Raw genomic sequence first — 72,089 nt, forward strand, 5'->3', positions numbered from 1 at the left:
CATGCTTTACTATAAATCCCAATATTCATCTGGTATCATTTTCTTTCCACTTGAACTACTTCCTTTAACAATTGCCGTAGTGAAGTATATTGAGTGATAAGTTATCTCAGCTTTTGTCTGAAAGATTTAGGCCCTGGCTGGTGTAGCTCAGTGGATTGAGCTTGGGCCTGCGAACCAGAGGATCATGGTTCGATTCCCAGTCAGGGCACATGCCTGGGTTGCAGGCCGGTTCCCTGCAGGCCAACTCCCAGCAGGGGACGCACAAAAGGCAACCATACATTGATGTTTCTCTCCCTCTCTCCTTCCCCTCTAAAGATAAATAAATAAATAAAATATTTTAAAAAAAGATTTAACTTTACTTATAATATTAAAATCAATATTGACTGGATTTAGAATTCTACTTGGATACCTTGTCCCAGCACTTTACAGATGGCCTTTCTTTGTCTTCGGACTTGCATGGTGTCTGGTGAGAGGTATGTGCTAATATGCTTATCTTTGTTTGCCAGTATATGTTTCTTTTTTCATTGGATGCTTTTTAAAATGTTCTCTTTTACATCGCCTTTCAAAATTCTATAGTGGTTTTCTCCGTGTATTAACCTTTCCTGGGGTCAGTTGATCTTCTTGGGTCTGTGGGTTTATAGTTTAGTCATCCCCTGATATTACCTCAGACATTACCCACCACACTGGGATCTGCTCCCTCACCCTTCTTTCTATCTGTGTCAATTGTATAGTTTATATTGTTGTGTCTTTACTAATTTTTATTTTGCTGTCTCTACCATGCCTTGTCAACTGATGGTCATTAGTGCTTACTCAATGCCAACTGGAGTCCCCAAATTAAAGTATGGTGAAGGAGGAGATTTCATTCCGTGCAAACAGCTCAACTGTGATACAACACAGCTGTGGATCCCCTCAATTGTGATACAGTTTGGCTGTAGGACAGGACAGCTGTGAGACAATAGTTCAATCGTTTTCCAGCTCAATTATGATACAGAACAGCTGTGGGACAGGACGGCTGTGAGGTGGCCCTGGGGTGAGGTGGCCCTGGTATTGCCGCTCAAACCCTCTGCTCCACTTTGGTCTGATCCCACAAGACAGCTTAAGTGATACAGCTCCAGCCAGGGAAACACAGTCTTCAGTGAACAAAATTGCACTCTTCAAGACAAAGAAGAGCTGACTCATATAAAGAAAAGTCAATTCTCTTGCATTGACTTTCCTCATTCTCACCGTTTCATTGATTCAAAAAGCACTGTCCTGTCAGAGTGGAGCTGCTCTGATTGGTCGGTGAAGATGCTGATAAAAATATAGCAGCACAGCTACAATGCGATGTGCAACGTCTACGGTCTTACTGATGGAAGTGCCACTCCAGGAACTCCTTCCTGAGGGCTGGTTCAAATGACAGGAACTCAGCGCAGGCAGACAGTTTAGTGCAGTCTTCTCCCTGAAGTGGAGCTTGGGGGAGAGGCCCCTGTTTAGTGAGGAGTCTTTATAAATTTGAGCCTAATCAGCCACCGGGAGCCCTTTCCGACAGGTTGCCACACCCCACCCTCTCAGGGTCAACGCCATTAATCCCATCCAGTAAATTTTTCAATACTGGTGTTCCAATGAGTTCTATAAATATATCTGCAATTTTTCTTTAAATCTTATACAAACTCATAATAGCTGTTTGAGCATCTGAACTTTTCCCTATTGAGCGATTTTTTTCTGCCTGGTTTTGGGTCACATTTTTCTGTTTCTTGTCATCTCTAGAAATTTTAGATGGGACACTGGACATTGTCAATGACACATTCTTGTGAGTTGGGATTTTCTTTTCTTTCTTTATAAAGCATCGGGCTTTGTTGTGATAGACAGTAAAGTTACAGTGGTTTACTTGATTCTGGCTAGGCCTGTTTTAAAGCATTTTTCTGGTGTGCTTTTAATCTAGGGTTTAGTCCTATTATTAATGCGTGATTTTCTTAGGGTCTCTAGTGAATGAGTTCCACATTCAACAAGGATTCTTTCATCCCTGTTTGATAGTTTAGGATTGTTCAGCTTATGACTCCCTAATTATTTTTTCCCATCCTCATGGAGTTTCATTCTAGACGTACCATCTTAGTCTGCACCAGACATAAGAGGACCTCTATGCAGAGTTCTCAAGCTCTTTTTCTAAACAGCTCACTCCAGGTGGGAACTCCTCCTCTAAGCATTTGGCTGCAACCAACTCTTCGAACCCCCACTCCAGTGAGATTGCTGCACACAGCTTGGGGCCCCCCTCCCTGTTCTGTGGTTCAGATGTTTTCTCCTCCAGGCAGAAGCCAGTGTGATTAATTATGGGGGTTTCCTCATTTCCCCCCTTTGGGACCACAATCTTGAGTTGCCTGTTATCCAATATCTGAAAGTAGTTGTTTCATATATTTTTTTCTAGTTTCTAGTATTTAAGGGGGATAGTAAGCCCTGTCCCTGTTAATCCATCATCACTGGAAGTAGACACTGGAAGTTGCAGACATTAGCTTTTAAAACTTTTCTGTCATTTACTTCAAATATTACCAAAATACATAAGTATGACAAAGGAAATAACCACTATTACTATTTTGTCTTGTGTCCTTACAACTTCTGTCTGTACTTGGTGACACTCACAGATATGGGTTTATAATATAGCTAATGGCGAAGCTTGGTAATGAAACACACAAATGAGATAAAAATAAGTAGTATAAATCTTGGAATGAAGTTAGTAATGTTATTATTTACAGATAATATGATTACCTATGTAGAAAGTTGAAGAAAGTAAATGAAAAATGATGAAATAGTAATAATTTTCAGAAAAAATTTTATATGACAATATTAACTTATTAGAAAACACAATGGAAAAAAATCTTGATTATAATAGCAACAAATATGTGCAGTGCTTTATATATATATGTATGTAATTAGGATTATAATTGTATGAAGAAAATAAATTATATGAAGAAAATTGCAAAGCTCATTTGAATTTTTAAATAACTAGAGAGAATATTTTGTTCTGATTTGGGAACATTTAATATTGGAGAGTTGTCTGCTTGCCACAAAGTAGACTTTAAATTATTTGTACTACTCATCAAAATCCATGTGGGAATTATTTAGGACTAGGCAAGATGATTTTCAAAATTACTGAATGAATAAAGTTTGGGAAGATCCAGGGAATTTTTGAAAAATGAGAGTAATGAAATGGGAATTTCCCTACCAGATATTAAAATGTATTATACAGTTACAATAATCACATTGGATGGAACTGGTACAGGAATAGTCAAAACAGATCAGTGGAACAAAAGACAAAGCCCAGAGAAAGTCCAAACATTTTCAGAAATATATTGCAAGATAAAAGTGGCATTTTAAGTCAGTAAGGAATGGGTGAATTTAATGAATTCAAAGTTACTATCTAATATATTTTGGGGCAGGGGATATATGAGAAGTTAAAATATAATTTATGTCAAAATAAATCCAGGTAGATTATAGGCTTACATGAAAATATGAATTTTATCAAGGGAGTGAGAAACAGTCACTCCCATATATTTTTGGAGGAGAGTAATTTATATAAGACTTTGGAGGACAATTTGGCAATATCTATGAAAATAAAGGGATGCCTATACACTTTGGCCCCACAATTCCTCCTCTGTTAATCCATCTGGTACTTCATGTAGATATACTGGTCCATGTGCACAAATAAATATCTTTGAACAAGAATATTAATGGCACCATTATTTATGATAATGTAACAAAATATTACAATGGAATGCTTCTTGGCTCAGGGCACCAAAGTGAATGTGCCAAAGACCCCTCCCTTTCTGTAGATTGACAAAGGAATTTAGCCAAAAATCTGTTCAATGATTCTTGGACTGCTCAGCCACACAAAGTATGAAAACAAGGTCTGAGATGAAAAGGGTAAGGGATTTGGGGAGGGGATTCTTTAGAGAAAGCTGTCACCTTTCTGGGTCCTCACCCCACATTTGGAGGACCACTGGGGAAGGTTACTATTAAGAATAAGAAGGAGAATTTCTAGGAACTCCTTGGAGAGCTTCAAAAGGCTTTTCCAGCAGTGGGAGACACAGAAGACTGGTGGTTGCCCCAGGCCTGGGGGCATTGTAATAGCTGACTTACCTACCCAATAAATCCAGGTATCGGAGAAGGCCTGCCTCAAAACTTTGGTGGTAGAGCCCTGAGATCACTAATGTGTTGGGATCAGGGATGGTTAGGACATGGGATTCATGAGTGTTTCCAAGGCCAGATATGGGTCCTGTGTAGCAGAGAGGACCAGCATGGGCTTCCCCTAGGTGTAGCTCAGTAGAGTTGCCCAGACAGTCAAGGAGAACTTGAAAGATCAAGGCTGGAGATACCTTCATACGCTCGTGCCAAGAAAGGAGTCCTAAGCAACAATCAGGAACAGGTCAGGAGAACTGCAGGAAGAGGAGGAGCCTTACATCCAGCAACCCCACAAAGCTTCGAAAGAGAAAGAGAAAGAAGAAAGAGAAAGAGAAAGAGAAAGAGAAAGAGAAAGAGAAAGAGAAAGAGAAAGAGAAAGAGAAAGAGAAAGAGATAGAGAGAGAGATAGAGAAAGAGAAAGCATGAGCTGTTGACCAGGGGCAGAGAACCAAATATCACTCAGCCAAATGATAACGACCATCTCTCCCTTTACCTTTCCTCACTTATTTACTCCTTCCTACCCATCTTGACTCTCCTGGAAAGTAAAACAGCAGCTAGTGGGGTGGGGGTGGAAGAGAGTGATGAAAGGAAGAGCAGCCGAGACGGAGCCCCCTTCCTGGCTGCAGGCTTCCTACTGGTAGCGGGCCAGAGTCAGGAAGGGAGAAGGTGTAACACTAAGTCAAGTCCAGGGATTTGATTTACTCCATAGGCAGAAAGATTAAAATTTCTGAATCGAAGCTGTGTTTTGGACCAAAAATAAAAATTAATGAGAACTGTTAACTCTAAAAAATACTTTTGGAGGGGTGATGGGAGAAAAAGAAGTTTTATTTTGATTATGTCACCTGGCCCATTTGTCCAACATAGCACTTAGAGCAGTAAACACCAAAAAACTAAAAAACTCACTTCAGAAAGACTAGATAAATACACATGATAAAATGTTATGCCGTTACTAAAAAATAACAAGGAATATCTTTACACACTGATAAGGAATGATCTCTACATAATGTGTTTGGTGTGGCTAAAAGCAAGACATAGTACACTTTATGTGGTGGACTCCTCTCTGTGGCAAAAAAGAGGGAGGGGATGTAAAGTGTATATATGGTTCACGTGTAAATTACCTCTGGAGTCTGGAGTTGCCCAAGAAACTGGTCACACAATGTTCCTTTGAAGAAGACAAGTTGGGGGCCTGGGGAAACAGGTATGAGAGTGATATCTACTTTCTACCATGTGCATTTGTTATTTATTAAAATAAATTGTAGACTTATGAAAGCACTGAAAGAAAAACCAGGTGAATATTTATTCATCCAAATAAAACCTGGATAGTTTTATCATATAATCTTTACATAGGACACCAGTAAAGCAGAATCCAGACAGAAAAATATAATTGAAAGGAGTCAAAATCTTTACTCTCTTGAGTAAATACCAATGAGCTTTGGTGAAGAGCATGCATGTGTGAGAGAAATACATTTTTAATAAACCACAAAATGTTTAAAAAATTCTCTCCCCGTCTTTACCATTCTCTGTCCTCCATATGTACAACAGTTGGTACCTACAAAATTTGGTATTTATTCCACTCTTAAACTCCCAATAAAAAATTATTTTGATACTGAGAGTGCCTGGCTAACTCTTCCATTCTTTCTCTTCTTTGGATATATATTTTTCTTTTGCTAGAATTATTTATCTTTTTTATGTAAAATTCTTCTACCTCTCATTCAGCTCCTTTTTACTGTGAAGATCTTTCTACCAATTATTTGTAAACATAACAATAAATCAGGAATCTAAGCAAACAGTCACAAAATGTTATTTGGCATGGAAAAGGGTGGGGATGTTATCAAATATTTATGCATTGTCCCTGTAACATTTATGTAATCTTTGGGTGGGAAACACTATGGCAAAAACAAAACTAAACAGTGTAGCTCAGTGGATTGAGCGCGGGCCTGCGAACCAGACAATCGCGGTTCGATTCCCAGTCAGGGCACATGCCTGGGTTGCAGGCCGGTTCCTTGCAGGCTAACTACCAGCAGGGGACGCACAAAAGGCAACCATACATTGATGTTTCTCTCCCTCTCTCCTTCCCCTCTAAAGATAAATAAATAAATAAAATCTTTTAAAAAAAACCTAAACATAAAGAGAAAAATGTTATATTTAACTATAGTAAAAAACAAACTTTGAGAAAACCCTGTACAGGGACATCTTTGATCATGTGTCCAGATATAAAAGTACAATTACTGTAATGTGTTGTTTGTGGAGGAACTGGCAAGAAGACCAAGGGGACAGAATAGAGAGCTCAGAAACAGACTCATTCACAGGTAGAAAGCTGATATAGCAGGGCAACAACAAACCAGTGGCAAGAAAATGAACTATTATTAAATTGTGCTGAGATAGAATGTTATCTCTACTGGGGAAAAATTAGATCCCTACCTCACACCATATGAAAAATAAATTCCAGGTAGATCAAACATTTGAATATAAAAAGCAAACATTTTTAACTTTTAGGGGAAAATATAGGAGATTATCCTCATGGTCTTGGGAGGGAAACATATTTGAAACACACACACACACAGCCCAAATCCTGAAGAAAAGACTGACAAGTACGATTACCTTAGAGATTAAGATATTTCTGGACAAAACACCACACAAATTTACTAAGCCAATCACAGACTATAAAACAATCTGCAAGATGTTTACTACAAAGAAATACTACAATTTGGTTAGAAAATAAATAGAAGATGGGCAAACTGTATGAAGATTTACAAAAGAGGAAACCTCAATAGCCAACAAATGTGTGAAAAGATAACAAAATTGACTTGAAATTGATTTAAGTGCACATAAAAAACCAGTGAGATAACACTTTTTACCCACAATATTGACAAAAAATTTAAAAGCCTGATAATACCATCAACAGAAGTAAAGAAACAACAGTTGGGAGAGAGCAAAACAGCACCACTCCTCGGGAGGGCTATTTGGCGCCACTTAGGGGATCTGAAAAGGTGCACCCCAGTCACCCTGACAGTCCACACCTTGGCATGGACCTGGAGAAAGCCTTGCATGGGCACATAAAGAGTCTTGTGCAGTAACACTCACTGAAATGTTCTTGCCATGAAAATTTAGAAGTAAAAACTCGTAAGTGTCCAACAAGAGGAAAATCGAATGAATTTTAAAATGAATTAATTACAGATGTATATTTCAATATGAATACATTTCCAAAACATATACTTGAGCACAAGCAAATTATAGGGCACCTATTCGTTTATGTAAACTTTCAAAATACAGTGTGCAAAAATAGTATTACATACACTGTTCATGGACACACATGTAGTATTGCTATTAAAACTTCCATGGGAATGCTATACAAAAAAAACTAGGATAGTCATCAGATTTGGAGAGAGAGAATAAGGAATGAAATCCTAGAGAGGAACACATAAGACATCAGTTGAAATAAAAATGTTTTGTTGCTTAAAAAAAATCAAAGATGGCCCTGGCTGGTGTAGCTCAGTGGATTGAGTACAGGCCTGTGAACCACACAATTGAGGTTCGATTCCCAGTCAGGGCACATTCCTGGGTTGCAGGCCAGTTCCCAGCAGGGGACCCACGAGAGGCAACCATACATTGAAATTTCTCTCCTTCTCTCCTTCCCTTCCTCTCTAAAGATAAATAAATCAAATCTTTAAGAAAATCAAAGGCAAATTACAAATTGTTATTTTATAAGGCCGTGTGATAGAATATATGGATATTATATAACATTTCTATAATGTAAACTGAAAATATTTTCAAAATATATGACAGAGTTAATACTGTTTACATATGGAATGCTTGAAATTCAATAACAAAATTACACAATCAACCCTCTCAAAATCTAAATGTAGACAAACTATGTTAACTAGGCAGATCTCAAAAGAAAAATTACAATTTACAATTGTCTCCAACCTCCCTAGTAATCAAAGAAACTCACACTAAAAAGAGATGTCTCTCTTTTGCTCTTTTTCACATTGGTGAAGAATGCAATAATGCCATCAGCACTGGCAGAGGAGAATATGCTCCAACATAATACTCAGAATTACACATCCCCATGTAACCACTGGTAGGATGATACTGCAGAACTCTCCAGATGTTAACAGCATTTGTCATTTGACTCACCAGTTCCATCCCTGGAAGTTTATTCTAAGTAGAGAAGGGGCAGGAATCAGACAATTCTGAGAACGAGGTTTGTTGTAAGAATAAATAAAATATGAAAACTCGAAGAGAAGTTGATCTAAAATAGGAGCTTGATTGAATAAATTATATAAAAGCATAAAGTAATATAAAATTATGATACAGATACAGTTTTTGAAAATGTTTTCATGATATAGAAAGCTTAAAATTCATATTAAAATAGTGCCTATTTTATAGTATCTACAAATTCATATATAGTTTTATCGGTTTTTTTATTCATACATACATACACACACATTTTCACTGAAAGCAGTCTAAAAAGAAAATACATTAAAATGTTAAATAAGCAATTGCTTTTCTGGTATTCAATTTTTTTAAATTTTCTAACATTTGTACTATGCTTATAAATTACTTGTGTGTAAAAAGGAAATAGAGCTAGTACAAGGCAAGAATGGGTCTTGCTCTGAATCTTGAGGGCTATGGTCTCCTTCTGTTGGTTTGAATATTGGAGAGAATGAGAAAATTATTATTATTTTTAATTATTACTGTTCGCTTAAGTAAACCAAAGCAAATCAATTAGAAAAATATTAGAAGCAGTAAGAGTGGGCAGTGGTTTGTCAAAAAATAGATATACCAATGTCAATAGCTTTTTATAGTTAAAAATAAAATATAATATAAAAATAACCAACTAGGAAACATAGTATCACCAATACTACATTTCACCAATAGCCATCAGAATCCATAGTGTATCCAGGAATAAGCTTAGAGGTTAGAGGGCGTAGTGGGGTCGATGTGAACACACACACATCCTCATCACATACACATTCTTCCTCACATGTACCCTCTGCACACATAACCATGCCCAGAAAGAATTTTAAATGAGATTTTAATAAATATTTTGGAAGAACTGACATCAACACATTTAATACACGCCTATCAAAAACTTAATGTGACTTTGGGAGGTAGAGCAATTGTCAAATTTGCTGTAAAATCATCCTGGAAAAATAAACCCATGATAATATTGAAAAAGAAGAAAAAGGGAAAATGACTGTACACTCCAATATTAGAAACTGTTTCAGAAATATAATAATCAAAATAATGTGGCTGTGGTCCAGGACAGAATAGAAAGTTCAGAAACCAACCTGATTAAATGTTAGAATTTAGTATGTATATAAAGGTATTATTTCAAATCAGTAGAGTCAAATGATTCCTTTTTTAAAACTGTTGTTAGGACAATTGATGAAACACTGAAGAAAAGTGAAATTAGATCTCTGTCTCACAAGGTATATATAATAATAAACTCCAGTTATACTAACTTATTAAGAGTTTGAAAGCACAAACAACCTAGAACAAAAGCTAGGTACTCATCTCATTGCAGGAGTAGACAGCAGTTCTAAAAATACTCATGAGAGCAGTATTCACACACAGTGACTGAGACCTAAGACACAGCACTTTCACAGAAAACACCATTTTCACAGGTGGGTCCCTCAGAATCTGACTCTGAGATGGAGCGTGCAGGGGGTTTATTCTAGGTGTTCCTGGGAATATTGTGTACACAAGCAGTGAGGGGCTGAGCTTTGTGGCTGAGCTTCACATCTCAGTGAAGTCTGTGCTGACCCCACAGGGAACCCTGAAGCTGGAATGGCCCTTCAGAGTTGTCCCACGTTAGGGGAGGGTACCTGGCCTTTACATCCTTGGGCAGCCATAAATTAGATGTTCACTCTTTCAGAAATGGGGCACTCTGAGGGGTTACATGTATGTCCATGTACCTTCATCAAGTAGCTCAGTTGGTTAGAGCATTGTTCTGATACGCCAAGGTTGCGGCACATACAAGAAGCATGCATGAATAAGTGAAACAACAAATTTCTCTCTCTGTGTGACTCTTTTTAATAAATAAAAAATAAATTGAAATAAAAAATACGCTCATAAATTATTTAACATCTGCCCCTTGAAAAGGTGGAGCCCACTTCCCCTCCTTTTGTATAAGGGCTGGACTTAGTGAGTCCCTTCTACAAAACAAATATGGCAGAAGTGATGGCAAGACTAGGTCATGACAGGTGCTGCAGCATCTTCTCAGGCTTCCCTCTTGACAGAAGAAAAGCTGCTGTGTTGTGAGGACACTCAAGCAGCCCTCTGGAGAAGCCCACGTGATGAGAAACCAAGGCCCCTGGTCCACATTTTAGGGTGTCACTTTTAAAAGCCACTTCCTGAGCCCCATCAGGACTTCAGGTGACTACAGCCTGGTCAGCAGCTTGATGGCTACCTCATGAGAGATCCTAACCCAGAACCACCCAGGTAAGTGGCTTCTAAGTTCTCAAGCCACAGGATGTTCAAAATAAAGAATGTTTAGGCTCCCATGTTTTAGAGTAATTCATTGATTATTGCACCTGGGATTTGGGGCAAGGTGGCTCTTGAGAGATGACAGCTGAGGGCTTTTTCTGGCAGCGTTCTCTGCCAATGGGAGAGTCAGTCCTACAGTTCTAAAGGGAGAACTGGGTGAAATATCAGTGTTCACGCCAGCCATAAAAGTATGTGTGTGATCCAAATATCGACTCCTCGGCTCCTAGGCACATTGATGTGGGTTAGCCCTGTCAGGGAGCAAGGGGTAACTGGCTCTGATGTCCTCCAACGTAATGGCCTGAGACAGTCATTTCATGTCAACCAGAATGCAGAACCGAGTTCAAATGAACCACATTTACACTTAGCTCATCCCCACTGGACTGGACTTCACTGACAGCCAAGGGTCATGAGAAGGAGCTATATTCAGGAACCCACCCACATATTTCCAACCCACCCATATACCCACACCTCCTCTACTCTTACTCTCATTTCCCCACCTCGCCCTCCATCCACAAATTCCTCCAACTCCAAATTCTCCTCCCACTGTCATACAGAAAACTTCAGCTCTTCTGTGCTCTGTTTTATTTCATAAGTGAATATACTGCAATTCTTCTATAATCTCAGCAAAACTGAGAGCCTGTCATCTAACAGGACCCTCCGATCTTAGGGTACAATTGTTTTCTATTATATTTTTAACAAATGGCAGACAAAGGGCCAATATCTTTAATTTAAAATAATAGTTCTCACTTGAACATTTATTATGTGCCAGACATTAATTTTAAACACTTTATGTAGATATTTCACTTAAGTCTCTCAACAATTCCCTAAAAGAAATACTACTGACTTCCGGCCAAGATGGAGGTGTAGGTAGACACACTGTGTCTCTTCACACAACCAAAAGAAGGATAACAACAATTTAAAAACAAACAACCAGAACTAACAGAAAATTGAACTATATGGAAGTCCAACAAGCAAGGAGTTAAAGAAGACACATTCATCCAGAGCAGTAGGAGGGGTGGAGTTGGGCAGCTGGGGTGGAGAGGACCCATGGCAAGGTGAAGGCTGGTAGACCCAGTGAGGCAGCAGATTGTGGCATGGGGTGCAGGGCACAGGGCAGCTGGTGGACCGGGCAGTCCCACATTCATGTGCAGATAAACCAGGTGAAACTGGGTAGCAGGACAGACCATACAACTCAGGGCCCCAGCACAGAGAAATAAAGCCTCAAACCACTGATTGAAAACACCTGTGGGGGTTAGGGTGCTGCGAGAAACTCCCAGCCTCACAGGAGAGTTCACTTGAGAGACCCACAGGGTCCTAGAATGTACACAAGCCCACCCAACCTGGAATCAGCACCAGAAGGGCCCAATTTGTTTGTGGGAAGCAGGGGAAGTGACTAAAATTCAGCAGAAAGTAGAGCAAGCGCCATTGCTTCCTCTCAGACCCCTCCCCCACATATAGCTTCACAACCCAGCCAGGGGGGTTACCCTGCCCAGGTGAACACCTAAGGCTCCACCCCTCACTACATATCAAGCACATCAAGACAAAAAAGATGGCCCAAACGAAGAACAGATCAAAGCTCCAGAAAATAATACAACTAAGTGACGAAGATGTAGCCAACCTATCAGATGCACAGTTCAAAACATTGGTGATCAGGATGCTCACAAAATTGGTTGAATTTGGTAGCAAATTAGATGAAAAAATGAAGGCTATGCTAAGGGAAATAAAGGAAAATGTACAGGGACCCAATAGTGATGGGAAGAAAACTGGGACTCAAATCAGTGGAGTGTACCAGAAGGAAGAAAGAAATGTCCAATCAGAAAAAAATGAAGAAAGAAGAATTCAAAAAAATGAGGAGAGGCTTAGGAACCTCCAGGACATCTTGAAACATTCAAATATCCAAATTATAGGGGTACAATAAGGGGAAGAAGAAGAGCAACAAGTAGAAAAGTTGTTTGAACAAATAATGAAGGAGAATGTCCCTAATATGGCTAAGGAAATAGACTTCCAGGAAGGCCAAGAATCTCAGGGAATCCCAAAGAAGGTGGACCCAAGGAGGAACATACCAAGGCACATCATAATTACATTAGCCAAGATTAAAATGAAGGGGAGAATCCTAGAAGCAGCAAGAGACAAGGGGACAGTCACCTACAAAGGAGTTCCCATCAGACTGTCAGCTGATTTTTCAAGAGACCTTACAGGCAAGAAGGGGCTGGAAAGAAATATTTGAAGTCATGAAAGGCAAGGAGCTACATCCAAGATTGCTCTATCCAGCAAAGCTTTCATTTAGAATGGAAGGGCAGATAAAGTGCTTCCCAGATAAGGTCAAGTTCAAGGAGTTCATCATCACCAAGCTTTTATTATATGAAATGTTAAAGGGATTTACCTAAGAACAAGAATATAAAAATTTGTACAATAAAATGACAACAAACTCACAATTATTAACAACTATGCCTAAAACAAAAACAAAAACAAACTAAGCAAACAACTAGAACAAGAAGAGAACCACAGAAATGGAGATCACATGGAAGGTTATCAACATGGGAGTGGGGGGGAGAGAGAGGGGGAAAGGTCCAGAGAATAAGTATTGTAGATAGTAGGTAGAAAATAGACAAGGGGAGGGTAAGATTAGTATGGGAAATATAGAAGCCAAATAACTTACATGTGTGACAAATGACATGAACTAAAGGGGGGAATGTGGGTGGGAGAGGGTGCAGGGTGGAGGGGAGTGAAAGGGGGAAATGGGACAACTGTAATAGCATAATCAATAAAAATATATTTAAAATATTAAAAAACAAGTACTACTATTACCCCCATTGTGTATGTATAGGGGAACAGAGGCACAGAGAGGTGAAGTAACTCATCCAAAGTTAAGCATCGAATGAGTGAACAGTGGACACAGGATCAGAACCCAAGCAGGGTAGCTGCAGAGCATATTCTCTTAACCACTGCACAGTGTAATCTCCTAAATATGTTTCCTGAAGAAGAATTATACTTGAGCTGAGAATGAGAATCTTGCATAAAGAGGCACCAACAATGATAGGATCAGAGAGTATGCCACTGTGAGAGTACTTTAACCAGTCAATAAGAAAAGATGAAATACTTCAATAGGAAAAAATAAGCAAAAAATATAAAGCAGTTTGCAAAAGAAAAATGTGCAGTGACACACATTCTTTGAGAATAAAGCAGCAGCCAACAGGAAGGATTCAAGAAAAAGATTCATTTCAGAGAAGGCTTCGCAAGGAACAGGTGATGATGGATCGGCCATTCTGTATTTCAAGCTGAGAGTTGCCAAGGGTGCATGTGGCAGACCATCCAGAATGAGGGTAGTCCTCGAGGTGAGGGCCAGACCTTCTGAGTGCTCGAAAAGGTCCCAGTTGCCCCCTTTCCCCAGCAAGAGGCCTGCAAGGTCCCAGTCAGGCAAGTATTCCCAGCTCTGCTTGGATCATTGCTCTTCCTCTTACCCGCTCTGGGACCCTGGGCAAGTTACTTCCCTCTCCATGCCTCAGTTTTTATATTGGTAAAGTGGGTTAATAATAGTAATATCTATCCCATAGAACTATCATGAGGATTCAATGGGCTAATTCATACAAAGACTTCAAAACAATTCCTGGCACAATGTTCATTAATATTTGAAATTCTATTTATGCTCCACTCATTTAAAAGCTATTTATGAAACAAAGAAACAAACAAACCGTGAAGCACCAATCCATCTTCCAGAGCTCAGATGTCAGTTGAGACGCTGAACCATGCTTAGCCATTCTGAGCCTCTCTTCTGTCATTCCTCTTCTCAAAGAAGAGGCCAGTTTAAGCTGAAAGACCACAGCTGTGGTTTAGTCAGTGACTGGTTTGGCCTGGGGTGTTGACGGAGTCTCTGGGGAGTTCGGGTCCCCTTCCAAATCCACAGGGCCTGCTCCATGGCTGGGAACGTGGGGGGAGGAAGCTGGCTCCCCAAGAGCCTGGGACAGACACAGGCTAGCCCCAGAAGCAGCTCCTGGCAAAGTTCCTAAAGTGCAGATGGCTCTGAGCCAGCCTTGGCCCCAAGGAGAGTGAGGGCTTCAAGGAAGGTCCATACAAAGCAGTTCTCCCAGTGGCCTCCTAACACCCTGAGTTGGTTACCCCATTCTGCCTGGACCAACGGGCGCAGCGGGTGGGGGGCTGTGTGCTCATACTGCTATCACTTTAAAAGCTGTTTTGACCCTTAGGCATGTGATTCAAACTCCCAGAGTTTGTCTCCTTGCACTGGAAGGTAACGCTTCCGTCCCCAAACTGGTCTGAGGATGCGATAATATATTATTGAGTTCAACCTCGCTGTTCAATACCTGTCTCCAGCGAGTTTTCAGGAAACATTATTTGTCTCTGTTCTCCTCAAAACTGTCCGGGCTGTGGCCTCAGTCTCTGAAACAAAACTCTCCTTCTGTGCCTAGTCCAAGCCAGTACCCAAAATGCTGCTGTCCTCACAGTGTCTGGTCTTGGTTTAATATCTCTTTAATGTTCTCTTTGCTGTAAGTCTCCCCCTCCAGGCAGCATTCTGGAGCAGGACAAGCTATTTCAACCCCTTCATTTTGCAGAAAAGAAATCTGAGGAAAGGACTCAGGCCAGTCCAATACCACACGACAGAGCCTTGGGCAGAACCAGGGCCTCGGGTCTCCCGGGCCAGAGCTCCCTCTCCTGGGGGTATTGGGTAAATCCTCATTGTCCCTCCATTCTTCCAGCCCGGTCTGGTCCGCAGCACTGGCTTTCGTCACCGCTCACTGAGCATGCGTGGAGGAGACTCCTGAGCACAGCCAAAGGCACATTCACAGTGAGCACAAAGTGGAAAAGGGGATTGTAGGGGGTCATTAATCAGAAAGCCAAGGCCAGGCTTTGAGCCAGTGCCAGGGCAATGAGATGGGCAGCAGCCCATCTTTAACCCTCAAAGCTGGTACCTCTGCAAGGTACTTAGATGGTCAGAAGTCAGCGGTCTTGGCCAGGAAAGTCTGATATTTGGGCTCAGTGCCAAAGGAAGTGTGGCCTGGGGCTGTGGGACTCTCCACTTGGGCCCAGGACCACACCTGGCTGTGCGCCTCTTCCCTGGCCTGGCTTCAGCTGCACCCTAACCCTAACTAACTCAGGACTGAAAAAGAGAAATAGCATCAGAACTCAGAATTTAGGGCATAGCTAAATATTTAAAACATCTAGGTCTTGTTAGGTCAAGAAACCAGACGGATGCGGAGAGCTAAGGAGAGCAGGGTTTATTATCGGGAATAAGACGGAAAGTGGGACCAACCAAGGGAGGTTGGGGAGCCAACCAAGGGAGGTTAGGACTCACTCAGTTGTTCTTAGGGCAGGGTTTTTAAGTGCAAAAACCCATGAAGGGTAACTGGTTGGGGTGTCAGAGTCTGATTGGCTAGAGCTGGTTGCTGGGTGCCATTTCTGCTGACCATTGTTCTTGATGCATCTTGTCAGGCTCAAGTTAAAGCTGCATCCTGTTATGCCAGATAGGCCGACCCCAGACTCCAATCTTAGCCAGGCATCTGTTTGTCCTGGGTAGGGTCAGCAAGCAGTTTCCCAGGCTACAGTTTCCCACGGTACAGTTTTCCAATCTGGTGATTTTCCATTCCTCCCAGGCCTACCTAGGTCTGTCAGTTCTAACCTTTCCTGGAGTTCGTTCTTTCTTCCTCTCGATTCCATCTTCCATTTCCTCTTTTGCTAATCCCTCCAGGGGCTGATCCTGCTAAAGGGTGTGAATGGGCTTTTCTTCCTCCCACCTGTGTCTGAAATGCCACTGTTGGCACTGCCTTCCCTTGGATGCATCATTTCTCTCTTCAGTGTCTGGCTGCCTCTGCCCTCCTTCCTCTGTACGGATTTAAATTCTGCTGGGCTTGCAAATCTGGTTCAAGTCCTATTTCATCAAGCCACCTTCAAATGCTGTGCTGATCTAGACCACCCCTGAGAGTGCGTTAAACTCACTGCCCCACGTGATGCTGGGCCACTGTGCCAAGTGTGGCTGGATTAACGAAGTGGCTTCCTGTGTGTCTGCCAGGGCAGCAGGTGAACTTTCTGTGGGTACCAGCCTCATCTCTCCCCTCTGTTTAAATTCAGTTGTGATTCACTCCAGAACAGAATCAGGATTACTGGGCAGGGTGCCAGGGAATCTGCTTTGCCAACAATCCTTTGCAGTAATGGCCATCCCTGCGTGGATTCTAGAACCCTGTGAGGGGGCCACAATGTGCCTCACTCTTCACCTCATGAACCACAGAGGTCGGATGATTTGACAGAACCCTGTGCTTTTACTTGGGGTGAAGAGGGAGTGGGCAGAGCCATGGGAGGAGCAAAGACAGAAAGGGGCAAGCCCTGGCTGGTGTAGCTCAGTGGACTGAGCACGGGCCTGTGAACCAGAGGATCACGGTTTGATTCCCAGTCAGGGCACATGCCTGGGTTGCAGACCGGTTCCCTGCAGGCCAACTCCCAGCAGGGGACGCACAAAAGGCAACCATACATTGATGTTTTTCTCCCTCTTCTTCCCCTCTAAATATAAATAAATAAATAAATCTTTAAAAGGGGGGGGCAAAGAAGGATAGAGGCCCCTCAGAGGTGTGCACAAGGTCAGGGGCCTTCAGGGTCTTCAGAGGGAACAGAGATGCCCCGAGAGGTTGCCGAAGCCCATTGTGGAGCGGGCAGGGCTGCCTCTCCCTTTATGGACAGCCCCTTGCCTCTGCCCTCAGGGACAGGAAGGCTTTCAGGTGCCAGTGGAGTCCTCTGGGCAGTCTTTGGCTGATCGGGGCTGACCACAGACAAGGGTGGAGGTGGACCTGGGGGAGAGAGTTCAGGTGGGGAGTGAAGACAAGGAGACTGGGTGAGGGATGGCTCTGTAAGGGAACCCATTGTTCTCCACCTGCCTGGAGAATGAGACCTAAGGAAATGAGTCCCACATAAAAGAACGTTTTCTGGATGTTAAGGAGGTAAAACACAAACAGCATGGGTAACTTCAGGAAGAGGTGGACTAGCTCTGACCCATCCTGCATGGATTGGAGTTTTGCTCTCAGAAGGCAGGGAGCAGAGGGATCTCTCCAAACCCCGCCAAGTTTAGGACTTTAGGTTCCTGTGTGGGTGAGCAGAGAAGGAGCAGCTGCAGACTCCAGAGTGCTTGCAATCAGTTAGGGTTCTGCAGCCCTCTGGCCTGAGCCCGAGTTTGTGTCCGAGGAGACTCTGGTGCTAACAAGTGGTTCTAGACGTGTGACCCTGGCTGGGCTGGACAGCCAGCTGCTTTTTGTTCTTCCCTGGAGCATGCTGTGGGCAAGATAATAGATGATTGGAAGGCCTCAGGAAATGTTAGAGAGTAGCATTAGTGCCTGGAGGGGTGTCCGCTCCCAGGCCCCATGCCCACCCTCAGCCTGGCATGAGCCTAGTCAAACATGCATATGTGTGGGTGCAGTGCAGAAGAGCTACAGAAACAATGGAAAAAGAAGGGGTTGTGGGTGGGCTGGTGCAGTCAGGGAAGGCTTTCTGGAGGAGGGCACCAAACTGAGCCTTAAAGTACTAGCGAGGTTTGATGGATGGTTGAAATACCACCCCCCCCTCTCTCTGGATTCCTAAAAAACAAGTTATTGAAAATCCACTCCTCATTGCGTCACTGTGTCCTGGTTCCTCAGAAGTCCCTGCAATGCTTGAGTGGAAAGGAAGTTGGAGGAGGCTGTGCTTCTGATTAGGCTCTGGACTTGTTTTCAGGACTGTGGAGGTGATGCCTGGAGGCAGGCCTGCTGGGTCTCTGGGGAAGCCACAGCACAGTGCAGAGCTGAGGAGGGGACAGGAAGGCAAGTTGATACATCCAGAACAGAATGTGGCTTTCTTCTTCCCTATTCGCCCTATGCAAGGCTTCCTCCTGGCAGGCGAGCAATGGGCACTGGGCTTGGATGGTGTCTTGTTGTTTCTGGCCTCTGCACCAAAGCGAGGAGCATGACAATAGGCACAGTGTTTCTCACACGCTGTATGCCAGGCCCAGCCTGCCCTTGACAATGCCCAGTGTTCCTGGCTGCATGGTACTGGGTGTGAGGATGACTCTGTAATGCATTGGGATGGAGGAGGCCAAGTGGTGAGGTGAGAGGGAGACCACCCCTCTCCCCTGCCTTCCTGGAGGACGCACCTGGGCAGTCTTCCCTCAGCAACCCTCCTTCCTCCTGAGGGGACTTGTGAGGGCCTTGGGGGCTTAATGAGAACATGCTGGGCTTTCTTAAAAGCCCCCAAACTATATGCAGTTAGTTTATAGTTTGAACATCCCTGACCCTGACTTCAGACTGACCCTAACTAACCTTAGGTTAACCCCTGACCCCATCTTCGGGCTGGTTGCTGGGGAAGCAACTGGCTTGGTATAACAAATGCTAATACTTATACATTCCTTTCTAATTGCCAGGTGCTATTCTGAGCACTTTCTATGGATTGATTTATTGATATCTGTACAACTGAGCAGGGCAAGCACTGTTATCGCAGGGGACAGCGAAGTGGAAAGTTCCACCTCAGAATCCACAGAAAGCAGGCAGCAGAGCTGGGGCTTGAGCTCAGGTCTGACACCGGAGGCTGGTGCTCACCCACTTCGGTGGGCACGACCCTGCTGCTGGGGAAGAGAGGAAAGGCAGCGCCTACAAGGTCCTGGCAGGTGGCCAGGGCCTCGAGTTCCTAGCTTGGTGACAACACACCCACACTTGTTACCCAAGGGATGACAGAGAAGGGGCAGAGCAAAACAAAATGATCTGGCTTGCTGGGCCTCACATGACCCCACAGTGACTCGGAGCATTTCAGACAGCGGCTGCTGGTGGTTCATTTAAGACCCATGGGTATCTATCTCAACTTCCTGCTTACCCAAGCCTTGCTCTTGTCTGTCCATCCATCCATCCATCTAGCCATCCATTTATTAAGCATTGCTGTGTGTCCTGATCTTTGCTAAGAATGGGAGAGGTACAGTGATGGATGAGACTTCATTTGTGCCCTCACAGTGTGATGGGAGAACAATTAAATGGATCTATCTATCTATAATCTATGTATCATCTATGCATCTGTGTATGTATGCATACGTATCTGTCTACCTGTGTATCTATCTGCCTATCATGTCTGTCTATCTATCTATCTATCTATCTATCTATCTATCTATCATCTGATACAGTGAACAGAGCAGAGCATCTGGGAGAGGAGAGTTGCTAGAAGGAAAGCTTCCTGGGAGGGGGGTACTGCAGCTCAGTCTTGAAGGTGAGAAAGGAGTTACCCAGGTGCAGGCTCAGGGCCATGGGCAGTGCAGCAGGGGGCTGCGCGGACAGACTGAGCAGAGGCAGCAGGGCATTTGGCGAGCAGGGTGTGGGATGGGAAGTGGAAGGAGGGAAGCTGCAGAGTGAGGTGGGGCTCAGCCACTGGGAGGACCTTAGAGAACATTCTGGAACATGATCCCAAGTCTGAGACAGTTTGCCCTTTCTAATGTTGTCTGAGAGGGTCCCCACTGAGCTTCCTGGGGTGCCCTTGGAGCCTCTCTCCTGACCTAGGAGCTCCTTAGCAGAACCACTGGGGTTTGCAAATGGCTGTCACTGCTGAGGGGCTTATAAGTAACACCTCCACCCCATGAGTCACCCACATGCTCAAGGTGATCTTCCCATGCAACAGGAAGACTATCTGGTGAGTCCTCAGGGTGCTGAGCATTTTGGCAGTAAGGTATCAGGCTGCTGGGTGCCCCATGTGTCTGGGTGAAAGGGACCTTTCAGCTAAACTGCAGGTGGCTGCATCTATTTCTAGGGGCTGAAACTTTCAGCTCATCACGGAATACATGGACCACAGCAGCAGCTAGTCGCTCAGCCAGCTGCAGTGAGGGGCCCCGCCATCCGTGGAGGAGCCAAGGGCAGTGCTTTCCAGTCCCTCTGCTGTAAGGAAGTGTCTGTTTCATTGGAGCGTTTTCCTTAGAAACAGGTCGGGGGCCGAGGGGGACAAAAACAGCGGCCCCTTTGAGTAGCATTTACCACCTTCCAGGAGAGGCCTCAGAAATGTTAAGAATCAGTATCCTTATACAATTACTAGTTGTAGCAGGAGATTCTGTCAATGCTTCCTTGAAACTGCAGAGGCCAGGACTTTGGGGAGAAAGAAAAGGCGGAGAGGAGAGGGAGGGAAAGGGAAGGAGGGGAGAGAGGCCGGACCTGTCTGAGTACTAGACAGTCTCACTTTTGTAGGTCCCACCCTACAGTGTATAAAAGAATTAAAATGCACCCACATCCCACATTAAATAGAATTATTTTGCTATAAAATACTTGGAAAGAATTTTTATAATTTTGCCTTTGAAATTATTTGGCTGAAGTTTACTCATTTAGTTTACGATTGGCTCTGATTCCCAGCCATCATCACACGTACTCAGGAATCTGTACAAGGCAAGAAAGTCGAAGGTACAAATTGTTTTCAAATGGAAGAAAATTTTCATGGGTACCAAATTGAACAATTAATGATGCTCGAATGTATTCATTAAAAATTTATTATTTCCAATTTTGCTTTTTTGTATTTTGAAGCAACTTTATTTTTCCCCCTAGGCTGCAACACTTTGACAGGCAGAGTCTATGGGTCCCAAACATTTACCCTGTAGGGTTTATGTTCCTGCGGAGGCTTAATACCCCCAGGGTGTCCAACCCACAGCCTGCAGCCACATGCAGCCCAAGGTGGCTATGAATTCAGCCCAACACAAAATTGTAAATTTACTTAAAACATTATGAGATTTTTTTTGTTTTCGTTCGTATTTGTATATTTAATGTGTGGCCTGAGACAGCTCTTCTTCCAGTGTGGCCCAGAGACACCAAAAGTTTGGACACCCGTGGAAAGCAGTCCTGGTGTGGGGTAAGAGGAGACCCCGCTCCCAAGCAGACGGCTTGTCTCATCTGCAGGCTGGGACACTCTGCCCTGGACAGTCCTTCCTCTAGCTGCCCTGCCTGCCAGGCCAGGGCCCACCCACTGGACCTGCAAGGCCCCTTCCCTGTCCCAGCTCCAGCCCTGGAGTCTGAGAGAAGAGCCTCAGAAAACCTGGGTCAACTTGGGTCAACCTGTCACACCCAATTGTGAGTCTGGGGTTACGAGAACCTCATCCCAGGCAGGGGGCTTGCGAGGCCACCGGGGGTCTGGGAGGCCAGGCCATTGGGCGCCTGCACTTTGTAACTTGGATTCCTTGTAACTAGCCCTGAGGGGACAAGAAAGGGGAACAGAAAGCCACTTGATAGACTCCTGCTTTCAGTCACTACAGAGGTTTTATGATCTGAGAGGTAAACTGGGGAGCAGCCACAGACTTTTTCATCTCAATACTCACATACTGAATGAAAATGCAGACAAACCATTTGGGTTTGGCTTTTTTACTTTTTTTTTAACAAAAAAGAAATAAAGCCCACTTCAGGGTATGGCGCTGGGATTTTGCAGCCTTCCAGGTGGAGCTGAAGTGGTCCCTGACCCCTGACAGCTTCCTGTAGGAAACCTCGCAGTTCACTGGCAGTGACCCTGCCACAGACAGAAGCCCTCCTGTCCCTGCCCCTGGGCTGGAAGCCCTGCTGTGGGTCTGTGGGGCGCAGGCTGCTGTCCTCGACAGCCACTCACCCACCACAGGCTGTCCAGGCTCCCCGGCCCCCCGGTGGAGTGCGGCTGAGGGAAGTCACATTAGCTAATGAGGTGTAGTGATTGATGGGGTCTCTTCTGGACGTCAGGATGATGAATGGGCTGCAGGACTGGGCCTGACCACAGGGTGGGGGGCAGTGCTGGGACCACACCCAGCAGAGCCTGGTCACGCAGGGACCTGGTGCTAACACATGGTAGAGACACATTACATGTTGAATGAATGTTCCATTGATGAAAACTTCAATATGAAGTCAGCACGGTGTGGGGGAGATAAAGAGAGGGCTGGATGTTGTCGACTGTTTTCTGAGGGACCAGAATACGACGAGTGGGAGTCCAGCTGTGTCGTCCCTCAAATGCCTCTGAAGCATCCTTCCCTTTTCCTGAGTTTCCTCCTCAGGTACCCTTCCTTCTCACTGCCTCTCATGCCAACCACGTGTCTAGTCAGATAAGGGCAGGTGCTGTCATCCATTAGCCCCTAGATTGCTTTCAGTAGCTTCTCTCAACTGTGGTATGTTGTTTCCTTACGCAGCAGTCCAGTATATGTGTTCCCAGTTGGCCAGTGCTTTTCTCCAGGTGGTGATTCAGGGACACTGGCTTCTTCCACCTCATGGCTCTGTTTTTCCACAAGGCCACACACCTTGTCCACATGTCCTGTGCATGGGTAGCATGTGGAGAGGGTATAACCCTCTTTTGAAACCCCTCAGGCGAGAAGTGACCATTCCCATATACCATTGGAAAGAATTAGTCACAGAGCACATCTGGATGAAAGGAGGGGTAGGACAGTACCTCACTGGGCAGCTGATTCCCACGGGAAAGAAGAATTCTCTGCTCTACAGAGAGGGCCAGTGAGAATGAGTCATCTCACCATCCACTCTTCAGAGGCCTGTATCCTTGCCATCCTCTTCCTCATTATCCAGATAGCTAACACACATGCTGTCTAGTCATTGCTCTCAGTACTTTGTGTATATTGCGTAATCATAAAAACCCTATGAGTAATACTGCTCTATCTCACTGGTTCCAAGGTGCATTATTTTTTTCACACTTTCGCCTCTCTGAACTCAGAATATAATCAATGGCATCTTCTGATCACTATGTGTCAGGCAGCAGTCATGGTGCTGTGTGTGGAAAACCCTCCTTAAACACTTTCTGGAAACACCACAAGAGTTCCAGCATCTATAGATTTGGAAACTGAGGCCCAGAACTGTTTCGTAACTTTCCCAAAGTCAAACAACCAAGGAGTAGTGGGGCTGAGGTTTGAAGCCTGGCACTCCCCTCCTCTCTGCTCCCAACAGATTGTAAGACCTGCTGTGGGAGACCAGCCACGATTACGAACTTTCTTTTCCCAGACCCCTCCCTGAGGGCTGAGAGGGCTTCTGGTCCTCTGTGGAGGGCAAAGGGGAAGTCCTTCTCTAAGTCGGAGATCAGGGCCTCCAAGCTAGCAGAAGCCAGGGCCTGGTTGGCGTGGCAGGAGTCCAGTTACAAGGAAATCTGCTGAGTCCAGAATGCCTGCTATTGATACATTCTTGCCTGGCTCATAGTTTAATCTCTCAAAAAGCAACAAGCAGAACTGGCAGGAGACACCAAATTCTGATCAGCTAAGCGGCATGAAGTGGTAAAAAGAGTGATAGAGACCTGGGAAGAAAGGGCCTTTATTATCCTGGCATTCTCAATGTCACAGGAAGGGAGTGGTGGGCACAACCAGTTGTGCAGAGTGGACCTTGAGAGGTAGATAGTTTTTAAACAGAGAAATTACAGTGCCCCGAGAAGATGACTCAAAAGAGTAATATGGCCCCATGAAAAACTCAAAACAAGCAAAAACTATCACAACCACCAAGAAACAAGGGATATGGTGATGGGAAGAGAAGGGGTTAAGCATGTAGCCAAGAATGCAAATAACCTTATTTCCCCCACCAAAATGTTCTTGGGGTCAGGTGGCACGAAGTGTCTCAGGACAGCCCAGCCAGAACCTGCCAAAGCTTACAAAGACCTTTGATGAGAGAGATGCCTAAACCCTTGCTCCTCCTCGCCCTGCCCCCCAAAACCCATTTTCCTGGAAGGGTGAGCATCCTTGGGAACTATCTGAATATAGTGGGTGGGAGTTGGGGGAGGGGGCAACCTGACTCCTGAGAGATTTAGAGAGCTGGGAGGGCACAGGTATCTCCAACAGGTGAGATAAATTGGATTTCAAGCTCTGGGAGAAATTGCTGATGAAAGCCCTTAATGAGAGGAGGAGATACAGGAACCAGAGATGGATAAAGACTCTCCTGATCATCAAGATGGAATTTGGAAGCTAGAGGCAGTGAAGCCAATCTCCAGCAATAGAAGGGAGCAGGATTTTGTAATTACAAACCATTAGCAGAGCTGGATCAGCCTCGTCCTGTGTGGTACATCGGATTCCCTCAGCTCCACCTGGCTCGCCCCCAGGTCCTGCCACAGGATCAGTACCGCATGGCTAGCCCTGTGCCCTCAGGCATCACCTGATGGCTGGTTCCATGTCCTCCCACTCTCTGTAGGGTTGCTCTCTGAAGGTGGCAGCAGGGGCTCCCCAGGAACCTTCTAGGTGCCCTCACATGCAGAACCAGAAGTGCAGAAGAGTTAACAGCCCCCGGGGTGAGGCTGAGCTGACAAGTGCAGCCCTGAAGGGCATTTGCGGAGGCTTCTTATGCAACCCCATAGAACCCAGCAATCACGTGTAGTAGAGGCCAGTTGCCTCCCTCCATCCCTCCCCAGTTCATTCCCTACCCCTTCCTCCTGCTTCCTGGGCACATCCGAAGCTGCTTTCTGTAGTATTATTGGACATTTGAAAAACAGAGGGTAAAGTACTCATAGTCCTGTCTCCTAACCCAACAACCACAGTACTTGAATGTCCTCAGGCACGCATGCTATTTTACATATCTATCCTCATGGGGTGCAGTAGTCTTGTAGCTTGCTTTTCCGAGTCCACATTTCCCCCTGTGTACCACACACATACTGTTTTAACAGTGCCCATGCTGCTCCACGGAGAGGATTGCCACACTGACTTTGCCATTTCCTGCACCTGGACTCCTAAATCGCAGCAGTTCACATGGCGGTGGGGTCACCAGGTCTGAGAATTTGGACATCTTCATGGTTCCTGATACATACTGATGGAATAAAGACATGCCTTTGACAGCCTAGAAGAGAAAGATGCCTGGGAGCCAGCGTCACTTTGCGAAGAGCACACACTGCCGGGATGACCTCCCTCTCCCTCTGACATGCGTACTGTAGACCAGAGGGATTCTGCGTACACCATTGTCTCAGCTTGCGGCAGTCTCCAGGTACACTTTGTGGACAAAATGGCCGAGAATGCAGACGGGATCAGAGATGGCTGAATTATCATCCCCCCACTGCATCGATGAGAACGTTGATACCCACTCGCAGGGAGGTCTCTGGTGGCTGTCTTTGTTCAGCAGTTTTGCTGTGAACAAGCAGAGAGAGGCAGGTTGCCCCTGGGTCACAATCGTGGATGAAGCAACTCTAAGAGGGATGAATAGTACATTGAGTTAAAAGATTTAAGATTTGACTAGATCCTTAGAAGTTAATAGGATGGACTATAACTCAGCAGCATGAAATGTTACATAAGGTGTGTAGTTCAAAAATCAACTGCACATGGACAGGATGGGGAAGCCCTGCCTTACTTAATAGCTGTTCATGCGAAACAGACCCAGAGAGTGCAGTTGACCTCCAGCTCAGTGTGAATCATCTGTGTGGTGTGGCTCCAAGGAGACTAATGTAATCTTGGGCTACGTTAAAAGAAGTATAATATTAAGACCAGAGGAGGGGGCGTTCCTACCGGGCTCTGATTAATGAGACCACACTGGGAACAGCGAATCGAACTCTCCAAGTCATTTTCTCAGTGGAACATTGACAAATTCATTCCTTCATAAAGCATTCACTGAACGCCTCCTATATGCCCAACACTGCTAAATGCGAAGGATTCACGGACTGATCTGGCTGAGAGAAGCAAGAGGGAAGGAAGCAGGGGTAACTAGAATTTCTGGCAAAATAAACTGTCTTTGCTGAGATGAATGACTCTGGAGGAAGAGTGATTTGGGAAGGAATAGATGAGTTCATTCATGGATTTGTTGACTGTAAGGTGTGTATTAGTTAGAATAATTTCAGCTACAGGTAAGAGAATACCAAACTGGAATTGGCTTAAAATAAAAACATGTGTTATCTTATGTAGCAATAAGCCCAAAGGTTCCAGGTCAGTTTATTGGTCCAATTATATAATCGGTGAAGCAAAATTCATTCATACTTTTAATCTGCTAACCTCAGCACTTTGGGTTCATCCCCTGAAGGTCACAAAGTGGCTGCTGAAGGTCCAAGCACCACCTCTACATACCGATTTCTGGCCAAAGACAAGCAGTTTCCAGCCTAGTTTAATAGAGAAAAAGTTTCCCAGAAGCCACTAGATCCACTGATCAGGACGAAGTTATATGCCTATGCCCTCCCTAGCTGCAAGGGAGGCTGGGAGAACAACTGTGCGGCCTTTATGGCCCCCATGTGGGAGGTGGACTTTGACAGCGAGAAATGGGCAGTGAGAGAAGAATGGCTGTTTAGGGAGATCCCACCTAGGTTTACCTGTGGAGCACTCAGGTAGAAACACCAAGCAGATAGTCACATATGTAGGTCTGACAGGAAAATAGTTCAGACCAGAGATTTTGTAAGGTAATGTTGCTGTATGTGTTTTTCTAATATTTGTTGAATGCTGTGTGAGGCACTTTATATAATTATTCACTAAACTTCCTAAGGGGACTTGAATCTAGGAAACCAGAGGCTCTCTGAAGCCTCCAGTTTGGTTTTGCTCCTGGCCAGAGTGGACGGAAAAGGTCTTTGAGGCTCTCAGTGCTCCTGTAGGGTCTTTCCCCCATCTTCCCTGGTTGGGTGAGTATGAATAGCCTCTCTGTGCCTGTGTCCATATGGGAAAGCAGAGCCTGATTTAGCGAAATTCTGGAGGCAGAAACAGGGAAGCCTTTGAGTCCAAGTGGGAGAACAACCCAGCCCTAGACACACAGGGAGACCTGGAGCCCAAAGGTAAAGCACTGGGCTTCCCTGGCAACCTGAAGGTCAGAGGAAGAGCTCTGGACCAAGCGGGAAAGCAAAGATTGAAGCAGGAGAAGAATGACAGCTGGATTCCCCTCTTTCCTGGGACAGGCTGAGTTGAGGCATTGGGCTGGATTTCTCATTCCCCCAAGGCCTCTCTCTGTACTGCAGGTGCTCATGAGGGGGGGGCCTGCTGTCTGGGCTGTTGCAGGGGAAGGACTAGAGGACATAGGAAAGAGGAAGGTCCTTCACACACCCTTTAGAAGTGATCCCCATGGGTGGTGGCCACGGAATGTTTCCCAGAGAAGCAACCTTTAAGGAAAGTAGAAATTTAAAATAGACTTGGACAAGCTGAAATTTTATCGTGTGGTTCTTCTTCAAAGTTGGCCTGAGGCTGAGCCCTAAGTTCATGCCAACTGAAGGAGCTCAGCCCAGGTAGGACCTATTGCAGAACCCAAGGACCCGGGAGCACTGCGTGGGGGTTCAGGAAATTATGCAGGGTCCAGCACCAACTCTGGACCCCAGCTAGCCTCGTGCATGTCTGTGGTGAGACAATGATGCCCACCAGCATCCTACCTGCCCTTGGAATTACTCTCCCCCCACCACACAGGGAAAGAGGACCACATGCCAAATTTTTGACCAATGCATGAATGAACTCTCCCACCACTTGTCCTGTGGAGGAGAGGTCTTCTGTTTAGATGACAGAGCTCCAGATCAAAGCATCTTGAAAAAAGGGTGGAAGACAGTTGCCCTGAGAAGTCCAGCTACAGACTTTAGTGAGAAAAAAATAAACCTTTTTTACACTAATATTTGGGCTAAATATAATTGATAATATTGCATTAACTACTTACGGTGCCAAATGGGTCCTACGCTTACCTATTCCTTATGGTTATCACTTCATAAGGAACACAAATGTCTACACCTGAAATTAATATACTATTGTATGTTACTGTAACTCATAAATAAATAAATAAATAAATTTTAAAAAGATTGGGGGCTATTTGTTACTGCAACATAACTTTACTTATTTTTTCCACTGTACAGTATGTGCTCAATACCTATACATTTAAATTGTAGCTACTGGATGGGCTATATGTTTGGGCCAGTCCCTTCCTTTTGGGGCCTCAGTTTCTTCACCTGAAAAGTGGGAATGGTTATACCTGCTTTATAAGATTGTTGCAAGGACTAAATATGACAGTGCTTGGCTCACTATGGGATACATACAAATAGTTTCACTTCACGTCCTCCTCCATGAGTGAGACACAAAGAGGTTGGAGGCAAAGTCCCTCACCTGGAGAAGAACCCAGTCTCACTCAGAGCACAAAATGAGACAGAATATGGGACAGCCCCCAGGCGGGAAATTACATTTTCTGAAAAGTGGCTGATGGTGTGGCTGGAGCCTCCATTCCAGTTTTTTACGGGTTTTAAAAGTGGGGATATGTTAAGGTCTGCCTTTCCTGCTTTGGTGGGGCTCCCCAAGCCTCTTCTTCCTCATCTCAGAAATGAGTGTAACTCAAGAAGTCTTCTTAAGTGATGTCCGGTTTACTCCTTTGCCCTCTCATCTCTCCAGGTCTCCCTCAGGAGGGAAGCCAGCTGCTCGCAGCTGTGCCAGGTGTCCGATCCATGTCATTCTGGAAATCCATCCCAAGAGGAGAGGAAGGGATCCAGGAAAACTCTACCACCACTGGGCCCTCTTCCCTCACTACGCTCTGGAAATCTTTGCTCCAAGGCTGCTGCTGTTTCCACATGTCTGGCTGCGAATGCAGAGTTAGGAGAGGTGGGGCTGCCCGATTAGGCCCTCGCAGGAGAGGGTACTGGTGGAGCCTGCTGGCCTCTCAGGTGGTGGGCTGTGAGCTGGGTGGAAGTGAGGGGTCCTGGGACTAGGTGTAGAGGGAGAAGCTGTCCCACAGGGCCAAGGGAAGGCTCTCAGCTCACCTCCATGGGCCCAGGGTCATCTGAGTGATTCTGGAAATGAGACAGACATGAGTTTGAATTTTTTCTACAGCCCTGACTTTTTGTGTGGCCCTGGACAAATCACTTATGACTTCTCTGTTAACTCCTCTGAAAAAAAGAGAATGCACCTGTCTCACATGGCCATTAGATGAAAAGACTGCAATGCCTGGCATAAGGTGGGAGGGCACTCGACACTGGGCAGTAGATAAACCCTGCAGTTGGAGAGCCATCCCACTGGGAAGGGCAGCTTCACACTGAGGCTAGGATGGCCTGGGGTTGGCTGACCAACAGCCTTGCTCTGGGCAAAGACAGTGGGACTGAATTCTGAGGCCGCAGGGAGCGGGGGATGGGCAGCCGGAGACAGAGACTGCTGGCTGCTCTGGCACTGGGCATCCCTTCCTCACATTCCACTTGGCCTTGGAAAGCGGCAAAGCTGGCCTCCTCCCCAGCTATTCCTCGTGCTCCAGATAAATTGTTTCCGCCTGAGCTGCCTCCTCCTTCCTCACCCCTCTTCCTGTTGCAACACCTCTGCTGGGCGGTAAACACGGGGCCTATCTGTCTCCACCACGTCCCTGGCTCCCTGCCGGCCACAGGCTCACCCTCCTCCAGCCCAGCCCTGGCCAGATGTGCCCGTGGCGTGGCTTCCACATCTGTTCCCTTGACCCCTGAATCAAAGCTCTCTGTGTCAAGGGATTGCCCCAGCCTTCCCCACCCCTTCCACGTTAGCCAACCCCCATCACGGCAGGAACTGAGGGGACCTAGGGCTGCCTTTTCTTTGCAGTTTACTCTCTCAACCCATCAGCCTCTGTAGGCTTCAGCATTTGGCAACCATTTAAAGGATGTTCATTGTGTTTTCATTGTGCCCCCAGAACCCTGCATCCTAGATTCACAGGACAGGTCTCCCGACCAGATGCCCAAGCCCTCCAAGTGCCCCAGAATCTTCCTGGCCTGGGGAAGACAGTCTGATAAGCACCCCCACAGGAGGTGCTCCTGACTCAGCACCTCACCCTTCCCACGCACCATGTTGCTTTTGGGGGTCTCCACAAAGCCTCATCTTCCCAAGGAGGGTAACCTCCATTTCTCCTGCCCTGGCTTTGACCTTGGCCTCATCCAACCTCTCCACAATTATGACGGAAGACAGAAGAAGACTTTTGTTTTCTCCTGACCTCCAGGGCTGCTGGGGGACAGGTCCTGCTATTGGGTAAATAAAACAGAGTCCCTTCCAGGCCTGGGTAGGGGTTTGGAGATGCTGGTCCAGTCTTTCTAGGCTTCCACATCCTCACTTTAGCATTGGGTCACAGCTCCATGGCTGCCCGGCTATTCTGGTAGACAGCAAAAATGCCCATATGTGTCTGTTCCGATCACAGGTACAACTTCTCTTGGGTCAGACACACACCTGCACGCATCAGGGTGCTAGAACAGGAGGGAGAAGTGTTACACGCCAGCGCCTCTAACAGTAGCATTTTCAATAGTCATTTGATACAGCTATTATTCCGACCATGATGAAATTACCACCTGAGGAAACAGTGTGAGAAGAAAGACCCTTGTACGGGGATTTAGCAGCAACCTGAGTATCAGGCTGAGGGTGAGAGAGAAGGCCTCCTCATTGACCTCCGAGGCCACCCCTGGGCTCCCTGCCCCAAGCTGGGCTTCTGTGCCCACACCACGCCTTTTCAGAGCCCACCTTGATTAGCCTCCACCTCTCTGTTAACCTCAGTCTCTTCTCTAGAGCCCTGGCAGTCTTTCCACACCTTATTCCTTTCTCATTCCCCACAAGCCCTGGGAAATGGATTGGTTGCTCAGGGTGGAGGACCTGACCAGAGAAAGGGCTTAGACAGCATTCTTGCCATCCTCCCTTTTCACAAAGGGATGTAAGCCCAGAGGCAGTAGCTGAGAATGGCAATAACTAGGATTAGCTGAATATTTTCTGTGAGACAGACTTCGAGCGGAGCGTTTCGTGTGCATTACCTCATTTAATCCTCACAACTCCCTGAGGAAAGTACTGTTATTATCCCTACTTGACAGACAAAGTAACTGAGACTTGGAGAAGTTAAATAGGACACCCAGCTACTATGTGTTAGGCAAAGATTCCAACCCAAGTCAGTCTGACTTCAACTTCAATGTCTTCAATGGATTTGGGAAGCAATTTGTACAAAATTCCACAACAAATTTAGGGTGCAGCTAACCTCAGGCCCAGGTTGCCATCACTTGCTATGCACCCTTCGGGGACTGGTCCTTGGTGAACAATTGCTGAATTGATGAAGCCAGGGCCAGTCCTGGCCTGGTGGTCTCTCACTGGCTCTGGAACTGGTCCCTTCCCTCTCAGACCTGGTTCAGCCCTGGTCTGGGAGAATGTCAGAGCTGGAAGGACTTGGGAGCTCATTTTGCTGAACTCATCACTGTGACTTGTTCAAGGTCAAAAGTGAGCTTGGAGCTGAGACTAACACCCATACCAGCCTCTTTCCACTCTGGCTCTATGCTCTGACCCTGCCCTGGTGGACCAGGTGACATCATCCCCAATAGTATTTTGTTGGGTAGCAAGTCTCAACAAGTCCTCTCCCAGGGGTTAAGATTAGCACAGGGACCTCAGCTATGACTCAGAACTGACCTGGGTCAGGTTAGCTTGGCTCTCATTAACACCCTCCTCTGATTCACCAGTGGAAAAGTGGTCCAAGACCTTTCTCCAGTTGCCAGCTTCCTCCCTTTGCTTCTAACCCACTGGGCTCTGCAGAGTGGGGAACAGGACCTTCCCATTTCTCAGCCTCAGAAGCTAACCTCTGAAGCTGGTTGGGGCTTGGAGATTCCATTCTCTGGGACCCTCCCTGATGTTCTTCATCATTCATTCATATTATCGATTCTTCCTGGTCTCCCTGAGAATCAACCAAAAAGCTTAAGCTCACCTGCTCTGCTTCAGAGGGAAAATCCTTGGTCAGAAGCTGGCCTGGTACTGAGAGTTCTCTTAATACCCTACTGTGACTTCTCAGATTTCATTGACCTCTTTGGGGTATGATGGTCTCAATGCAAGTATAAGGGATGTGCCATTTGTGTGCTTATTGTCACTCTCACAATCTTAAAGCTGCAGAGGTTGGTACCCTATGAATTCAGATGTGTGTGTGTGCATGTGTACATTTGTGTGCATGTGTGAGAGTAGGTAGAGCAAGCAAGAGGAAAGGGACCGAAGCGCAGGTCTGCATACCCCTATGGGATCCCAGGGCCCTACCTTCACAAGTCCCAGATCAGGGCTGGCAGAACTCATCATCTCCATCTGTAAGATGGCTGTTTAGACCTGATGGCCTGTTAGTGTCTCAACCTGCATGCCAGTTTTTTTCCTCAGACAGTTAATTTTCAAATGCACTGCCTCCTGGGCCCTACTTGCTCTTTTCACACACAAACTTGGCTTGGGTCTGAAATGGGTATTTAACCTATTTCTAAACTCCCTTCTCAATCTGCATCCCAGAGGCATCTGTGAAGGAGAAGCAAAGGCCAGCAGGCATCCCTGGTCAGCAGTGACCTCTCCAGCAGGCAGAGAGATAAAGCAGGAGGGAGAGGTTGATTTCTGGTGCAACCTTGTGATTTCTGTTGATTTCTGCCAGCAACCCTCAGAGCTGATCCCTTTCCTGTCCCCTGCCGCCTGCTGACTTTGATTCAGGTTGTTTCTTTCTTCCAAAGAAGTTCCTGGAATAGTGGAATGTCGACATTCCCTTTTTGTTCTCTCCTTTTCTTTTTGAGGACATGGTGGACACATGGCCCTGTGGAGCTGGGAATCATGAAAGAAATAGTTGGAAGGACCACTGTGGGTATCAGTGGAGCCACCATGTGAAGATAATGACCTCCCTTCCCCCGGACTGGAGAAGTGACCAGAACCATGGTGGAGAAGGCCTTTTGAAAGCTGTGCCTCCCGGGAGCAAGGGGACACTGGGAGTGCCCTGGGAAGGGAGGGTAGGTACCTGGCCCTGCCATGTGTCTGGCCCTGGGCAAAGCCAGAGCAAGGCTAGGGAGAGCTGAGAGCCATCTCTGCTTCTGCAGAGTCTCTGGGACAGCCTGTCCTGCAACCCAAGGGTTGATTAAACTGAACAGTTAGCCCTGGAGAAAAAGCAGGCAGTGGTCCTTTAAAATGCTGCAACCCTAATGCGCACAGCAGATGACACTTATAAAAATCAACAAAGGATGTGAACAGATTCTCCAACAGAATCAGGGTCTCCATCACACAGGGTGGGGCTGGTGGTCCCTGCTTGAACTTGAGCTGGGAGGGGACAAGGAGATATGGTACTCAATGACAGCAGGGACTGGGGTGGGTAGAAGAGGGCAGTAGACAGTGTCAGAGGTCAGGAGGGAGCGTTGTGCAAAAAGAAGGATGATATGAGAACCATGCCTCCAGAGGGAAGGACAGGTGCTGTGGCATGTCAAGGCCAACCCGGTCCATTAGGATCTCACCCATGGACAGGAGGTCTCTGTAGTCCCCAGTCAGAGTCTAAGAACACTGATTCCCAGAATAAGTGGCAAGGTCCAGCCTTGTTGGTGGCTGTACCTTACAAAAGTCAGGCTGAGCCTAGGTGCAAGGCCGGCCATGTGCTGGGGAAGCTGCGGCCACACACATGGGTGTGTGTGTGGGGAACACAGCTCAAGCTGTGGGCTTGAGCCAGGGCAAGAAATTTGCCTCTCTGGTTCATCCCAGGCCTGCAGGGCAGATCTGGCTGTGCCGCGCAAGGCCACCCGGTGTGTGGGGAACACAGCTGGTCTGCCGGGAAGAGCTAGTACAATCTGCATCTTTCTCACTTCATTCCTGTTGTCCCCAGGGACCAGTAGGGCCAGCCCAGGTCATTCCAGCCCTCAGCAAAGAATGGCCCCACCCCCAACATCCAGCACTGTGTGCACCCCTGACTTTGCTCCAGACCTGAACACAGCAGAATGCTGAGGAGAGGTTTGGGGGCCTCACAGAATTGCCTAGGAAGAGACCCACTCCCCACCCCCAGGGTCACAAACTCTCTCTCCACCAGTGAGGGGACAACAGTGAGGGTAAAGGTGTGTCTCTGCCAACCCATGCATCCTTATCTCCATTTTTGATGAGCTAGTACCAAGTAGGCACTTGGGTACCGAACCAGAGGGTCAGCTTTGATGGCAGAGGCTTTGCTCACATCTGAAAAAAACCTCTGGAACATCACTGTTATGTTGCAATGTCAATCTCTGTAGCCACTATGTGGTAGGACTTTCTATGGCTTTGTAGACACAGCATCCATCCATCCATCCATTAATATAGTCATCTGACATCCTATGTCTCCCTTTTCCTACTCTGGCTCCCTCCACCCTGAACTTCCTTAATACACCTTCTGTTCTGTGAAGCTTCCAGACTTTGACGCAAGCTGTTCCCTATACCTTGAACATTCCACCTTCATCCAAGCCCTCTTGCCCATCCAGTCTCAGGTCTTCCAGAAAGCTATGGGCTATCTGATGGTGATGTTCCTCTATCCTCCCACAGCCCCTGGGTTTCTCACATTGCAGCATCTGTCATGCTGAATTGTCATTGCCAAGGTGAACAAATGGACTATTTATTCCACACTCAATGCTCTATGAGACCCATGCAGGGTGCTGGAGTCAGAGGTGAAGGAGGTGCCATCCCATGTGTCCCCACAGTTTACAGGACAGTTTACTGGGAGAGACAAGTACCTGAACCACCATACCACCATCAGAAGCTAGCGGCCTCTTTTTTTAAAAAAGATATTTTTAATTTTGTATTTACTTTTAGAGAGAGAGGAAGGAAAGGAGAAAGAGAGGGAGAGAAACATCAATGTGTGTTTGCCTCTCATGCTCCCCCTACTGGGGACCTATCCTGAAACCCAGGCATGTGACTTGACCGGGAATCAAACCAGCGCCCCTTTGGTTTGCAGGCCTGCACTCAATTCACTGAGCTACACCCGCCAGGGCAGCCATACCTTTTACATCCGCGGTTGACCTGTCAGCAACTTTGACTTCGGTTCTATCACCATCACCATGATCAGCACCAATCACCCCTTTTAAACAACTTTACTAAGGTATAACTAATGCATAATAAGCAGACCTCTTTAAAGGTGAATGGCTGGATTATTTATAACAAGTATATACCCATGAAACCATCACCACAATCAAGATAACTTTCATCTTCTCCACGTTTCTTCTTGTCTCCCATAGTCCTTCCTCCTGTCACTTCCAGTCCTTTTCCTGTCCCCCCACAATCCCTGTTCTGCTTTCTGTCACTACAGATTAATTTGCATTTTCTGAAGTATATAAATGGACTCGTACAGCAAGTGCTCCTTTTGGCCTGGCTTCTCTCACTCAGCTCAATTACCTTGAGACTCATCCAAGTTGTTGTATGAACCAGTAGCTCATTCCTTTTTATTGCCGACTATCATTCCATGGATGGATGTACCAAGATTTGTTTATCCAGCCACCTCTTGATGGGGATTTGGGCTGTTTCCAGTTTGGGGCTACTCCAGATAAAACTGCCCGACATCTGCATGTGAGGCTTTGCACAAGCCTCTGTGGGGATGGATGCTGTCATTTCTCTTTTCACCACCTTCATGCACAAGCTCCTCTCGTGTGAGAGTGGTGCCTGGCCAGCAGGACATCCTGAGAGGGATGAGGGAGAAAAGCAAGGAGAAGAAAACACAGTCTGACTGGCTGAGGGCTTGCCACAGGACCTGGGGGTGGGAGAAGGAGGCATCCGGCTGCCTGGGAGGTGCCATCTTTACACTTCCCATGAGGGGCTCCTCGCCAATCAGCACCAGGGTCTCTGTCTCCACACAGCTGATAGTTTTAAAGGCATCTTCATTTATGGCCTGTTTAGAATGAAGAGACATCCACTGGAACATTTTCTTTCTATTGGGGCAGAGGACCAGAAGTCTCCTTCCCTCCACACATTGACCCCTTTCTTTCCTAGGGGTACACATGCACACACAGTCCTCTGTAACTCATGGGGAACCAGAGGGTCTGGGAGGTGAGAGATCGCTCGGACTCCAGCGGCGGGCTTCCTGGAAGTGAAGCTACAGTTGCCCTGAGGTCTGATGTCCTCACCTGGGAGCAACTGCTCTGGCCTGGACTTCAGGTGACTGTGGAGTCACCAAGCAGCAGTTGAGGCATTAAGGAGTTTGAAAAACCCCATGGGTATCTGAGCTGCTTTTAATCCTAAATCCCCTGCCCCAGGGCCTCAGCACCAGCAATCCTTTGGTCCCTAAACCTCCCACATCAGCCCTCCCTGAATTCTCTCCCTGCCTCCCAGAGCTGGGGTCATCACGTGGACCAGCCAGCCTTCACATCCCTCCCTTTCCCAGCTCCCTCTGCCACAGGCCACCCTCTTCCTTCACCTCAGGGCCTCCCCATCTTCTAAATGAGCCACTTCTGGCCTTGGGCCCCACTCCCAAGGCCTTTCTCACTTTTTCCTCCTTCAACAAGCTTCCTTTGATCAGCTCAAGTCACTCCCTGCATCTGATTTGCCAACCTTATCCCTTTTCACAAGGCCTGTGCCCTGAGATAACTCCTTCGCAGAGCCTTGAGGAGTGAAACCAGGATTATCCAGACCTTAGAGGCTGCCTCAATGTCTTCTTTTCCACCTGTACTGTGAACGGTGCTCATGTGGTGGGCGGGAGGTGTCATCCTCCTGTTTCTGCCAGACTCAGGCTGCTCCTTCAAAACGAAGGTCATGGAAGCATCGGGGCTTGATGAACAGAGAGAAGATGCAGGAATAAGCTATTCCATGTCTTTCCCATCAGAGGGGGGCCCCAGAATCCGGGAAAGGGACAGAGCAGGGCTAGAAACCAAGTGCTCTGACTGCTTCATGGATGCTTATCTACCCTCAGATCGAGACTGCCCATTTTGATAAATGCTCTCCCATGCTCAGCATGGGGCGTGGGTGGCTGAAGGCCAGAATAAGGCAGATCAGTTGGGGAGAGGAGGGAGCCAGCTGTGACAGCACTATAGAAAAAAATGGTCAGAATGGATAAAATACAAGAACCGAGTGTGAGTAATCCCTTCAAGCACAAGGAGCACCATCTGACAGCCTAAGCAAAGGAAGGGGCCCTGCAGCCTCTGGCGCCCAGGAGGGATTCCAGGGCCGTGTGGGAGCTGGTGCAGAGGAGCAGGCAGGGTGGACCTGGGAGTGGTGCGGAGGGCACTGTAAATGGCCCAGCTCCCTCCCAGGGATGGCAGACTGAGCCCCGTCCATCCTGTCTAGCTCCCTCTCGCTCCTTTCAGCTTTATCCTCCCAGGGCTCCCCACACCCTTCCCTAACCTCTAACAACCCCCCACCCAGGTCTCGTTTCCAGGAACTCCAGAGGGTCAGTATGGAGTCCTGGCACCAACACTTTCCCTTTCCTCTTTGGGGCCAGCAGCAGATCTTTACTGGGAAACGGCCATCCTGTGCCCCTGCCACAGCCCTGCACCCCGCCTTTTGGCCTCCCATATCATCCAATCACCTGCAGCCTCCAAGGCCCTTTGGACAGGGCAGGTGAAGATGTGATGATATGGAAATATTATCGCCTTCAGCTATAAATACCCCCAGGCCACTGGCAGAGGTGGGGGTTGCTGAATATAGTATCTGGCACCGGGTCTTGATGTGTGTATGTGTGTATCAGCATCACCTTGGGAGCTTATTAAAAATATGTATGCCCAGCCCCACCCTGGAAACTGAGTCAGAATACCCAGGACATGATGTTAGGAGACACGTTTATATTTTTAACATTCACAAGATGATTTTAACATCCTTCCCACGGCCCCACCTTCCCCCTGAGTTAGAAACAAAGAGGTTTCAGAAGAGAGGCTCACAGATCCAGCCACGAGTCCTTTCCCATCCAGGCAGCCTGGAGCAGCACGGGGCACTCCGGCCTTCTCTGGACGCTCCAGAGGCGTGGGAGCCTCCTGGCTTCACCTTCCTCGCAGTAGGCTTTGGGTCGCCACACCCGCTCCAGCAGAGGGATTCCTCCAAGCCGGGGTTCTCCCATCCCAGGTTCCTAGTTTTGGTCCATAGGCTTTGCCCCCACTTGTTTCTCACTCCCATCTCTAAATGTGTGTAAAACGCTCAGCCTCAGACTCTGGAATTGGTGTCCCTCTTTCAGCTCTACCTTGAGCCACGTTTGAACACAGCTCTTTTTGCCCTTTTTAATTATGGTTAAGCTACTCCTTTTAGCTGTTCTATATCAAAACCCTCCTTCTCCCCCCAACTGCAGGACCCTTCCCCCTTAGGACAGACAGTGGTGATGGGTTTGCATTCTCTACCACCTCCCCCACCAATGCCCGGCCTCACTGTGGTCACACCCACTGCAACCAGCACCATCAATGTCATCTCCCTAGTTTTCATCACTGCCACCGTCACTGCTACTTCCACCATTGTGGCGAATCTGGAATCATCACTACTACCACTGACATCAACACCATCACTGCCTCTAGCCCATCACTATCACTGCTCCCTTAATTACCAACAGGACAAGAATAATTATGTCTGCTGTAGTTTTCTTTATAAAATCTGCATGGGTTTGGATTTAAATGCCTTCTTGACTTTCACCTGAGCCTGACTTGTATTCTTGGTTGACGCCTTCACCTTGCAATGCTGCTCTTGTCCAGGAACTCGCAGGGACTGCCCAGTCTGCTGAGGGTGATCGCATCCCTCCCAGGGACCCCAGACAGCTGGGGAAGACATCCTCTCAAGAACTCCACACTGAAGATCTGCCATTGAATATCTACAATGATGGAGACCCCTGAGGGAGATAGTCTCTTGGGGAACCCCTGGACTGATGGGAAAGCAGTCTCCAGATGTGGTGGAGGAAGTGTCTGAGGGGTTCCCAGATTGCTGGGGGAGCATTTACTCAGGAAGTCCCTCACCGTATTGATGGGAGAGCCTTTTCAGCAAGCCATGTCCTAAGGTAGACTCTCCTTAACGAAGCCTTTTACTAACTAACAGGTGAAGGCCGTCCCCTCACGGAGATTGGAGACTGCTGACAGGTTCAGAAGTACCTGAGGAATGGGGCAAGGAGAGATAGGAGGTGCTTTCCTAAGACTATCATTTAAGAAAACAGAGCTAAGATGCATACCAAAAAACGTACTAAAAAGTATCAGATTAAGGAGTTTGAAAAACCCCATGGGTATCTGAGCTGGAATGGACATTGGGCCTGCTGCAGCTGCCGGATTTGCCTGGCAGATATGCTCAGGCCTCCTGGGCTGAGTGAACCCCTTGCAGCTCCCTGTCCCCAGGCTTGGGCTTCCCCAGTGATGACCCAGTCCATCTCCAGCCTGGGAGTGGCTGGCGGGTGTGTGCCAGACTCGCATTGTTTCCACAGCCGCTCCCTGTTTCCAGGTTGTGTCTACCCTGTCTGGCGCCAGCCCCTGCCTGGCAACCCCAAGTGCAGACACAGGGCTCAGGGGCACTCAGGGCCAAGAATGAGTGCAGCAGTGCCCTTGGCCAAAGGCAGTGAGAGTTCTCTTCCCCCACAGGGCAAGGGAGGATGACCTGGGTGTTCAGGTATCAATGAGCTGGACCCTGAACTGAAGAATCTAACATTTGGGGATTTTCACTATCATTACATTCAGTTGGGTCCAGCCATTCTTTCCAGTCCTTCAGGATTTTACTTTGCCTTGCCAAGTTCTTTTTCAAAGTCTCTCTAGAAGCTTATTTCCTCCAGGAAATCATCCCTGGTTTTTCCCTTAGAGAGCAGAGCTCAAAATATCTTGGGTTCATATCCTTACGTGAGCATGTCAAGTCTTTCTATTTCCCACCTACAGAATAGCTCCAGCTCTGAGCTCCGTCAAAGACTTGACCTTGACCTGATACTGATTGATCCACTGACTATGGATAGAGTCAAACCCTAATTGAAGGTAGATGGTAAACCTGGAAACTCAACTCCCAACTCTATCTGCTGCCCTTCAGAGAAAAATCCATTGCTTGCAAAGGAAAACCAAGTAAGAACTTATAGTGGCCAGCGTCAGCCCTCCGCAGTCGTTAGTTATAGCTTTCACTCACAGTAACTGCTTCAACAAAGAAGTGTGTGTGTGTGTGTGTGCTTTCTTTATTCTATTTAGAATCTCCTTTCATCACAATTCCATCCCATCTTCTCCAGGGAACAGAGAAAACAGGAAAAGGATCTCATGTTACATGGGGAGGAATTCTCTGTGAAGCCTAGAGTTCAAGGAGGCCCGCAGCCGCCTAGTGGGGCCCGATGTCACTGCATCCCCTGTGTCTCCCTCCTCCCCTGCTCCAGAAGGAGCTGGGAATTTGAGAGATTATGTGAGTGGGAGGCAGCCACTGGGACATATTAGACCTTTAGAGCTTCTGTTTGTTATCTGAGACAGTGACCAACAGGAATAGAACCCTCCTCAATTTATCTTCTCCTGCTCCCAGTCCAGCCTTGCATTTCCACAGCCACCTGTCCCATCCTCGGCCCCCCCCTCCTGCCTCCCTCTCATTGTATAACATCGGATACACTCTTGAGCTCTCTCCCTCTCGTTCCTCTTCTGTCTCTTGTTTTCAGTCTTTCTCTACTTTTTAAACATTATCTTTCTTTCTCATCCAATTTCTCTGTGTCCCTCTATTGATCCCCAGCAAAACATTGAGCACCCAGTGCTTGTTTGCAAAGTGTAGTTTCACCGGACATTACAAGGCTTCACAAGACGATGCAAGTGTAAGTCTTGCCTCTTTGGCCAGAAATCTGAGCTGCAGATTTCTCCTACTTCTTTCACAGCAGAGTTTAGCTCACAGCAAAATCCAAAAGTGCCAGAGTGAGGAAGGTCTTGGAAATTCAGTGCTCTCATTTAACAAAGGAGGGACATTGAGGCCCTATAAAAGGAAGGATATTTCTCTGGACAGCCCAGCCTATTAATAATGGAACTACAAGCCTGACCTATATTTTACCCCCATCAAGAATGAACCTTTAGGACTTCTGACCAAGGTGGAGGCATAGGTAGAAACACTGTGCCTCCTCACACAACCACATTTAAAGACAACAAAGTTTTAGTAACAGAAATGCATCCAAAACACAGAAAATTGAACTCCATGGAAGTCTGACAACAACAAACCATTCAGCCAGATTGGTAAGAGGGGCGGGTCAGCGGCAGAGCCAGGTCAGGCAGGAAAGATCTGCCTGACCGACCCAGGAGCGTAAGCAGTGGTTGGCAGATCCCAGGAGTGGGATGGCAACGAGAAGACCCAGTGAGGGCGCAGGGCGGCTGGCTGATCATGGTCACACATTTGAGCACAGAGAAACCAAGTGAAGGAGCAGTGAGACATATCGCTCAGGCTAGCGCTGCAGCGACGGAAATTAGAGCCTGAAAGCACCAATTGGAAAGACTTTTGGGGTTGAGGTGCCGGGAGAGTTCGTTGAAGAGACCCACAGGGTCCTGGAGGATACACAAGCCCACGCACCCAGGAACCAGCACCAGAAGGGCCCAATTTGCTTGTGGGAAGCGGCAGAAGGGACAGAAATCTGAGAGAGAGGGGAACAAATGCTATTGCCCCTCTCTGACCCCACCCCCCATATAGCATCACAACCCAGCAACCTGGGTGGCCCCACCCTGGTAAACACCTAAGGTTCCACCCTTCATATGTAACAGGTACGAACAGACCAAAACATTATGGCTCAAGAACAGCTCAAAGCCCCAGAGCCAATAATTCTAAGTGACCAAGAGATAGCCAAACTTTCAGATGCACAGTTCAAAATACTGGTGATCAGGATGTTCACAGAATTGGTTGATTTTAGTCACAAATTAGAGGAACAAATGAAGGCTAAACTAATTGAAATGAAAGGAAATGCACAGGAAACCAATAGTGATGGAAAGAAAACTGGGACTCAAATCAATCAAGTGGACCAGAAGGAAGAAAAAAATGACCAAACAGGAAAGAATGAAGAAACAAGAATTCAAAACAATGAGGAGAGGCTTAGAAACCTCCAGAACATCTTTAAACGTTCCAACATCTGATTTATAGGGGTACCAGAAGGGGAAGAGGAACAGCCACAAGTGGAAAACTTATTTGAACAAATAATAAAGGAGAACTTCCCCAGTCTGGCAAAGGAAATAGACTTCCAGGAAATCCAAGAAGCTCAGAGAGTCCCAAAGAAGGTGGACCCAAGGAGGAACATACCAAGGCACATCATAATTACATTAGCCAAGATTAAAATGAAGGAGAGAATCCTAGAAGCAGCAAGAGATAAGGGGACAGTCACCTACAAAGGAGATCCCATCAGACTGTCAGCTGATTTCTCAAAAGAGACCTTACAGACAAGAAGGGGCTGCAAAGAAGTATTCCAAGTCATGAAATCCAAAGACCTACATCCAAGATTGCTCTATCCAGCAAAGCTTTCATTTAAAATGGAAGGGCAGATAAAGTGCTTCTTAGATAAGGTCAAATTCAAAAAGTTCATCATCACCAAGCCCTTATTATATGAAATGTTAAAGGGACTTATCTAAGAAAAAAAGATAAAATATGAACAGTGAAAGGATAGCAAACTCACAGTTATTAACAAGCACACCTAAAACAAAAGCAAACTAAGAGGACAGCTAGATCAGGAGCACAACCATAGAAATGGAGATCACATGGAGGGTTAGCAACAGGGGAGTGGGAGGAGGAGAAGGTAGAGAGAATAAGTAGCATACATGGTAGGTAGAAAATAGACAGGGGGAAGGGCAAGAATAGTATGGGAAATATAGAATCTAAAGAACTTGTGACACATGGACATAAACGAAAGGGAGGGAGAATGGTGGGGGAGGGGTGTGCAGGGTAGAGGGGAATAAAGAAGGGGATAGGACAATTGTAATGGCATAGTCAATAAAATATATTTTTTAAAAAAGAATGAACATTTACCTCTCTAAAGAAATGCCTCTGATCCATCCACACCATTGGTTTCCACTGAATTTGACTTAGTGCCTCTGAGCAGGCCAATGGTATAGAAATATAATACAGATAATTCTAAGACAAATGAAAACATGCCTAGGACTAGGAAGTTGGGTTCTCAATGCGGGAGAATGAGACCAAGTAAGCTAGGTCATAAGGAAATAGGGTGATGATGAGACTTGGTCTAAATTTGTTGAAATCTGAGCCTGCTGGACAGGTAACTATATGGATGGACAGATGGACATACCATGTGAGCTCTGAATAAGATAACAATATGAGTATAGATGTCTCATCCTCCATCCCACCCCCTCACATTACCTGGGATTGTCATTGAAATGACCAATATATTAGAAATGTAGAAATAGAAAATGTGCAGGATTGCCAATAATATGGAAGAGTACAACTCACAACCAGAAAATGAAGAAAGCTTTGTACAAGAGCAAAACCAAAGACAGCAGCAAAGCCGATCTGCAGTGGTTCTGCCTGGGGAGCAGTACCCTAAAGGGGAAGTGGGGAAGAGCCAGATGAGGGTCAGAGAAGCCAGAGGACTGAGAGCAGATAAGGAACACACCATGTGTACTCCCTTCATACTGCAGGGCAGCAGCCTGTGTAAGTGGCACTGGAGGCTCTAGGTTTTGAGTGACAGCAACCTCCCACAGAAAGCCTGCAGGGAAGTGGAGTTTGCCCTGGTAGAGTGGGCAGTGATCCATGGAAGGAGGTCGGGTCCAGCTGTGGTTTATACCTGGAATGAAGGCCAGACCTAACAGGAAAACGGAAGTAGAAAATAGCTTCCCCAAACACTGAGCCAGAGTCCCAGACACACAGTCCCCTGCTCACAGCTCTGCCTCCCTTCTTACTCTGAATGGATTGTGTAAATTATTACCAGCCACCTCTCCAGCTTAAGATCTGGCAGCAGCAGAATTTCTGCAGCAACCAAAAAGAATGTGATAGACGCTAAGAACAGTTCCTTCATTGGCTGGTCTTGTTGATTTGTCCTCAGGAGGAAGCCGAAGAACCCAGCATGGACCAAAAAGATTCTGCAAGATATAGATGAAAAATTATACTTTCATCCAATGTCTAGTATAGAAAATGTTAGGAAGTATTTTCTTTTTGTTCTCAAATAATTCAATGAAGTGTAAACTCTATAAAAAAGATAACAAATGAGATGCTGTAATATGAGATAACAAATGGGTGAGATGAAAAGGGATAAGTCAAAGAGTTAAAGATAAAAGTGGAGTTGAGGATGGAGAAAGAGAGTAAGGAAACTAGAAATGCCATAGAATTGAAATCTGCACTAGGTGTAGACAAGAGACTTTGACACTGAAGAGAATAGAATCAATAATATGAAGGATATTCGAGACTTTTTTTCAGAATACCAAGGAAAACAATAAGGTAGAATGGTTAAAAGCAAATGAGAATCTTTGTGGGCAGGAAGACTCAATATTGTCAAGATCTCAGTTCTTTCCAACTTGATCTAAAGATTCAATGCAATTTCAATCAAAGTCCCATTAAGTTGTTTTTGTGGGTATTGACAGTTGGATTCTAAACTTTTCACGGAGAGGCAAAAGACCCAGAGTAGATAACACAACACTGAAACAGAAGAACAAAGTTGGAGGACTGACACTGCCTCAGAGATAGATCCCCATCCGTGTAATCCACTGATCTTAGACAAGGAACAAAGAGGACACAATGGAGTAAAGACAGTCTTTCAACAAGTGGTGCTGAACTACTTAGTTTTAAATGTAGAACGCAAAACTGTAAAACACCTAGAATATAACATAAGAGAAAACCTAGATGACTTGAGTTTGGTGATGATTTTTTAGCTATGCACCAAAGGCATGATCCATGAAATTAAAAATTGATAAGCTGGGCTTCACTGAAGTTAAAAACTTCTCTGCAACAGACACTGTCAAGAGAATGAAAAGATAAACCACAGACTGGGAGAAAATATTTGCAAAAGACATATTTGATAAAGGACTTGTTCCAAAATACACAGAGAACCTTAAAACTCAAAAATAAGAAAATAAACAGTTCAGTTTTAAAAATCGGCACAAATGGACACCTCACCCAAAAAGATATTTAGAGGACAAATAAGTATATGAAAAGATGCTCCACATCATACATCATCAGGGAAATGCAAATTAAAGCAACAGTGGGACACCACTACCCACTTAATACAACAACCAAAACCCAGAACTCTGTCAGCACTAAATGCTAATGAGGAGTCGGAGCATCAGGAACTCTCATTCATTGCTGGGGGGAATGCAAGGTGGCAACAGCCACTTTGGAAGTCAGCTTAGCAGTTTCTTGCACAACTGAGCATACTCTCACCATACAACCCAGAGAATGTGCTCCTTGGTATTTACCCAAATGAATTTAAAACTTATATCCACATAAAGCTCTGCATATAAATGTTCAAGGTCACTTTATTTATAATTGCCAAAACTTGGAAGCTACTAAGATGTTTATGCATTTAAGATAAATGGATAAACAAACTGTGGTATATTCAGACAATGGAATATTATTCAGTGCTAAAAATAAATTAGCTATCGAGCCGTGAAAAGACATGAAGGAAACTTAAATGCGTATCACTAAGTGAAAGAGGCCAATCTGAAAAGGTTGCATACTGTATCATTCTAACTGTATGACATTTTGGAAATGGCAAAACTATGGAAACAGTAGAAAGATCAGCAGTTGGTGAGGTTATGCGAGAGGAAGGGCAGAATAGGAAGAGCACAGAGGATTTTCAGGGCATGAATGTCATGCATTTGTCAAAACCCATAGAATGTGCAATAGCAAGAGCGTGATGTAATGTGAATTATGGGCTTCGGGTGAGAATGAGGTGTCATGTAGTTTAAATATTGTCCCAAATATACCACTTTGGTATGGATGTTAATTTGGGGGAGACTTGGGAGACAGGGTATATGGGAATTTTCTGTACTTTCTGCTCAAGTTGTCTGTGAACCTAATAGTGTTCTTAAAAAGAAAGTCTGTTTAAAAGGGAGAGAAAGAAGAGAACATGGCACTGTGAAAGGGAAGAGCTGGGATTCAAGGTTCAGATAACTGATATTCCTGTGGAAGCAGTCAGAACCAAGGAAACCCACCACACAACAATAGAGACAAAAGTTTTTTGAGTTGAAGAAAGATCTGAAAAGGAATAATTACATTGGATATATCCCCAGTGAAATCCCAAAATTCAAAGAAAAAGGGCATCATAATGGAAAAGAAAATTGGTTACACACAAAAGAAAAAAAAGTAAATTTCAGACTTCCTTTCTGTTTAATACAAAAAAAGGGAGTAAGATATTTGAAGCCTTGAGAAAGAGAGTCTGTGATTGGAAACACAAACCAGCCAAGTCAGCATCCATGTGTGAAGGCCAGTGTCAGATATGAAAGAGCTCAGAGTATTGCATCCACACAGTTCCTAGAAGTATACTTATTTCCAGCATATATAAGACATAACCCGTGTGAAGACATAATCCAGCCAATAAATAACTCAAGAGAGGGGAGGGTGTGATGTCAGACTGAGAGTGAGCACTGTTAAATGTAGACAGATACCTAAGTAATTGTGGTTTAAAGAAAAATGGCTGCCCCTGTTCAAAATTGGAGAGGGGATATTGGTGACCTAGATGGCCATTTCCATGCACAACTTCTATACTTAATTAATTATTTTTAACCATAAAGATTTCTCTAAGCCATTAATGTGCTACCTTGATGTAAGTGGTATTCACATAGGTATATACAGAGGTAAAAATTCATTAAGCTGTATACTTAAGATTTTTATATTCTATTGCACATAAGTTATACTTCTACTAAAAATAAATTTTTTAAAAATGACCAGAAAGCCCTGGCTGGTGTAGCTCGGTGGATTGAGCATGGGCCTGAGAACCACACGATTGCGGTCTGATTCCCAGTTAGGGCACATACCTGGGTTGCGGGCCAGTTCCCAGCAGGGGACTCACGAGAGGCAACCATACATTGATGTTTCTCTCCTTCTCTCCTTCCTTTCCTCTGTAAAAGATAAATAAATAAATAAATAAATAAATAAATAAAAATGACCAAAAAAATCTACTTATATCAAAATATTGGAACTCCCAACAACTGGGACGAAATACCATTTAATGAGTGCATTTTACCTATCTGCATGACATTTCTGTGTGAGTTAGAAAATGGCCTTCTCTTTTTCAAGAGCCTTTATTCCCATCTTAAAAACTGTGGTAATAAATATGCATGCCTTTGATGACTATTATTAAATTATATCTACTTAGCTATTGTACATATGTACAGTACAAGCTGCACAACTGCATGGTTTAGCCTTAGCTTCCTACCTGTCTTAACCCCTCCCTCCATGGCCTCTGAGAGGAGTGTGAACCAACCGCTACTGGGCTATTTTCTTGACCATTTGGCAGAGTTCATCCACACTGGCCCATTCTTTATTTCAAACTTAACTTCTGAAGTGATACAGTAAATTTCTCTACACAAGGGAGGTTTGCCACTAAGGTTCCCCATAATTTCAGCATAAGATTTCTTACTACAATAGCCAGAAATAAGTGAGTTACTTCCACTTCTTCAATTGTTCAGAAATCCCTTGTCTTTCCTAAGTCTACCCCATAGACGCCGAGGCCTGCTGGCAGGTAGGAGACGAGCCTATAGTTGGTCACCCCTGCCCTGTTTGTGACCAGACATCTCAATGTAGGAAGCAAACAAATGGGCTCCACAGGAGCCTGGGCTTGTTTGGGAAGCCTGCTGGCCAGGAATGGGAATGTAGCCACTCCCACGCCCCCAGTTCCCTAGGTCTGTCCTGGTGCCACCTGTCCCTGCCTATTGTCTGTCCTGTAAGGGTGGCCAACATCTCCATGTTCTCCTCCTGAACTAATTATATTAATGACAAGAATTTGAGGGCACCTTTATTCTTAGGAGCTGTAGGATTATGTCGTGTTTATTTCCCTTGACATATCTAAAACCCCATTATTCTTACTGTAAGATGAATTCATTTCTCTCAAGGAATAAATGAAATTAATGCATTTTGACAGCTTTCTACGGTAAAGAGGTCAGCAGCACGAGAAAGGCTTAGGGAATTCTTTATGGTTAAAGAATCCACCTAAAGGTGAATGTTACAAATTGTAGCAAATAAAACAAAATTCTTGTAAGGAATTCCTTGGCCCCAAATCCTGACGATTTGTTAGATGTTGCTCTTACAGAACACAGGGAGATTCACCCATCATCCTCAAATACCAGAACAGAGTCATGAGTGATGCTCACCAAAGCCAGTAATTTTAGCCCCAAGAGAAGTTATGAAAAGGGTCAGAGTACCTCCCCACTTTGAAGCAAATGGCCAGGTGTTTGATCTGCATCCATCTGGTCCCACAAAAAACGGGAGGATTGAAGAGATGTGCCTAGATCTTGTTTGAAAGTAGGGAAGGTGGGGAGGAAAACTTGCCAGCAAGTGGCTGTGGTCATCTCTAAGTGCTAAGGAACATTTGGGGTCACCAAGGGTTCACCTTAGGCTCTTGGCCTCCTGGAATTTCCTCCTTATTTCTTATATGGAAACAGCGGTTCTCCACTGGTGGCAATTTTGCCCTCGGAGAACACTGGCAAGGTCTGGAGACATGCTTGGTTACCAAAATTCAGGGAGAGGGGCGTCGCTACTGGCGTCTAGTGAATGGAGGCCAGGGATGCTGCTAGATATCCTACAATGCACACAACGGCCCCCTCTCGCTGGGAATTATCCAGCCCCAAATGTCAGTAATGTTGAGGCTGAAAGACTCCATCTTAGAAGAAGCAGAATTCTGCCTAACTCAGAGAATGAGGTCATGTCCGATGAGGACCAGCACAAGGCTTCCCCTTGCCTCCCTGCCGCTGCCACTTGCTCCAGGTGGGTCTAATTGTGTACTCTCCCCCTCAGCACCTGACCATGGTGCCAAACAAAATCTCTTGCGTCCTAACATATGTGTGGAGGCCTGTTCCCTTTCTTGTTGGTTGTGGTCAGAAACCTTAAGGGCATTCCAGCACCTTCCCACATCACCACATGCCCATTCGAGGGCTGGCAGGCCTTGTGCCTGCCGCAGATGGAGAGGCGTTTGTGGCTTTGAGAGCGTTTATGCTCCCACTGTCTGACTGACCTATCACACTTTCTCCCAGCCTGAGCTCTCTGGCTCTGAAGCAAGGCCCCCAAAGTTAAAACCACAGCTCAAAACCCTTCCCATGGCCTCTCCAGTTTAGCCAAGCCCCACACATGGCCCTGGTTTCTGCAGGGCCTATTTCTCCATTAGGCACAGGAGATACAGTGCCAAGAGCCTGCAATAATTTTAGAGGCTCACAAAAATGTTTTAATTTGATCTACTTTAAAAATCAGAAGAAAGAAAAGAATATACTAATAATGATGATGTATAATTGAATTAATCTTTTTCCCAACATAATTGTTCATGTAAATTTATACATATATTTGTTTTTTAGGGAGGAAGAGATTCGTGAAGGCAACAGTGCCTAGGGTCCACAAAAGTCACAATGGGGCCCTAGGTTCCTGGGAGCACACAACCTCCACCACAGCCCCTGGTCAGAAAAGTGGGTTAGCAGGTGAATTAGGGTCATGGAAGCTGAAGGAAATCTGGCGGGAATCTCTCTTCCCCTTCCAGGAAAGACTCTAACTTTTAAAGAAATTGTTTATCTATCGAGGCCTGCAGTTTTCACCAGGGAATCTGTTAGACTTAACTTTAGTGAGTTGACTTAACCCTGCATGACCTCAGTTCTCTGTCTGAGGCATCCAGTGTCAGAGGGAGCCACCCCCACAGGTTGTAAATCAAGTTCACAGAGCTTCCCAGCTTCCCTCCAGCTTTGAGGTGGATTCTAGAGCCCAGCAGCTCAAGAGGGTTAGTCCCTCCTCTAGGCACCCAGAGTCCAAGAGTTTGGCTTCTGTACTGAGGACACACTCCTGAGTGATGATTTAATTGGTGCCACATCTGGGCACTGCCCTGAGTGTTAAAAAACCTGGGCAAACCTCCAAAGTGTGCCCCAGATACAAACTGTCTTCCCAGATAGCCTCTCTTCTCTTCCAATACCAACTGAAAGTCAACTTGGGGGGAAAATATATCACATCTAACAAATGAAAGTTACAAAGAACAAGGAACAAAGCCCCCCAAACAGAACTGAAGACAGCATGAAGTATGATAAATATACGTTTATGGCAATCACAAAAGACACACCTATACCAATGTGGCCCAGGACTTCAGAATTTAAAAACTGAGTACAAGAATGCCAAACAAATGTGGAAAAGGGAAAAGAGAGCAGAAATCACAAGAATATCAAACAAACAATTAGACTGGACAGAGGGTCACTTGATAAATGCTCTAGGACACATCTGCTTCAGTATGCACAAACTTTATGTACCTATTAACACACTGGTTGAACTTTAAAGAGCAAAATCTGCTGAATATGCAAAGGGAAATTGACAGGAGCATGGCAATATGGGAAATTTAAGATGCCATGTCCCCACTTAACTAATGAAATAGCCACAAAAGCAATAGTATACAGCATCTGGATGATATCGTTAATAAAGTAGAGTTAATATGCTTATAAGCCTCACCTCCTACGAACACAATACACCTCCCTTTCAAGCATTCATAATATATTAAACATCATCATGTTTTAGGCCACAAAGAATGCCTCAAAGTAAAATCCTCAAAGTAGAAACTGTACAGACCATAGCCTCTAACCACAACGCAATAAAACTAGATATTAATAACAAAAGTTCAAACAAAAAGTTGCAACAACTTAGGAATTTACATTGAGTCCCCTGAATAATTTTTGGTTTAAGAGGAAATCAATTCTGCAATCACAGGTTTTTAGGGAAATAATGACAATGAGAGAGTCAATATATCCAACTTTATACATACCATATGATCACTATTATGTTTAAAAAATTGTCATGGCAAAAGAATGGAAGTAAAATGCATCAAAGCATTAACAGTGTCTCAGGATTACATTGAATGCCTGTCGGGGGGCTGGAGACCATGCTCTGTGTCCTCATGTCATATACCCAACACCTGGGAGGTAAGAATTAATGCCCCCTTTTACAGAAGAGAAAAATGAGGTTGGAAGTGTGTAATGCTTTGGAAAACATCACCTACTTAATGAATGCAGAGTCAGGATTAAGACCAGTCTGACACAACACACTAAGCACTCTGCCCTCTACCGCACTTCCCTGCCCTGGAGGCTTCATTTTCTCCAAGTAAAACTAAGTGACCATAGATGGTTTCTGAGGGCCCCTCCAGTTCAGCCCTCCTGGACTCTAAAAACAAAAGAAAAGGAAACTTAGCCCTCAGTTGACTTTCATTCTAGCTGGGAATATAGGTTTGCAACCTGGGAGAACGCAGCAATTTGTCCACCCAGAGGGAACATGAATCGCACAGCCTATGTGTGAAAGCTTTCACCTCATCCTATCAGATGAAGATTTGTTGGGTACTAACTGTATGTATTAGCACTAGGCATGTGATAAGCGGGCATCGGGGACATAGAGGACAAGTGGCCATCTGCCCTCTGAGAGCTCTTAGATAGAAGCCAGCATAGCTTCCTAATGACTGAGTAAGACGCAAGACACACTGTGGCCAGAGTCATGTGGAGACTCTGGGGTTTGGAGGAAACAAGACAAGAGGTGCCCCTGAAGGGTGGCTTGGGACACACTGGGGGAGGTGCTCCAGCTGGGCAAGTGACATGGACAAAGTCTTGGGAATTGAGATGAGCACAATTCTGACTGTTTATAACCCTGAATAGAGTGACAATTGGTTAGGCTTTCATCTTGTTGGGAAAGTCAAATGGCTGGTTGCCTTGTTCCTGGGTAAAGACACACCCTCACCATCAGAGGAATCTCAGCTCATCTCTTGCTCCCCTTATTAAAGATACCTGCAAAGCATGGGGTGTCTCTAACATCCCCACATTCTCCTCTTCTTTCAGGTATCTTCACTACCCTTTGCACCACAAAGCACTTTAGATATTGTTAGCGTTGGAGGAACACTTTAAAAAAATAAAAGCTTTGGTGACACACTTGCTAGGGTTAAAAGATTCAAAACATCTTGTGAGGGTGTTGGTGGCTGAGAATGGAGCTACGTGTGTGCCTCTGGCCCAGAGCCCAGCTCCTCAGGGTCACTGTATGACCTGGACCTTGTACTTCAGAGGTGGGACCTCCCCTGTCTTTCATATCTTTTCAGCTGCTTTAGAGAGACCCAGACAGGCCTTGTTTTCCCCACCAGACGGCAGTACCCCAAGGGCAGGAACTGTGACCCCTGGCGTCTGGGGCACCTGAGGAGGCATGTGGTCTGTATTCTCCCACACTCTTTGGCATCGTTTCACGCACAGCTCCCTGACATGTTGGAGGAAAGGACTTAGCACTGCAGCTCGCCAAGCGGGAAGGCTGGAACATTAGCTCCGTGGAATGTTAGAGATCCTCTAGCCGACAGTTTCCCAACCAGCAGTCCACGGACAGGCATCAGGCCAGGGCAGATTTTTACTGGTCTGCACAATTTTTCCTTCCCCGCAGTTCTTTCCTCCTAACCCTTAGAAATTGAAACACATCCAAGTGGTCCCCAGCATCCACAGACATAGCAAGGGGTCTGTCTTGGACTCTTGTGGGGCTGGGGCACTGGTGTGGCATTGTTGTCTTGGTGCTGAGTCCAAAGCATGTCTCTTCCTCCAGCAGGTCAAAGAGCCTGCAGAGGCTATCCACCCTCCTCTGCTGCCTATACCTGACAGCACAAGCCAAGGTTTGCCTCGCCTACAGGGCTTACATAAGCTGTTCCCTCAGCCTGATGTACCCTCTCCACTTATCTGTTGGGCAAACTCCTATTCACCTAGCATCAGCTCTTGTGGGAATTTTTTCTTGACCAGCCTCCTGACTGAGTTGGGTGACCCTGTTCTGTGAACACCCCTCTCACTACATGAACACTTACACACACCCCCAGACACACTCAGCCTCTCTGACTTGTAGGTCTAGCTTCTCTGTCTTCTCCAGCAGACCATGAATTCCTTGAAGACTGCAACCTAAGCCCAGCCCCCCATCATTGTGTTCTCAAGACCAGGCAAATGACTGGGTAAATGGATGGATGGTTAGGTCCATGGACAGATAGATGGTTGAAAGGGGTTCTGGATCTTGCTATTTATGCTTCAATGGGATGGGAGTAGAATCAAGAGTTTCTGGCTAATACCCAGAAACTCTAAGACCCAGAATGGATGTCCACTCATTTTTTTCTCTATTCCATGTTAGTTAAAGATAGACCTTGCATCAAAGTTGAAAGATCTGAGGACCACATGCTGGTTATTCCTTCTCTCCTGACCTCTTCAAGAGGCTGTGGTGGCAGCAGAAGGGCCAAGTGGTGAATTTGGGATCTGCTTCTTACTGTCTTGTCCAGAAGTGGCTGTGGCCCTCATGATGACTGTGGTTTCCATGTCCAGAACTGTGTGTGTATGCGTGTGCACAGCTGGCAAGGTGTATAGGGCACAGAGAGGACTTCAGGCCATCCTCTTCTCCCAAGCTGGCTTCAGGCTACTATGAACTGTTACCAATCCTGCCCTGCCATCCAACCCACCTGATCAGTTGTTTCATTTGCTGTGGCCCCAGACACTCCGGGTGATGGCCACTACTGGAAGCTTGACTGCAGATCACAAACATAAACACACATACACATATTCACTCATTGACATATTCACATACACACACACACACACACACACACACACCCCCTCTGTTTCCAATCAATTGGAAGTCAATGGGGATCAAAGCACATGGTCAGAATCCTAATGATTTTCAGTGCAGCATTCCTGGTGTGGAAGGATCAGGAGCAGAGCAGAACATTCATCCTTTTACCTGCAGTGACCTGAACCCCTAACTGAAGGACCTAGGTACATCAGGCTTTTATCTCAGTCCCCCATCATCTGATCTCCATGTCTCCACAGCTCTAGAAGAAATTCCTCCATGGACGGTCAAATTCACACATCATTATTTTTGTTTTTTTTAAATATAATTTTATTAAAGTATAACTCACATGTCATAAAATTCACTTGTAATGTAATGTCACCAATGATTTTAGTAAATTCACAGAGTTGTGCAATGATCATCACAACCCAGTTTTAGAAGATAGAGCCCCGTCACCCCCATCAAGTTTCTCAGGCTGGGGAGAAACATTGTGAACAATGTCCTCACAAATGGGAGCATATTGTTTGGGTTGAGTAATAAGGTTCCTAGACATTTATACCTTAGTGTGGATTAATGTAATGTATTGCTTTTATAAATTCATTTAATTTATTAAGCAGTTATTTAGCACTCCTTCCACCACTGCCAAGGTCAGTGAGGGCCTGATGCCCCCTGGCTCCTCAGCCAGGAGTTGGGTCATTCTCCAGGTCCTCTGTCCCAACTCAGGTCCTATACTTTTCCCTAAGACAGCTCCACCAGGGAATCCCAAGTTTGGAACACAGATAGGTATTATGAGCACATTCTCAAAGAGTCAAAACTTTGTAGAAACAATACAGTAGTTACACAATCACCATGATTCATTCTGGAAAGCATTCAGTGGGTTAGTAAAGGTACAGAATGGTGGGATGCTGTAAAATTTAGAGGGTAGAACAGTTTTTCAAGGCAGGGAGAAGGCAGTGGAATGTGTGAAAGTCCTTGAGAATGGACTTCTGGGAATCAGGGGTCAGAGAGTAAGGAAGGGGAACCAGGGAAGCTGATGGAGAACACCAAGCCCATAGGACATTGTGGCAAGGGCTGCTTTCCCAGAGCTCCTCCTGTGGGACCATCTGTCTAGACATTTCCCCTGCTTCCTTGGGGCCCTCAGGTACCCTGGGTGCACTGGTCAGCTCTGATGGACAGCAATGCTTACTTAAGGTCAATGCTTACTTAAGGCTGTACAAAAGGTCAACCCAACCCCAGATCAAGGCAAGATCTGCCTCTAGATGTTGCCACAGGGGAGATATGGGCCATCACCCTTGGGATATGACCTGACAAGACCCACTGCCATGGCTCCAGAGTAGCCCCCAGCCAAGCCAACTAATCTTCACCTCCTTCTTCCCTCAGACCTCTCTCTCCTTCCAGGACTTGGTTCCATCACATTTTACTTTTTTTCTGCTATCCTTTGCCCTCACCCCTGCTCTCATTTCCTCTTTCCACAGTGCAAGGGAATTTCAGCTGGAACAGTCCATAGTATGTGGTGGGCCTGGGGGGGCCATCCAGAGGTCGCTAGAGCTGGGAGGGCCCCAGGCAGGAGCTGAGCAATGTGTCACTGCCAGGGCTTGGCAGAGGCTACAGCCCTAGGGGGTTGGGAGCCACGGAGGTCTGGGAGGTGGGAGCAGAGGGTAGTCAAGAAGCCTGGAGCCTGCCAGAGGAGACAACCTGAGGCGGGGGTGGGAGTCCACGAGAGTTTGGAAAGAAGATCATTTTTGGCCACTTTCTGTCCAAGCTCCCAGGATCTTTAGTGAGGCCCCCTGGCTTGAAAGGTGCCACCCTAGCCAAGAATTTTTCTTTCTTTTTTTTCTGTTACTAAATTAAATAATAAAAGGACTGTATCTATCTCTATTTCCATGTAGCCAAGTCTGAGCCTCGGCTGATCCTGGAAACCAACCAGGTACGTGGAAAGAGGAAAAAGCCACAGCCAAAGAAAATGAAGTGATGCCTTGAAGGCCAGATGGAGGCCGTGGGCAGGGATCTGCAGGAGGCCCTATGCTGGGGGAACAAGGAAAGGGTCTGTCTCACCTCACAGCAGAAGGGCGAGGGCCTTTGGGGTAGGTCTCTAACATGCACAGCCCTAAAACAAATGACCCTTCCTGAATGGAGATTCCTAAGGCTCTTTAGGGATCCAGAGGGACCAAGAAGGCCTCTGTGTTTGGTGAAGCACAGGAGAGAGAAGGTGGTAAACTGGCTTGGTGAGAGGAGGGGGGTCATTCAGTGCTTGAACCTGCTCCCGAGTCTGATGGCCCTGCTCACTGTAGCCTAAAGCTCGCTTTGGCCCACAACTCTTTTCCCATACTTCCCCTCACTCCCATCTCTCCATGCTTGGCTGAACCTTCCCCTAAAGAACACTAGACCTGGTTCCCTCCAAGAAGGAAAATATGGTGACAGGGTGGGGAGGAGTGATGATTCTACCCCATTGAGTTTTTCTGAAAAAGAGAAGACACACACACACCCATAGCTTATTGCCTTTAACCATTGCCCTTCTCTCCATGCCTGCTGCTTCTGGCTTGGGTGGAAGCCCGGGAATTCCACAAGGACAAAGCCCCTGACCAATCCTGTTGTGTGCACTCCAGGCACCCTCAGACCCATTTCCCACATCACAGTCAGGGACATCTTCCTTTCCTAAGATACCAACCCCTGCTCAACATTAAAACCCATCAGTGTTCTTCCTCAGCTTTCAGGATTTAGTCCAAGTTTCTGAGTGTGTCACCAAAGGTCCAACGTGACTGGTTCCCCTCTCACCACTCCAACACCATGACACTAAGACACCACACCTTCCCAAGTTCTTGTACCTACTTCTTGCCACTAAATTCTCTGAGTGTTCTGCACTCTCCCTGCCTCCACATTGGCTGTCCTCTATGCCAGGGCAGTACCCTCTGCCATGTACCTGGTTAACACCTTTGGTCCCAGCACCAAGGACAGCGCCTGGCACAGAGCAGGTGCCAATAAATAATGAACAAATGAATCTTTCAGACTCTGTTCTGCCTCCCCTCCCTCAAACAGGATAAGGCACCTCTAGCTAAGTTAGGCTTCCCTAGATTTTATCACATTATATTAAAATAGCCTGACCACTTATGTAGATGATAGGATTTTAGCATCTTCATTGATATACTTTTTCATCCAAGTATTTTTCATTCCATAGTTTCCCACCATTTAAACTAGATTTTAAGGCATCCATGCACTCACTAAGAGCTGTGTCAGTAGAAAGGCAGAAATATATTTGAGAGAGTTCAAAGAATAAAATCTGAGAGAATGAAATAAATAATGAGTCTAGTAGGATGCTCCAGATTAAGGTAAGGGGAGAGAAAGGGAAATATGAGGAGAAGAATGAGGCCTAGATAGGAAGGAAGGCAGTGCACCCAGAGAAATCATGTGTTCATGGACAGGATCAGCATCCAGAAGTGTAGCCCCTCTTTGGCAGGCATCACTCATTACCAACAGCAGGCTGCCATGTGATAGCCAACTTGGTACAACCCTGAACTCCTTAATCTCCATTTGAGTGAATTTTCTAGGCTGTCCTTTCTGATATTTAGACAACACCTGCTATGGGCAGCAACCAGAATGCTCCCAATTGACAATCCAGAAAAAGGGGAGCTTCTTTTTTACTCTGTGTCCACTTAATCACCACTCAAGGTATCCAGGGCAGACCCCCACCAATACTGTGATATCCCAGGGATGTGGGGCTCTAAAAGAAAGGATGAGGATGAGATGCCATGGAAGGGAAAACTCCTCACACTTGACAAAACAGAGCCTGCTCAAGATGGAGGACCATGCAGACCAGTAGCCAAGAATGCACAGCTCTGTTACCTTCATCTCTCTTCCACACTAGGTCAGGATTCCTGGGCAACTGCATCCCAAGTTCTTAGCACACACCCTGGCACATCATAGGGTCTTAATAAATCTGAGACAGCTATTCCCCCCCTCCCTTACTAACAGAACCTCAAATCTGTTCAGGGAAGCATTGTGATTTATTAAAAGTGTTCAGCTTTCTAGAATCCCTTGCAGCTAGGATGGCATTAAGACTGTGTTCTGGCCCTGGCTGGGTTGCTCAGTTGCTTGGAGCATCATCCTTTACACCAAAAGGTCATGGATTTGATTCTTGGTCAGGGTACATACCTAGGTTGTAGGTTTGATCCGCAGTTGGGCTGCATACAAGAAAGAGGCAGCCAATCAATGCTTCTTTCTCATCTGTCTCTCTCTCTTCCTCTCTCTCTAAAATCAATAAACATATCCGCAGGTGAGGGTTTTAAAAAGACTGTGTTTTGGATAATAAAATTTATATATGACAATAAAATAAAATAATATATATAATATAAAATATAAGAGGCTTCTGGGAAAGCTTCTTAAAGGGGCTGACTCAACCAGTATGTTTCTTTCAGCTTTTGTCCTCCACCTCTTTTCTCTTTTCTTGCCTGAAACATGTACATGATGTTCAAAAAAGCAGGAATCAGCTCTGAATGATGAGTACAAACTCGTATTGTAAGAATAACAAAGCAGAATGATAGAGAAAGCATGGATCTCCAATGGCATGGTGGAGGCAAGACTATGCCTTTCTTGGATTGCCTACCATTGGACTTCTTGCTAGTGAATGTGTACGTTAGCAATGGCCTCAACAGTGCTGCCTAGGAAATCATTCCAAAAGTCAATGGTATGAAGCAACAATCATTTATTCTCATTTATGCATCTGATGATCAGCTGGTCTTGGCTCCAAGCTGCAGGTTGGGTAGGTTTTGTGCATCTCTTTTCCTCCTAGGGCCAGCACCTACTCACAGCATGTTCTTCCTATAATAACAGTAAAATTACAGGAGGTCAAGGTCAACTGTGCAAACACATTTCAAGTCTCTATTTGCATCACATCTGCTAACATCCCATTGGCCAAAGCAAGTTATGTAGATGAGCCCACAATTGAGGGTTGTCAAAATACACTCTGCCTCTAATTTGAGGAACCACAAATTTGCATGGTGAAGGGCATGGATACAAACAGGAGTGAAGAAATGGAGTCAACGATCAGAAAATACCTGATGAATAAAGGAATGTTGAGTGCCTATTACATATCGGGCATCATTTTAGGTGTTTTACATTCATTAATCATCTCATTTAACATTTACAACAACTGATATAAAGGAGGTTTTATTATATTTACTTTAAGATTAAAAAAACCTACTGTGCAAAAAAGTTAAGTAATATATCATTTGTAAAAGGGCAAGGCACATTCTCCACCCTGGTTCTGATGGTTTCAAAGCCCATTCTTACCAGTTACATTGAGTGTCCTTACTTTTTTCCTTACAGACTTCTGGGAAAGCACAGGTGTCTGACGTGGAAAACCAGCTTGGTATCTTGTCACTATATATATATCTAACTGCAGGCCAAATAGGCTCCAAGGAATTGAGGGAAGGTCAAAGATACCCGACCTTTTATTAAGACTTCCCCCAATTCCTTGGAGCCTATTTGGCCTGCAGTTAGATATATATAGTGACAAGATACCTATATAGCACAGAAAGGCTCTGGAAATTCAGACTGTCGATTACAAGCAATGAAAACTGAGTGTGGCTGATTTAAGCAGAGAAAGGCTAGTCAGTGTTTCCCAGAATTTCTGAGAGTGTGGAAAGATAGGCTCAGAAGACAGGTGAAAGCACAGCCCAAAGCGTGCAACAGAAAGGGTCCTGCCACCTGCTGGCCCTGCACGCTGGGCACCACAATAACCGATACTGTTGCTTCTCCTTCACACTAGAGACTGCTGTTGCAGCCACCACCAGAATAATTCTTCCCTGTCCTGGGTTTAACATCTAGGCAGGGTGCCTCCAATTGGCCCAGCCTGGGTTAGGTGTCCATATCCCAAGTGCACAGAAAGTAGCTGGCTTCAGCATTTGTTGTGAGAGATGGGATTTGTCTTGCACCGGGACTCATTCGGTTAGGCATTCCTCCAGGCACAGGAAAAAGGTTTAGAGGTTAAGAAGCCAACAAGAGAAATAAAGATAAATGTCCATTCAGAGGCTTAGCCAGCAACCAGCAGCTAGTGTGGTCAGTGAGTGTGTGAAGAAAAGGGAGGCCTGCCCCCTGGATCTCCAGCCCAGCTCATACACCTCTCGGGGTTGGGCAGTGGAGAGGCAGGGAGGCACAGAGCTGGAGCCTGAGCACCCTGGCATCCAGTCCTCACCCCTGCCCATGGGTGAGGGGTGCTCACCAGGAGGCTTCTGTTTCTTCTGCCCTTAAGGTCTTCCAGGCTGGGGAGAGAACAGTCTTGCCCACAGGGAATTTCTGGAGACTAACACAAGGCAAGCCTTAGCCTCTTAGAGTTATTGAGACTTCAGAGAAGGGATTGGGACTGTCAGGGAGGGCTTGACACTGAGCTGGGTATAGGAAGAAGGCAGGTGTTTCAGGATAGGGAGGTGAGGGAGGGCATTTTGCTGGGAGTGGAGCCTGAGGAAAGGGGGTTCCCTGTTCCTTCCCCCATCTTCTACTGAGATGTGCCAACTGCAACCCTGGGCCAGCCAGCTTTCTCTGGGACCAGGGAGCAAAGGGCCTCTTCAGATGCAAGCACAGCTACCATGAACTTCATAGCTAGAAGCCCTTGTGCTGGGTAGACCCAGCTCCTGGTCCTAACTCTTTTCTCTTAGAACAAGTTACTTCACATGTCTGTGCCACAATGTCCCTGTCATTAAAGTAAACATAATAGTGATACCTCCCTCAGAAATTTGCTGGAAGGACTGCAGTGAGGTACCAGACATAAAATGCTGAGAACATCTGTCTGTGCATAAAAGCACTGAATGAGGGTGAGCCGTGCAGCAGCTGCTGAGGAGGAGGAGGAGGAGAACGCAATGAAAAACCTAACAGGCAGGCAAAGCACATAGTAGGAGCTCACTACAAGCTTGTTCCTTCCCTGTTTCCCTGATTTCAGTTCCCCTTCTCACTCCCTAGTACAGTGTCCTCAGGACTGGCCCTCCCAAGGGATGGGGCTTGCTGTGGTCACAACCACTCCTCAGGTCTCTGAGATGGAATAAAAGGTATGTGTAGAGGGCCCTCACTTTCCCTGTTCTTACATCCTGGAAAGCCCAGTAGAGGCTTTTCCCTCGTTGCTCCTCCGCTCACCAGCCTCTCCTGGGACCGAGCCATCGCTCTGTGTGCCTGCTCAGGTCTCATTCTTCCTGCTGAGTCTGCTCTTCACACAGGCTAGGGGCTCCCAGGTGGGAGGTCATGCCTGTCACCTGGTTGGGGCCAGAACTGGGGGTGGAGACTGGTTCTCAGTGTGGTGGAGGGTACAGGTCACAGCCTGGCCTGAGTCTCACTCCCACCACCTCCTCTTCACCTCCATGAGCCCCCAAGGGAGAAGGGGGCCGGGAGCTTGGGGCAGGAGGGAAGGCACTTTGTTTCATCCCACTATAGAGGCTTAAAGGAGCTTCAGGGGCCAGGGAGCAAAGGAGGCTCCAGAGCTGGGCTGGCTGGACTGCCCCGTCTTCTCCATGAGCCTCTAGAAAAGCCCCCTCCTTCTGACTCCCCCAGACAGGCACAGCTTGCCCCCAAATTGCTGGGGTCAGGGTCTGGGCACTCTGCACCCTCCAGTGTCTCAAATCAGTCCCTAAGCCACCCCATCTCCTCTCCCAACCCAACAACTGAGCAGTCCTGGGACAGCCCCAGCCCCTCCCTGCTCCCCTCCCCTCCTCCGCGTGGTCCCCAGCACAGAAGCCCCGTCAGGGATCACTGCAAAGCACCACGTGGAGATCTAATCTGGGGCGGGGGCGCCGAGCTGAGGCGGGGTGGAAGGGGTCGACGAGAGGAGGAAATTAATGATTAAATAATGGGTTCCAAATGTAGCGGCTCCAAGTGAAATCCCCAGCCGCAAGCCGGCGGGCTGCACGCTCTCGGCCCGGCTCCAGGAGCCCAGAGGAGGCCCGAGCAGGCTGCGGAGATGCTGGTGGCGGCGGGCGGGCGGGCGGCTCCCCCCAAGCTCGGTCAACTGGTCCCGGCCCGGATGCGGGGTCAGCGGGGTACCCGTGGGGCCCTGGTGATTCCTGATGACAGGTGGGAGCCCTGCCACTTGGAGTGTGGCTGCTGAGCACAGCGGGGGCCCTTGCAAGGGACACAGCAGTGGTGGCTGGGCCAGGCCGGGAGGAAGTCTTGGCCGGCAGCTTGGCCAGGGATGCAGCCACTCTTGGCCTCCATGCCTGGCACCCCCCACCCTCATTTCATTCCATCCCTTCATTGCCTTGGCTCCCCTGAATCTTAGCTCTTCCTGAAGGCATCACCGAGGCCCACCCCCTCGATGAATCCAAGGCAGGGGAAGGCACGGCCAGCCCAGACCATCACATCACCGTAAATCTTCCCTGTGGTTGCACCCCTTCCTATCTGCACTAGGATGTGCAGCCCTTAGGTGGGGAGACAGTTCTCACACAGAAACTTGAGTCTTGTCTAGAGCAAATTCTTTCTCATTGTGCCTCAGCCTTCCTCTGAACAAGGAGGGCTGGCTTCCTCTATTGCACTCCCCTGAGAACTAGGCCCCTTTTGTATGTTTTATCTCCGATGAGAGTAAACCCCTCAAGGGCAGGGAAGATGTGTGAGCCAGCACCCTGGACCCTGGTTCTCTACCATGAGAGAATACTGCCTTGCACCCTCACCACACCTCCTGCCTGTAGGTAGGGGGAGGGCCCAAGTCTGTGAAGCCTGGGACAAGCATTTGGCCCCAGGGCTCCTTTCCCCCTCCTCTGGAACCCCACTTGGAGCCTGAAATTTTCCACACTGAGCCTTTGGCTGCAGACGCTGGAACTTTTGCAATTTCCTGACTTGAAAACTGCTCCCCCACCCTACACTCTTCACTGTGTCCCACAGGTCTTATGGGGTGGTCACTTCAGCAGGGTGGCTTGGAGCCCAGACTGTTCAGAGCACAAGCCTAGGTCTTCAACCATGACATTGGCTGGAAGCTCCCATGCCACTGTCTGTAACCATTTGTCAGTCTCACCAAGGACCTCTGCGTGGGGATCCGTGGGGCAAGAAGGAAATCAGCCTCCAGGTAAATGGGATTGAATGATGGGAATAGAATTTCTGTGTGAAACTCCATTATAAGAAGAGATCTTAATCTGGAGTTTGGGGCCGGTGCTATCTTCCAAGACCAGACGGATGCCAAGGAATATCTGGGCCCAGGAAGGTGACACCGAAGCCCTGTGGAGCATTGCTTTCAGAGCCTGTGACCAAGCCAGCACTCGGGAAGAAGCTGGAAGCCAGGAGCCCAGCCCTGCTCCAGCCCAGAAGGTTTCTATTGCTAAAGCTGTCGCAGGGGCCCCTGCTGCTTCAGAATGCTGCCTGTGGCGGGCAGCGCTGCCAGGCTGCTGGTCACTCTGCAGGAGCCTGCAGGTAATGGCAGAGAGGAAGCAGTTCTTACAGCTTTGCCCACAGGGCCGGGGCAAGGCCCTGTCCCCCAAGGCTCTCCAGAGCGTTTCCTGTATCATCTGGTGGCTGGCAGCCCAGAACCCGGCCCAGGCCTGCAGCAGACCTTGTGCCACACCCACCGTGCTCTGGGGCACCAATCTGGGGTCACTTTTATGGACTTCCATTTTCTACTACTCTGGAAAGACAGGCCAAATAAACACCAGGCCGAATAAGCCTGAGGCCTTCCTCGCCCCAGGTCCCCCACACCACACCATCCAAGATCCACACACCGTCCGGGATTGCGCGTGCAGAAGAATTTTAATAAAAACAAGCAACTCAGAAGGTCTGGCAGGGCAGGCAGGCTGGCCATGTAGAGTCAGTTCTATTCCTGGCCTGGGAGGCCAGAGGCTCTCCTAGGAACAAGCGCTCCCAAGACAAATATGAAGCAACAAGCAGGCTTTGTCTTCTCTCTTTGATGATAGAGTGTCCAGGCTGGGACATAGCCACGCAAGAAGGGGGCGGGGGAAGCTTGGAGGGAGGGAGCAAAGCTGGGGACTTCAGTCCTTTGGGAAGCTCCCTGAGGGTGAGCATTCGGGGCATGGGTATATGAGCTTAAGAGGAAGACATTTTTTTTGGCTTTGCCACCTGTCTGGCCTCCTGTTGTCGCTTCACTCAACACCCTCCCACGCAGTTCAGTTAGGTGCCCATTGTCCCCGCATGAAAACCAGTCACTAAAGGCCCCGAGCCATGGCACAGATGGGGTGAAAACAAAAATCAAAAACAAAACAAAAACTTTTAATCCCTTGCTTCTGCAGAGATGGATCTTTTCCAAAAAGGAATTTAATTAAAGACAGGGAAAAAAACAACGTAAACCAAGAAATCACACACACATGTGAAAAGTGCTGTGACAACCCTGGAGTCCTCCTGGCCTGAGAGCAGGGAAATCTGGGCACAGGGCTCTGGGGCCTCCAGAAGCTGGGCCCAACACTGACCTTGCCTGCCAGTTTCACAGCCCATCTTAAGGTGCAGGCCCGGCAGACTGCGGGCCCTTGGGGAAACTCAGGTCTTCCTAACAGCCATCCAGACCCACAATCAAGCCCTGGAGCTCCCACCCTGGGACTCCCACTGCAACTGGAAAAGACACTGGTGTTCAGGCTGCCTGTCACTACCAAATCCAATAAGCAATGACAGCGATTGAATCTTTTATGGGCGCTTTATTCAGATGGCCGGTGATCTGAGAAGATGGCGGGTTCATACCCTGACAAACCATCTCCCTTTCTCTTTCCTGGCCAGATTTTTATAAGGGGGGCAGGGGAGGACAAACAAGGTGCGGCGAGGGCTTTGAGCTTCCGAAGCTGCAACACTCCTGTCCTCCGCAGTGAGCTGTTCCCAAGGGGGCTGGTCCTCTGCTCCCCTGGAACACAAAAGGCCCGGATGCCTCCACTTGTCCCTGGGTGGTAATCTCTAGCCAGCGTCCCAGGAGCTCACCTGTTTTTCCCAGGAGCCAAAAGGGGCCTTTTCTGTAGTTTCTGAAAAAAAGCTTTTACATACACATTACTTGCTAGACATAACTTTTTACCTTAAGCTAAAATTTTCCATGTCTTGAGTCCCCTATTACCACCTTCTACTGCCTGTTTTCAGGGCCATGAGGGTTGATGCTCCCTGTACTAAAGCCCATTGTGGAGAAGTAGCTGGCCTTTCTCTAGTGTGGATGAGAGAAAGGCCAGCTTTTTTTCTCTTTCTTTTTTTTCTTTCTTTTATTTTCAACAAAATAGATCTATTTTTGTAATTTTAAAATTTGAGAAATTTTCTTTTTCCTAGTCGGTTTAGCACATTGTGGTCAGCAGCTCCCCAGCCCCTTGTGCAGCCAGCGCCAACAACTCACACTGAGGCTTTGGACATGGCTTGGCTCTTCCCTGAAAGCTTCCCCAAGCCGCATTTGCTCCCCTTTCTGATCTGACCTCAGTCTTTTCAGATTTTGACATGGTGAGTTGTCTTCTTCCAAGGTACCTGTTGCTCAGTTTGGTGGTTCCTTTCTATAAATAAGATGTATGGTTCTCCTGGTGACAGTGCTGAACCTTCCCTGGAGACACACCTGCTCCAATTCAGCCTGACCCGAGGTCCTTGCATCTGGGCTTGGTCCCTCCCAGACAGTCCTCTTTCAGGTTTACCAGGGCCCAAATAGAAGTTGAGTGAATGAATGAATGAATGATTAATGGTGAACTCCTAGTTTGTCTTCACACACTAAGGCCTTTCCCAAATGCCTAGGCAGAGTCCCCTTCTTCATGACTCTTATTACACACTTATCAATGTCCATTGTTGCGTATTGGTTAAACTAATATTGCTCATTAATTCTCTCAAGGCCTCTTTACCTTTGCATCTTCCTAATGATAGAGGCAGACCTGGCCAGACCAATGGGAAGAGGAGAGACCAAGGGAGAGAACTGCAGGAGGCAGGGCAGCATTGCATTGCCCTGGTAACCAAGTTAGCACAGCTCTGGAGGAAGTCATTGATCCAAGCATGCATGAAGTTAGCAAGAGCAATTGGCAAAGCCCTCCTACCATCTTCTGGTCCCTGATTGAAGGTGAGACCAGAGGACACAGTGGCATGTGTACCATAAAGGTCAACAAAGCATCAGGGAGCTAGACCTGTCAGTCTAGCCTAGGAAAATGATGGGAGTGGCTGGGGTGGGGAGCTGGACCCTCCCAGAGCCCACAGAAGTTTGGGCCAGGAAATTTAAACCAAGGGAAGGGGTGTGAGCAGAGTAGCGCAGCGGAAGTGTGCTGGGCCCATAAACCAAGGGAAGGGAAGGGAGAAACACACTTCCTCTTGGACCCACAGCATGGACATGCAGGGCCAGGGCCTGCAGGATCTTTCTGGTGGTGGGTCTGGCACTTGCAGACTCCAGACAGGAGCCTAAAGCCAGACTTCAACCTCTAACAAGCTAAGCCACCTGGATGGTTGCGCTGCAGCCACTTGTGGTCCTCAGAGTGTTTTTTCAAATGGCAAAGATAACTCTGGGCAGAGCCTTGGGCTAGTGTGGCAGAGGGTGGCTATGTTTTCCTCCGGGTATTCTGGAGGGGCTTGGCTTTGAGGCAGGAGCCTGCCATCCTCTCAGTTTGTGCAGATTTTGAATAAAAGACCCTTTTCCTCTTCTCACCAAACCTTTGCCTCCAGAATTTGCCTATGGGTGGCAGCAGGCAGCCAAACCCCACTTTCTGTCTGGTAACACTAACCTTTAGAACAATGCCTGGCACATAGTAGATGAATGTCTGTGGAATTAGTGGCTGTGATGTAACTCTGAGTTTTTTCATCCTTGTTCTACCTTCTGATTCCATCTGTGCCTCTCACATTAAAGTTTAAACTCTTTCTTTTCCTCATTATGATCATTCAAGATCTCCACGGACACACTTCTCTCAGGATTCTATGCTCTAAGAGACTCTGTTCTCTGTGAGCTTCTCCATGACAGTGGTCTTACATGTTTATCGTGGTGTCCCCCATCACAGCCTCATGTCTGGTTCTCCATAATGACTGCTGTATGAATAAATGGAGAAATAGTGACTGAATGCCTGAATTAATGAATTAACCTTTTTTTCTCAAAGCTTTTGGAAGTTTCCCTGGCTATATAACAGATACTATTCATCAGGATTCCTCTCACTTTCACTTTTCTAACTGACTTCTTCTTGCTGATCATAAATTCAACAGAATAGTCCATTTCCTCAGTTCCTTCATCAACCTGGAAGATAACTCTTCTGTCCTCTCTTCACATTACAGTCCCCCTCTCCCTCCCACAGAAGGCACACTGGGCTCAGCTTAGTACCAGTTAGGACAAGCTAGATCACGATACTGTGACAAACAACCCTCAAGTATCAGTGTCTTAAATGATAAAGGACTGAATGACTCTCCAGGCCAGGGTCTTCCTTCCATGTATCGTTTTAGGGATGGAGCCCCTATATTAATGGCTGCTTCCACAGCTGCCGCAACAAGGGGAAGTGGACAGTTGAGCAGGGGCAATTAAATTTTTCCACCACAAGGGGGTACACCTCCCTTCGGCTCACATTTCATTGACCAAAGAAAGTCATATGACTACTCTTAATTTCTAGGAGGTGGGGAAATACAATTTCTGGTGTACCTTGGAGGAGAGGAGACCAAATATTAGGGAATAGTGGTGATCCCTGTCACACCAGAATTGGGGTCCAACTTCTGCGTGTTGAGGCTGTTAGAGGCTCAGTCTGTGGCTGAGGAGAGGAGATGAGAAACAGAACAATGGGAATAGCCCCACCCTGGATCTGAACTGGGTCTTGGACTTCTCAGTCACTCTAATTACCATACCAGTCATTTCCTACGATTTCTGCCAGGATCTTTGCCAGGAGCCCTGAGTAATCACAGCTTCACAGTCAGCACTGGGGAAAACTTTGTCAAACTTCTCTTAGGCCAGTGTTTTTCAACTCAGGTTTTGTGGGTTTGGGGTCTTGGACCTGGGGCCTGAGCTGCTTCCCAAAGGGCCTCTCATTCAAACCCTGTTCCTGAAAGGGATTGTCTAGGGAGAGAAATGGGAAGGGGATGGTTTGCTGTGTTAGGTCACCTACCACAGCTCCACCTCTGATGCAGCCCTTCCAAGCCTCTGCCTGCTCCTTCCTTTCGCCACCATGCCTACTATCCTTCATCAATTGGTGGCTCTTTCTCTCTGACTTTCTTGGCCAAACCATAGGGTCTGAGTCCCTGAGATGCAGGCAGGGCTAGGGAGAGCAGGTTTGATCTCTGGGTGAAGAAAGAAGAAGAGAAGGAGGGGGAGGAGGGGAGAGAGAAAGGAGGTAAGACAAGGAAGAGAAAAAGGAGAAGTAGGCTGCAGGGCCTGTGTCTCTCTAACTATGGCAGAACCCCTTAAACTCTGCATATGGCGTTCCCTCCAGGGTCCCTTAAAGATTCTTTCATCCAGCAGTCCCTGGATGGTACCCGCATCAACACTCGCATCTCAAGCTTCTCAGCCTCCCCAACTCTTCTTTGAATGCCCCCAGTAAGATCCTCCCAGCCACTCCCCAAGCACTAAGAACCCCTCCCCCCACATTCACAGGGACAAACTCACTTTGCATCTATTATCCTAATAACTCAGATAAAACAGGAAGATTGGAGACTCCACCTCCCAAACGATTTGCCTGCAACCCTTTATCATCACTCCTGCCAAAGACATGAAGTCTGGTGACGCTCCTCTATCACCAATAAGTCCATGGCCTCTTTACTTTTACTAGGGTACACGGAATGGAATTATCACCTCTTGGCTTTGAATACCATATACTCTGACTCTCAAGTGTGCTCTCCTGCTCAAAGTGCTCTTCTGTCCTCCAGACCAGCCTCTTGATACCTCTACTTGGGTGTATCACAGACACTTCTATCTTGGTTTTAACAAAACCAAGCTCTTGGTCTTGCCCCTACATCTGTTCCATTCTTTAATGTTCTCCATCTCTGTCACAGACACCTCCACTTAATACGAAAAACCTGCAGGTCATCCTTGGTATCCCACCTCACCTGCCACATCCACTCCAATACTGAGGCCTATTGATTGTGCCTCTCAAATATATCCAGAACCACTCATTTCACTTTTCTCCATCTTCACTGCCACCATTCTAGTCTAAGCTTTGATCATTTCTTGCTTGTTTGACAATCCTAAACCACTCTCTACAGAGTAACCAGAATGACAGTTTTTTTAAAGATTTTATTTATTTATCTTTAGAGGGGAAGGGAAGGAGAGAAGGAGAGAAATATCAATGTGTGGTTGCCTCTTGTGTGCCCCCTGCTGGGAACTGGCCTGCAACCCAGGCATGTGCCCTGACTGGGAATCGAACTGAGATCCTTTGGTTCAGCAGGCCTGCACTCAATCCACTGAGCTACACCAGCCAGGGCAGAATGACAGTTTTTTAAAAAATGATTTTGATTATTTATTTCTAGAGAGAGCAGAAGGTAGAAAGAAAGAGAGGGATAGAAACATTGATGAGAGAGAAGTGTTTACTGGTTATCTCTCAAATGATCCCTGACTGGGGGACCAAACCTGCAACCCAGGCATGTGCCCTGACCAGGAATAGAACTGGCAACCTTTTGCTTTGTGGAACAACACCCAACTAACAGAGTCACACCAGTTAGGGCCAGAATGGTATTCTTAAGATATAGTTTTGATTATGTTACCACCTTGCTCAAAAATTTTTGGTAGATTTCCGTATTTGTTCAGGGTAAAGTTCAAACTCCTGAAAATGGTCCTCAAAGCTTTGCATAGTCTGTCCCACCTACACCTCTCTACATTCTCATTTCAGCCATGTCAGCCAGTCTTCATGTTTCTGAACAAGAGAAGAACTTTCCTACCAAAGGGGCTTTGACCTTGTTGTTCTTGTCTAGAATGTTTTTTTTCTCCATTTGTCTCCAGGTTATGTCTTCTCATCTTTCAGGTTTCAAATGAAATGTCACTTCCTCAAAAGGCTTTCTCTGATACTCAAACTAAATTGACTCCTTTTGCTATTTTCTCACACATACCTGGTACCTTTCCTTTATAAAATTCCTAAAGTATGAAATGATAATTTTGTAGATGACATTATGTAATGCCTGGCTCTCTTACAAGATTGCAAGCTCCAACAGGAAGAGACAATGTCTAGGTAGGTCATGACTGTAAACTCAGTGTCTTGACAGTGTTTGGCACATAGTAAGTTCTTAATAAATATTTGGTAAATAAATAAATAATTGACACTACAGATGGACAAACTGAAGATCAGATTGGCTATATGACCTACATATTGTGTGAATGACCAACTTAAGACTAAAACTCAATTCTTCCAAAAGTCCTCTGTGCTCTTCCACCAATACTATCCCCAGATCATCTTTCACCACCACCTCTGTCACTACCAACAAGGGATGAGTTTCCTAGGATGTGGGAGTATTACAAGGAAGAGGCCACAGAGAGGTCTGCCATCCTGAGGAGCTACCATGGCTTCCTTTCTGCTCCAGTCTTCCCAGGCGCCTCCCTGCACCCCACACACCACCCATCATGACAAACAGGCCTTTGTAGGAAAGGTTCCCTGCCTTGAGTACTGCTCTTTATTTGCCACCCCAACCTTTCCTATTGTTCCAGATCCTGTGGAAGGCTCACCTACTCACAGAAGACTTTTTCAGCTGCCAAGGCCCAGGATACTCTGGGGCTGAGCTGTTCTCTGGACCCTTCATGAATGTAGATCTCTCCCTGCTCTGAGGACTATCAGTTTCCAAGGATGGGGCTGGCTCCTTGGATGTCTTGGGTAATGCCTGCTGTGTTCCAGACATTGTCTGGATACCTGGGAGATCACAAGAACAAGATTATATCTGTACCCCCATGGCAATTAGATTCCAGTAGAGAAACAAGTAAATAAATAATATCATTTCTGGGCGAGACAAGGGGACATAGTGGTGTTGGGGAGGGCTGATTTAGACCAGAGTTCCTGTGAAGCAATAAAATCCAAGCAGAGACTAAAGGGATGGCAGTGAACCAGAACGGCCTGGATAAGGGGCATAGGAGAGATGAGCCATTTCTAGAAGAGTCTCCTCAACCTATGACCTCATGGATGTGAGAGTTGGGGGAGGGACCTGGGGGGGGTCCGAAGGGGTGGGAAAAGACACTAAAGATAACCCCTTCCTGTGGGTTAGGATGTATCTTCCCTTGTCCCTGTCACACATAGCCTAGAGAAGGTGGTCAGCACTGCCTTGTTTATGGATGTTCAGTAATGTCCATTCTTGGTGTGTATCCTGAATCCATGCAGCAACTACCCAGTTTAAATATGAATTTAGTGAACAGTTTTCAGGGACGATTCTTCAAAGGCCTTCCAACCTTCTTTATTCCACCTGCTCCATGTGGGTTTTCCTCTAACACTGCTTATTATTATAGAGCTTAATCCTTTCTGTAGAATTCCCCTCTCCTCCCCTAGGCAGGCTGGGCAAGAATTGCCTAAACTTCTTATCTCTAGGGCAGGCAGAAAGGCATTCTAGCCTAATACTAGCCCCAAAGCCCTGCTTTATGGGGCCTTCTGACCTTACTCCCAACTCCCAATCCTGCTTTAGGACCAGGGCTTTAGAAGTTCTGGTTGACATGCATGCAGGTGAGCTTTGGATATTTATTGGAAGGGATGTGCTGTTCATACAACACCAGCCTGTGGGAGGATGAAGGGCAGTGATGAAGGCCTGAAACACTGTCTCCACTCAGAATGGTTCCCAGCCCCACTGGGTTCTCAGGCCCATCCTGAAGGAACAGAGAGAAAAGAACCAGAGTGAGTCAGGGACAACTCAAAGGTGAAGAGCAGACATTTGGGAAGTGCCTGATGTAAGGGTTGGGAAACTAAGGAGACTGGGCTCTTCAGTCTTGGCCCCAGGGTGACCCAAGTTTCCAGGAGAGGCACTGGTTCACTAAGAATAGGTAGCAGTGGGCAAGCAGGTGCCCAGGGCATGGGTTTCTGGAATCATTTTCAGGTCACTGACCTCCATCAGCATCTCCCCAGGCTGGCTTCCACACCGCTGGGGACTCTGCTTCCTCCTACCTCTCTCTTCTGCATATTCTCCTCTTTGTATGGCTTTAATAGCACCTCCTCTCCCATGAGCCTGTGATAAGAGTCCAGCAACACCCTTTTGACTTACAGGTCCCAGCTTACTTCTCCATAGCCTCCAGAGCCTCCTCATTAAACTATCATCACTCATCTTTCATAGGCAGGGACTTAACCGGGGTGGAGGACAGAGATGAAGCCCAGCCCAGCCCAGCCCTCCAGGAATCGAGTGTGCTGCTGGAAGCATAGACCACATGCATTCTAGTTAGGATTTCCAAGAAGCAGACCCTGAGACAAGGATTTGAGTGAAGTAGTTTATTTGAGAAATATTTCCAGGAAACACCATTACTGGAATGAGACAC

This window comes from Sturnira hondurensis, unplaced genomic scaffold (genome assembly GCF_014824575.4).
Source record: "Sturnira hondurensis isolate 20B ecotype Veracruz unplaced genomic scaffold, ASM1482457v3 Scaffold0006413, whole genome shotgun sequence".
NCBI lineage: Eukaryota > Metazoa > Chordata > Mammalia > Chiroptera > Phyllostomidae > Sturnira > Sturnira hondurensis.